Source organism: Hemitrygon akajei, chromosome 17, assembly GCF_048418815.1.
Source record: "Hemitrygon akajei chromosome 17, sHemAka1.3, whole genome shotgun sequence".
NCBI lineage: Eukaryota > Metazoa > Chordata > Chondrichthyes > Myliobatiformes > Dasyatidae > Hemitrygon > Hemitrygon akajei.
The window spans coordinates 40,416,179-40,488,267 of record NC_133140.1 but is presented as its reverse complement, the minus strand read 5'-3'; positions in this window follow the sequence as shown (position 1 = coordinate 40,488,267).

Below are 72,089 nucleotides of genomic sequence, written 5' to 3'. Positions count from 1 at the left end.
CCTCTGTACCCTCTCCATAGCTTCCACATCCTTCCTATAATGAGGTGACCAGAATTGAGCACAATACTCTAAGTGCGGTCTCACCAGAGATTTGTAGAGTTGCAACATGACCTCTCTACTCTTGAGGATTTTCAGAGAGGAATTTGAGAGAGATATTGAAGGAAATTATGGCGGCACTGATAACAATAATTCAATGTTCTTTGGATACAAAATGGTGCCAGAAAACTGAGAAGTTGTATTTGTTACTCCCTTGTATAAAAAAAAGGGAATAGGGATAAGCCAAATGACTATAGGCCTGCTAGTTTAACCTCAGTGCAGGGGATACTTTTAAAAATATTAACAGTTACCTGAAGTAAAATAGATTGATTAACCTGAAGTGGTATGGACTTGTTATGGGTAAATTATATTTAACCAACTGGATAGGGTATTTTAAAAAGGTAAATGAAATTGTTGAAGTTAATGTACTCAGTGTGGTGTACATGGACTTGCAGAATGAGTTTGATAGGTGCCAGGCCAAAGCCTTACAAGCAATGGCATAAAAAGATTCAGTGACAATGTGGACACAAGCTGGCCAGCTGAAAGTCAACAGAAGATCATAACAAATTGTTTTTGCTCAGAAATGAGGAAGGTAAATAATGGTATTCTCCAGATGTTGGTGTTGGGAGTCGTTTCTTTCATTCATCTATATTTATGAGCTACACTTGCGAGTACAAGGCACAACTTCCAACTATGCACATGGCACCAAACCTGACCACACTTGAACTGCGGAGGATGGTAAGAGATTACTGAAGGATATAAATAGGTTGGTGGAATAAGACAGCGCATGGTAGTTTAATACAGAGAAACATGAGGTGAGACATTTTGAAAAGGAAGAGTAAAAAGATACAAATAGAATAAAAGATACTGTTATAAAGGGGTAAAGGAGGAGGAGCACTTAGCAGATGTGTGCATATTGTTGAGAGAGACAGGGCAGGTTGAGAGAAAGCAGTTAATAGGACATTCGCAGTTTGGGATTTAACAATAGAGGAATATGCTGTAAAAGGAGTTATGCTGAACCTTTATAAAAGGTCTGGAGTATTGTGTTCAGTTCTGACTCCCATGTTGTAGGAAGAAAGTGAAAGCACTAGCAAATATTCAGAAAAGAATTATAAGAATGGCTCTTGGGATGAGACACTTCAGTCGAAGATGCAGATGCAGATTAGAGTAACTGCATCTGTTTCTTTTGCAGAAGTGAAGGTTGAAGAGAGATTTGATTGCTGCTCAAAATGATGAAGGATCTACACTCAGTAACCATACAGGACCATAAGATATAGGAGCAGAATTAGGCCATTTAGCCCATCAAGTCCACTGTGACATTTCATCATTGCTGATCCAATTTTTCTCTCAGCAGGAATCCCCTGCCTTTTGCAAGTATGCCTTCATCCCCTGGCAAAGGTTTCCACAGACTTACCACACTATGGCTAAAGGAATTCTCACTCATCTCCATTCTAAAAGGATGCCCTTCTATTCTGAGGCTGTATCTTCCAGTCTTGGACTCTCCCACCATAGGAAACATCCTCTCCACATCCACTCTATCAGGGCCTTTCACCATTCAATAGTTTTTGATAAGGTCACCCTTCATTCTTCTGAATTCTAGTGAATACAGAGCCAGAGCTATCAAACTCTTTTCATGTGACAAGTCATTCAATCCTGGAATAATTTTCATAAACTTTACTTTGAACGTTCTCTAGTTTCAGCACATCCTTTCTAAGATAAGGGGCCCAAACCTGCTCATAATGCTCCAAGAGAGGCCTCATCAGTGCTTTATAAAGTTTCAAGGTTACATCCTTGCTTTTATATTCTAGTCCTCTTGAAATGACTGCTCATATTGCATTTGCCTTCTTCACCACAGACTCAACCTGCAAGTCAACCTTTAGGGAATTGTGCACAAGGATTCCCAAGTCCCTTTGCAGCTCAATTTTTTGTATTTTCTCTCCATTTAGAAAATATTAGACCATTTAATTTCTTCCACCAAAGTGGATGACTGTAATCTTCCCAACACAATATTCCATCTGCCATTTCTTTGCCCATTCTGCTAATTCATTGAAGTCCTTCTCTAGCCTCTCTAGTTCCTAAAAACTACCCTCCCCTCCACCTATCTTCATGTTGTCTGCAAACTTAGCAACAAAACCATCAAATCAATCATCCAAGTCATTGACATATAATGTAAAAAAGAATCAGTCCCAACACAGCCAGTCAAAATGGCTCCCTTTCTTCCCACTCTTTGCCTCCTGTCGATCAGCCTCTGCTTTATCCATGCTAGGATCTTCTCTATAACACCATGGGCTCATAGCTTGTTAAGCAGCCTCATGTGTGGCACCTTGTCAAAGGCCATCTGGAAATCCAAGTACACAACATCAACCGATTTTCTTTTGTCTCACCTGCTTATTATTTCTTCAAAGAATTCCAACAGATTTGTCAGGCAAGATTTTCCCTTGAGGATATCATGCTGACTATAGCCTATTTTATCAGGTGTTCCCAAGTATCCTGAAACCACATCCTTGATAACCAACTCTAACATCTTCTCAACCACTGAGGACAGACTAACTGGTCTATTATAGCCTTTCTTCTGTCTCTCTTCCTTCTTGAAGAGTGGAGTGACATTTGCAATTTTCCACCCTTCTGGAACCATTCCAGAGTCTAGTGATTCTTGGAAGATCATGTCCAATGCCTCCACTATCTCTTCAGCCACCTCTTTCAGAACTCTGGGGTGTACATAATCTGGTCCAGGTGACTTATTTACCTTCATACCTTTTAGTTTCCCAGAACCTTCTCTCCATAAATGGTAACTTCACACACTTCATGCCCCTGGCACCTGGAACTTCAATCATACTTCTAGTGTCTTCCACAGCAAAAATTGATGCAAAATACTAATTCAGTTCATTGCTATTTTATTGTCCCCCATCACTAACTCTCCAGCATCATTTTTCAGCAGTCCGATGTCCACTCTTTTACACTTTAGGTATCTGAAGAAACTTTTGGTATCCTCTTTAATATTATTGGCTAGCTTACTTTTGTTCTTTCTTTATCAATCTTTTTTATTAAGTTTCAAATCAATAAACATACCAATGATAGTGATACAAAGAGATCAGGATTACATTAATAATGGTTAATGTATACATAAACAGACTCTGAGTAACATGTGTAATCTAAACCTCCCAATTGGTTAGAAACAAAACATGAGAAAGATTCAAAGAAAAAAATGATTTTTACAAGAAAAAAAATCCCCCTAAACTAACAAAAAAAAAGAATAAAAACAAAAAAAAAGCTGTGCTACCTTGTTTTGTCAGGTAAAATTGTTATTTGTCATTAACTCCACTCCTCTATACACAAATAAAAAGTTATTGAGAAGGATTCGGAAAAGGTCAGCTTACATCATATGAAAATATTGAATAAATGGTCTCCAAGTTTCTTCAAATTTAACCGAAGTGTTAATAGTGCCACGCCTAATTTTTTTCCAAGTTTAAACATGCTATAGTTTGGGAAAACCGTTGAAATGTAGTAGGGGGATTAGAATCTTTCCATTTAAATAAAATGGATCTTCTGTCTATTAAAGTAACAAATGCAATCAAAAGGCAAGCTGAAGGAGGTAATTGACTAGAGTCCATCACTGGTAATCCAAAAATAGCAGTAATAGGATGAGATTGTAAATCAATATGCAAAACTGGTGAAATAATATCAAAAATACCTTTCCAATATTTTTCCAAAAGAGGACAAGACCAGAACATATGTGTCAAGGAAGCTACCCCAGACTTTCATCTGTCACAGACAGGATTTATAAGGCAATAAGAACAAGCTAACTTATCCTTGGACAAATGGGCCCTATGAACCACCTTAAAAAATTGTATCAAGGCGTGTCTAGCACATATTGAAGAAGTATTAACTAGCTGAAGAATTTTCTCCCATTTCTCTATATAGCTTACTTTTGTATTCCATTTTTATCTTTTTAATGACTTATTAGTTGCCTTCGGTTTGTTTTTAAAAGCTTCCCAATCCTCTACAATTCCAATTCATTTTTGCTGTAATCACTTTATTTCGCACACCTGCTCGTAAATGCGCATATCTAAACAGCCATTCACGTGTCAGCAACTCAATGCAGACATGGTGAAGAGATTCAGTTGTTGTTCAGGCAACAGAATAGCGGGTTTTTTGAGTATCTCAGAAACAGTTCATCTCCTGCATAACAGTCTCTAGAGTTTAAAGAGAATCGTGTGAGAAACAAAACTTCCGGTGAGCGGCAGTTCTGTGGGCAAAAATGCCTTGTTAATGAGAAAGAACAGAGAAGAATGACCAGAATGTTACAAGCTGACAGAAAGATGACACTGTCATAAATAATGTGTTTATAACAGTGGTGTGCAGAAAAACATATATAAACGCACAAGACATCAAACTTCGAAGCGCATGGACTACAGCAGCAGAAGTCTATGAACATACACAATAGCCACTTTATTAAGTGCAGGGGGTGACTAATAAGTTGACCACTGAGTGTAGATAGAGATAATCACATTTGTTGTTGTTCCTGCTTATTGGAGTGGCTGAGGACAAGAGGTCACACATATAAAATAAAGGAGAAGTGAGTTAAGAGTGAAATGAGAAAAACATTTTTATGCAACATGTAGTTGAATTTGGATGTACCTCTTGGAGATCTGGTGAAACTGGATTCCATTGTGGTTATCATGAGGGAACTGGTTAGAATTGAGGTTAGCTTTCACATTGGTTGAAGGGCCCTCGCCAATTTGTCACTCTCCCAAGGATTTGGGGATTGATCTTCATTGTTTTACTATTCAGCTTCACCCACTTACCCATCCAGCCCAACACTGACTTACCTTGTCCCACACTCCATTCATTTAAATATGTCTAATCCTCCTCAGTGACCTCTAACAAATAACCTCCCCACATCACCTCAGTTGTCTCCCTGACAAACCCCCCAAATCATCCCTTCAACTGTCAGCCATCTGCACATTCAATCTTATCATTTATCTCCACGGTCCTATTAGCATCTTTCATCTCCGCCCAACTCTGACTCTGCCATTCCCCTCCTCTCTGAGGTCCGGCTCTTCGGTAATCACCTCACTGAGTCATATGGCACTGATATCAGATTTTAACCCACCAAATCTATGCCAACCTTTTTGTCCATCCACCTAAATCCTACTTGCCTGCATTAGATTTGTATTCTTTTTATGCCTTGCCTATTTAAGTTCCTGTTCAAATGCTTCTTAAACATAGCAATTGTATCTGATTTGGCCACCTCCTCCGGTAGTGCGTTCCAGATAGCAACTGTTCACCCTCCTAAGCTTCAAGCATTGAATATCAGATATGGAAGACTGATACAAAACTACCAATGGCCTGCATCACCCCCTGCTTCTCCTGACAATGGACTTTAGGAGGTATTAATATTTCTAATTGTTAAGCTGCTGGAAGCACTCAGTGGCAACTGTATAAAGAGAAAAGAATAAATACAAAGATCTTTCCTTAGATATTCAGTGTAAGTGTTGATTAATTATTAATTATAATTTACTCCAAGATGAAAATATTTGCTTTCTCTTTCTATTGGCTACCAATGTGAATACTGCAGTGTATTTGAAAAAGTATATTCAAACACTTAATACTTTTTCATAAGCAATTACATATTCATATAATTAGAGTCCTAGAACACTGCAGATCAGACATAGGCCCCTCAGTCCATCTAGTCTGTACTGTACTATTATTCTGCTTAGTCCCATCGAACTGCCCCCAGAACATAGTCCTCCATACCCTCTCGTCCATGTCCCTATCCAAATTTCTCTTAACCCTTATATACTGTTTGGGTCAAATTTAACCCATTTTGACATTTGACAGCAGTAAAAACACCCTAAATGCCATCTTTTTGGCCAAAATTTGATGACTTTTCCAAAATGCGCAAAAATGAAATTTTTAAAAATTTTATACTTTTGTACAGGCGCTACAAATTTTTGTACATTGAGACTGTTCCAGGTCAAATTTGACCTGTATCTACTGAAATGGATTTTAGATCTCTGAAACATTAATTAAAAATTAATCTCAGATGGGCTATTTATACATTCTAAATAGATCTGTGGTTCAAAATTTGGTGTAGACACGTGTTATGAGGGGATTCTTGGGCCGGGTCAAAATTGACCCAGACCATACTGTGAAGGTATAGAATATGGACAGGTTGCCTGGGTTAAAAGTTGAATTTGACCCTGCATCCATCACTTCTGCTGGCAACTCATTCCCCACTCTCACTACCCTCTGAATATTGAAGATCCCCCTCATATTCCACTAAACTCTTCACATTCCACCCTTAACCCATGACCTCTAGATCTAATCTCACCCAACCTCAGTAGAAAACATATTCTTGCATTTCACCCTATCTATACCCCTCAAATTTGTAAACATTTTGTGAAATTGTAAAATTGTCATACAGTGACCTTTCTTCTTTAAACCATTAGTTGTGTAAGTACTTCTCACCTTGTCGAAGGAAGAGAAAACCATTGACCACATTGACAATGTTCATTATCAAATGGTCCTCTATGACCAATTTTGTTGTGTTGTAAGGGATTCTAGGATATTTCCCGATGTCATTTTCGACAATTCCTCTGTTTATAATTAGGATTAATAGTTTTGAGTCAGTGACTAATCCAGATTCCATTTTTATTACTAGATTCATTGCCTCATTTTGGGAATTGAATTTCGGCAATTTTTTCCCCATTTTTGGCAATAACTATAAATCAGTAGTCTTGGTCATGAAAATAATTGTGGTTTATCAAATGCACAAATTGTTGCAAATTCCAAAATGCAGACTTTGAATATCTTTTTGAAACATGTGAGATGGCATCTCAATCAATTATCTTTTCTACCTATAATTTACAGCTTGCTAAGCTTTCTTAAAAACTATATCACAATATGCTGGATGAACTCAGTAGGGCAGGCAGTATCTACGGAAGGAAATAAATAAAAGAGAGATAGAACCAAAACTTTTCATCGGGACTGGAAAGGAAGAGTACAGGAGCCAGAATGAAAAGGAAGGGGGAGGGGAAGCTGGCAGATAGTAGATAAGTCCAAGTATGAGAGGGGAGGGGGAAATTAAAGGGAATTATGTAAGAAGTAGGAGATAATAGGTGAAAGAGACAAGGAGCAGAGGAGAAGTGTATCAAATGTGAGAGGTCAGCAGACCATAGAATAAGGAGAAGGAAGTGGGATGCTGCCTAACCTACTGAACTCCTCCAACATTTTGTGTGTGTTGGTCAATATTTCTGCAGAATCTTTTGTCCTTGATTAAATCATACCAATTTTTATTCGGCATATATTGCTATAACTCTGAAGTATCAGAAAGATTACCAGGAGTATTTTAAGATCTGTTATCATGATTTTTCTTTAGAATTGATTAAGTTATATCCTGTTGCATTTTGTCAGTAGATTTACTAATTATGAATTCTTAACATCTCATTTGAATGATTCATTGTCTAGATTATTAGAAACAGGAGAGACCATGGAAAGATCATCAGGGAATCTTGAAGTAATAGTGTGGCGAAACATAGAGTCAAACTGCGTAGCAGCTATGAGTGTCCTAGGGATTCGGACCCCAAGATCCCTCTGATCCTCCACACTGCCAAGATCTTACCATTAATACTATATTGTGTCATCATGTTTGACCTACCAAAGTGAACCACCTCACACTTATCTGGGTTGAACTCCATCTGCCACTTCTCAGCCCAGTTTTGCATCCTATCAATGACCCGCTGTAACCTCTGACAGCCCTCCACACTATCCACAACACCTCGAACCTTTGAGTTCCATTTTTTATCATCACTGTTTAGTTTGATTTCCTCCTCCTATACAGTCAACTGTGTGTAAGATCATCGCACTCTAATGCTTTCAATGTGGAAAAGCCCAAACTTCAGCAGTATTTCCTCAAAGACATAATCTTTTGATCTTAGAGATCAGCCTTGTGTTTTTTTTTGCCAAACCTTTTGCAAAGTCTCCCTTGTGAATAAGTGAGCAGAAGTGAAGAAAGTGCAGAAATTGTGGTCTAACCAGATTGTCATACCAGTTCTCATGATTTGCACCAGCTTGTCCCTAACTTGTAGTTAAACGGTTTCCTATTCTCATTTGCACTATTGGCTACTGCTTCACCAAAAAAAACAAATCACATTCAACTTTGTTTCTATTGATGGACTACCTGGATCCCATACCTTTTCTTATGTATATAAAATCGTACATGCATTAAATGCTGTCTGCTACTGCTTAATTACATTTAGACTTGAATTTGAAGAGAATCTCTAATACATGATTTTGTTGTATGGATGGCAAAGCAACTCTGACTATAATGTGATGGCATCCGTTAGTCTTGCGAGACCATGGATCTGTGCCTGGAAAGTCCTCTCCAGGACACAGTCCTGGCCAGGGTTGTATGGAAGACCGGCAGTTGCCCAAGCAGCAAGTCTCCCCTCTCCATGCCACCGATGTTGTCCAAGAGAAAGGCAAGGGCCGATACAGCTTGGCACCGGTGACGTCGCAGGAGTTGCCAGAGTGAGGTTGAAGGCAACGTTGGACTGCCTTAGGGACTCCAGCTCCGGATTTTGTCCTCAGGGTTTACTCCCTAAGCCTTTCCCATGAGTGGGTATGGCCACAAGGCAGCGGAGGTTTGAAATCAGAGTTTTCCCTCTCTTAGATGGACTGCCTTCCCAGGCTGACAAGCTCCATCTACCTGAAGCACTGGTTTTAAGGCTCCAGGACCCGCCTTTGCCCCTTCTCCTGTCAGTAGAAACAGTTCCACCAGGCTTAGAGGCTAAACCACACGAGGAGGCCAGGAGTTGGACTTGGTTGTCAGAGGCTATTTGAGGCGCATGCCATGAGGAGCACTTTTAGGTAGTGGGAGCTTGTCCCTACTACACTCCTTGGCTTGACAACCTTGGAACCTGACTATAATACCAGCTATTATAATGACATTAGCATCAATCAATGTTTTTAGCCATGTTGGTAAATTTAGTTATGCTTTTGTCAGGCAAGTTCATAATATCAGCTACAATCAGAACTTTCTGTCTCTTTTGCTGAGTGTTCTAAGTTGCTGCACTTAGATGAGGAGTAGCAGCCATGATCAAATAATCATCCATATCAGTAATATCAGATGTGCTCATAACTTACATGCTTTAATTCAAATATTGAAGGGCAGTATTTTACAAGCAATTTTGCCAGAGAGTGAAAAGAATCTGGGCCATGGATGAACACGATTTCTGTGCAGCTAACTTTCAAAGTGGCAAATTTCACTCAAGTTAAGCCTTTTCTACTCATAGGTCTTGTCAATAACTCAGGCTTCCCCATTGTTTCGTGGTTCAATATACTGTGACAATACGTTTTCCTGTAGTTGAAAGTTGCTGCAAAGGGGTCTACGAAATCCGAAAACTTCCTTTTTTTTCCCCTGTGAGTTCATAAAAATATGAGAGCTGCCAGAGGAAACATCCTCGTAAATTCCACTCCACAAAGATCACTGGGAATGGGACTAAGGGGGAGATTGGATCAGCTCATGATGAAATGGCGGAGCAGACTCGATGGGCCGAATGGCCGACCTGCTCCTTTGTCTTATGGTCAATAAAGGTTAGCAAACAGGAACACAAGAGGTATTATGTACTTCCCATAAGCCTAAGAGATTGTGGTATGGAGGGAAGTACACTAGCAGGAGTTGAAAGCTGGTTATCACAGAAAGGGCAGTTCTGAATAAAATGGTAACTCAGTAGAGTACCCCAAGGACTGTTCAACGGCCCTCTATTACTTACGGTCCGTATCAGTGAACCAGATGTGGGGTCAGGATACAAGGTGTCCAAGTTTGATAAATGCTCAAAAACAGGTATGCGGGCACATGATAAGGGCATCTGGACTCTTCAACAGAATATAAAAAGCAGATGGGCATAACGTTGGCCGGTGGAGTTTAATATAGGTGTGAGGTCCTGCACTTCAGTCAAGGAATTTAAAAGACATTCTATTTTCCAAATAGACAGAGAATGCAAATAAGTGGAGTACAGAGTGATCTAGGCGCTCGTAAGTGGAGCAAGTGGTTCAGAAGACAAAAAGCATATTCGTCTTTACTGAAAGGGATGTGGATTTTAAAAAAACAGTTACTGGTGAACACCACCTGGAATATAATCACAAACATGAGAAGTCTGCAAATGCTTGAAATCCAAAGCAACACACACAAAATGTTGGATGAAAGACCTCAGCCTGAAACATCAACTATTTACTCTTTTCCATAGATGCAGCCTGGCCTGCTGAGTTCCTGCAGCATTTTGTGTCTGTTGACCAGGAATATGGCGTACAGTTTTGATCATGGAATCCTACAGCACAGAATATTTCTTATTTAGGAAATAATATCTTATTAATGGAGACAGTCCAAAAGAGATCGAGTTGATTGATTCCTCAGATGAAAGGATTATCTTATTTTGGAAGGTTAAAAAGTTCTTTGGAGTATCATTTGGGATTTAACAGAGTGAGGTGTGATCTCATTAAAACACTAGATCCTGAGAGGACATGATTCCGCTGGTGTAAGAATTTCAAACAAGAGGACATAATTACAAGATAAAGACGAGGTGATTTAAAACTAAGATAGGTAGGAAATTCTCACAGAAGGCTAGGAATCTTTGGAGTTCTCTGCTGTAAAGGGTTGTGGAGGCCCATTGCACAAGCTATTTAAAGAGGAGGTAGAACAGCTTTGAAAGACTGAGGAATCTTCAATCCTGATGGATCATGGTGACAGGTTGCAGGCTGCTTCCACAACTTCAAAATATACTTCTTCTGAATTACTTTCACTCCAATCTGCAGCCTGGAATTTCCCTTAAAGCAAGGTACTTTTTGAACCATCTTAACGAACTAGGGTTTTCACAATCTTCTGAAGGACTCAGCAGACTTAACTCTCAAGCATGCAGGTACAAGGTAGTTAAGTGGACAAAGGTACATTGCCATGGCAGGAAGAGAGGGAGGAGGAGAAGCACTCCTAGCCAGACTGAAACATGAGAAATGGAACTCCCTCTACCCAGCATCTTGTCAGCAAATGTACGGTCATTGGAGAACAAGATTGAAGACTCAGAGAAAACGTTGCTGTATTGCTGGAAATGCAAAACTGCTGTGTTCTGTGTTTCACGAAGACATGGCTCACTCCACAAACATAGGATGCTTCAGTAAGATTCAAGGGCTTCTTGATACACTGGATAGACCAGGCTGCTGATTCAGAGAAGGCAAAAGATGGGGGAGCTGTGTTTCATGATAAACTCTTTTCTGTCCTCAGATGATATGGGCTTGTTACACTCTTGTTCCCCTGATGATCTGATGATTAAGTGCCGACCATTCCATTTACCAAGAGAGTTCTCTGTAATCCAGACTGCAGTTTACAAGCAATCGATGTATTGAATGCCACATTTAGCAAACAAGAAACAGCCTCCCCTCACACATTTCATGACATTGTCAGGAGCTTCAGTCAGGTTTCTTTGAAGAAAACAGTGCCCAATTATCATCAACATTTCACCTGCAACACACTCAATCACTGTTACACTATGATCAGGAACACTTCGACCAAAGTTTGGGAAATCTGACCACTTAGCTGCCCTTCTGTCAGGCATGAGTGTCAAAGAGCAGGAGTGAATGCTATTGCAATTACAAATGAAAAATTGCTGGGCAAACTCAAAGGTGTTAAGGTGGATAAGTCACCTGGACCAGATGGACTATATCCCAGAGTCCTGAGAGAGGTTGCTGAAGAGATAGTCAATGCATTGGACATGATCTTTCAAGAATCACCTGATTCTGATATGGTCCTGAAGGAATGGAAAATTTCAAATACTGCTCCACTCTTTATAAAGGAAGAATACAAAAGAGAGTAAATTATAGGCCAGTTAGCCTAATCTCAGTGATTGGGAAAGTGTTGGAGTCTATTATTAAGGACAAGGTTTCAGGGTATTTGGAGACTATTTGTATTTGTAAAAGAAGACAAAGTCAGCATGGTTTCTGTCCAGGGAAATCTTGCCTGACAAATCTGGTAGAATTCTTTGAGGAAGTAACAAGCAGGGTGGACAAAGGAGAGACAGTGAATGTCATTTACTTAGATTTTCAGAAGGCATTTGATAAAGTGTCTCTCATGAGGTTGCTTAACAAGATAAAATCATATGCTGTTATAGGAAATAAAATGGCATGGATGGAAGAATGGCTGACAGCCAAGAGGCAATGAGTGGGAATAAAGGGGCCTTTTCAGGTTGGCTGCCAGTGCATAGTGGTGTTCCTCAGAGGGCAATATTGGGACTGCTACGTTTCACATTGTTTGTCAATGATTTATATCATGGAATTGATGGCTTTATGGCAAAGTTTGCTGATGATACAAAGATAGGCAGAAGGGTAGGTAGTGCTGAGGAAGCAATACAATTGCAGCAGGACTTCAGTAAATTGGAAGAATGGGCAAAAAAGTGGCAGATGGAATACAGTGTTGGGAAATGTATGATAGTGCATTTTGGTAAATAGAACAATAGTGTGGACTATTATCTAAAAGGGGAGAAGGTTCAAACATCAGAAATGCAGAGGGACTTAGGAGTCCTTGTGCAAGACACCCAGAAGATTAACTTACAGGTTGAGTCTGTATTAAAGAAGGTAAATACAATGTTGGCATTTATTTCAAGGGGAATAGAATATAAAAAAAAACAAGGAGTTAATTCTGAAGCCTTATAAGACACGAGTCAGGCTGCACTTGGAGTTTATCAACAGTTTTGAGCCCCTAATCTCAGAAAGGATGTATTGTCATTGGAGAGAGTCCAGAGGAGATTCACGAGGATGATTCCAGGAAAGAAGGGGATTAGCATATGAGGAGAGCTTGGCAGCTTTGGGTCTGTATTCACTGGAATTTAGAAGAATGTATGGGGATCTCATTGAAACCTATCAAATGTTGAAAGGACTAGATAGGGTGGATGTGGAGAGGATGTTCCCTCTGGTGGGGGTATCCAAAACTAGAGGGCACAGTCTCAAAACTGAGGGATGGTCTTTTAGAAGCAAAGTGGAATTTTTTTTAGCCAAAGAGTGGTGAATCTGTGGAATGCTCTGCCTCAGGCTGTGGTGGAGGCCAAGTCCATGAGTATTTTTAAAGCAGAATTTGATAGATTCCTGATTGGTGTGGGTATCAAAGGATATGGCAGAAGGACAGGTGTATGGGGTTAAATGGAATCCGGGCTGAATAGGCTAATTCTGCTCCTATGTTTTATGGTTTATGGTCTTCTAGCAACATGCAGGAAGAGGCTGAAGAACAAGGTTCCAAAGATAAAGGACAACAAAGAGGTGGTCATGGGAAGATGAGGAACAGATACAGGATTGCTTTGATTTGGTGGACTGGCCGTATTCCAGGACTCAGGAGCTGGATGAATACACCATGGTGGTCATGGACTTTATAAAGATGTCATAGACTAGCATGTATCCACAAAATCATTCGGGATCTTCCCTAACCAGAAGCCCTGGCTAAACCATGAGATTCGCAATCTGCTGAGGGCCAAATCAGTGGGATTTAGGTCTGGCGACCAGGTTAAATACAAGAGGTCCAAGTACAATCGCCAGAAAGCTATCCCACATGCAAAATGGCAATTCCTGATAGAACCTGAATCACTGAAGGATGCTCGAAGCTGTGGCAGATGTTGAATGCTATCATTTCCTACAAATGGAAACCAAGTGACATAGGTGACAAGAAGGCTTTGCTCCCAGCTGAGCTCATTGCCTTCCATGCTCACTTTGACCATCGAAGCATGGAGGCACCTTCACAAATTCACACAGCCTGATGACCCCGTGATCTTAGTCTCTAAGGCCAATGTGACAGCATCCTTCAGGAGGGTGAACAAAGAGAAAGCATCTGCCCCAGATGGGTACCTGGCTGAGTATTAAAGACCTGTGCTGATCAAATGGCTGGAGAGTTTACTGTGTCTTTAATTGCTCACTTTGCAAGCATGAAATATCCACCTGCTTCAAGCAGGCTTCAATTATACTAGTACCTGGTAGAAGTATACTAGGTTACTAGTATACTAGTAACCTGCCTCAATGACTATCATCTAGTTTCATTTACATCCACTGTAATGAAGTGCTTTCAGAGGCTGGTGATGTAACATATCAGCACTTGCCTGAGAAGAGACTCAGATCCACATCTATTTGCCTATCGTCACAACAGGTCAACAGCAGATACCATTTCCTTGGCTCTTTATCTCAGCCCTGGAACATCTGGACAGCAAAGATGCATACATCAGGATGCTCTTCATTGACTTGAGCTCAGTATTTAATACTATCATCCCATCAGAACTAATCAATAAGCTTCAAGACCTAGACCTCAGTACCACCCTGTGCAACTGGATCCTTGATTTCCACACTTGCAAACCCCAGTCAATTCCAATTGGCAACTCCTCAATCTCTATCAGCACAGCTGTAACACAAGGCCATGTGCTTAGCCCCCTGCTCTACTTGCTTTACACTTATGGACTGTGAGGATCAGCAGAGCTCCAATGCCATATTTAAGTTTGCTGGTGATAACACTGTCATTGGCCAAATCAGTGGGTGGTAATGAATCAGCATATAGGAGGGAGGTGCCACAACAAAAACCTCTCACTCAATGTCAGCAAGACCCAGGGGATGATTATTGACTTCAGGAGGAAGGAACTGGAATTCCATGAGCCAGTCCTCATAAGGGGATCAGAACTGGAGAGAGACAGCAATTTTAAAAGCCTAGGTATTATCACTTCAGAGGATCTGTCCTGGGTCTAGCATGCAAGTGCCATTACAAAGAAAGCATAGCAGTGTCTCTCCATTTTAGCAGTTTGTGAAGATTTGGAATGTCACCTAAAACTTTGCCAAACTTTATAGATGTGTGGTGGAGAGCATATTGACTGGTAGCATCACGGCCTGATATGGAAACAGCAATGCCCTTGTTGAGAAAACTCTGCAAAATTTAATGGGTATGGCCCAGTCCATCACAGGTAAAGCCCTCTCCACCACTGAGATATCTACAGTACACCATGCACTGTCACAGGAAAACAATGTCCATCAAGGACCTTCACCGTCTGGGTCATGCTATCTCCTCACTGCTGCCATCAGGGAGATGGGTACAGGTGCTTCAGGACTCACACCACTGGCTTCAGGAACAATTATTACCCCTCAACCATCATGCTCTTGAATGAGAGGGGATAGCTTCACTTGCCCCGTCACTGAACTGGACTCACATTCAAGATCTCTTCATCTCATGTTCTTATAGTTATTGCTTATTTATTTATTACAATTTTTTCTCTTTCTTTTTGTGTATGCAGTTTGTTGGGTTTTTATGCATATTGGTTGTCTGGCCTGTTGGGTGCAGTCTTCCATTGATTCTATTGTGTTTGTTGTATTTACTATGATTTCCTGTAAAATAAATCTCAGGGTTGTAATAATACATATGCTGTATGTAGTTCGACAATAAACTTATTTTGAACATGGAACTTTGTGGGCTGTGGAACTGGCTCAAAGGAGGCCTGGAATAAAAATCAGCCAAGATCGCATTGAATGGGTAGGTATAAGGGGGCAGGTAGCCTATTCCTGGTCTTGGTTCCATTTCTTCTTGTGTCCCATTAGAAATGCACACTGCATCTGTTGTATAAAGGTGTGCAACAGGTTAAAGCAACACACACAAAATGCTGGTGGAACGCAGCAGGCCAGGCAGCATCTATAGGGAGAAGCACTGTCGACGTTTCGGGCCAAGACCCTTCGTCAGGACAGGTTAAAGTTTATTTTCATGCTTTGCTTCTGAGAGTACTACTTATGGATTTGTGCCAGTCTTTTTTCTTTTCATTAGTAGTTAGAACATTAGAAAGTTTTTTTTTGACAAGAACAGGCCATTCAGCCCAACAAAGCTTGATAAATTCCTATTCACATAGTGTGCTGAAATAACTATCAAATTTAGACTTGGAAGTCTCTAAGGTACTACTCTCAACTTCACAGCTAGGTAGTTTATTCCATGTGTCCACAACTTGCTATGTAAAGAAATGCTTCCTGATGTTAGTTTGAAATCTTCCCTTAACCACTCTTCATCAATGGCCCCATGTCCTTGATGATGGATTAATTTTGAAGTAGCAGATGGCATCCACCTTACTTATACCCTTAATGATTTTGAACACTTTTATCATGTTTCCTCTCATTCTACATCTACTTAGGCTAAAAAGATTTAATTCTTTCAATCTTTCTTTGTAACTCATGTCTAGCTGACCTGGAATGAGTCTAGTTGTCCTTCTCTGGGCCTTCACATCCCTCACACAATATATAAAGGAAAATTATACACAGTACTCAGTGGGTGTCCTCATCAGCGCATTATACAGCTTAAGGAGAAAGTCGCTTGACTTGAACTCCACTGAGCGTATTATATAGCCCAACATTCTATAAACCTACCGATAGTTTTCTGAAAATCCAAGCAAATGATATCAACGGCTCTATTGTTATCATACAATTTAGTTGCCTCTTCATTGAAATCCAAGACATTAGTACAACATGTTTTCCCCTTTCTGAACCCACGCTAGCTCTCTGCTAACATGCCTATTCTTATCAACTGCTTTTCTATCTCATTGTTTATTATTGTTTCCATTATCTTGCCTGGGATACATATTAAACTTACTGGTCTATAGTCACTAGGATGAATGTGGTCACTCTTTTTATATACTGGGACAACATTAGCCTATTTAATGATAAAGCCAATATTGGGAAACTATTACCTACTAAAGCACAGGCAAATGTTTTCTTTCATTTACACCTCATTGCTTTCCTCTCTACTTCAGCCAGTTTTATGCAGTACTGTAGAAAGTTTAGACAATCACTGGTGAGTAGCTTAAGTTTTCTCATGTGGTATTAATTCCTGCATAAAGGTAAACTAACAACAAAAAAAGAGATTATATCTAACCCAGCATTTACTATCTGATCAATTCCTTCACAATCACCTTAAAGGTGATGGAATAAGTCAGCAAGTGTGCCATAAGGCTATTTGCTAAGTGCAGGTTCTGTCCATCTAGAACAGGGATTCCCAACGTTTTTATACCATGGAGCCTTACCATTAACCAAGTGGACCACAGACCCCAGGCAGGTTGGAAACCCTTGCTCAAGAGGAATTGGCATTCTTGCTTCATAATACCTCAGCCAGTTGAAACAGATGAGATTGATTTAATGATGTACTAAATCCATCAACAGCTTACTAACACACTAACACTGGACTCAATTTATCAGAGATAGTCCTTTGTTCTATCCATCCCTCCACCAATTTATTTGCAACATAAAACTAACTTGTTTTTCTGTTTCCAGGTTCTGACAAAATAGGTTCAACCTGAAGAACTGAGGAAAAATGTTCCTCTACCACAGACACTGACCGACCATCTGAGTATCTCTAGCATTTTCTATTTTTAGGCCAGAGAACTCCCTGAATCATTTTGTGAGGACTATAATTTATCATTGTTTTCAATTTCCATGACACCTAAGTCTTGAGCGCAACTTGTGGGTCCATTACCAGACACACCAAAAGGCACTTACCACCAAGAACTCCAGCACAGGCAACTATACATTCCCCTCTTATGCAACAAATGATTTGGAAGAACAAGCATTTAAACAGCTTCTAAATTATGACTAGAAAAGGAGAAATGTTTTAAGGCCAAGAATGTTTCAATAGAATGACTGAGAAAAGGCATTATGCATAATCAGCACATCTAATATGATTACAGATGTTCTGAATGTATTTTAAGTACAATACAAATCCAAATTCTCGATTCACCTGCAATTACTTCTTTAATTCCTATCTCTCCCTTTAAGCTAGAATGGAATTTTCCCCCCAACAACCCAGCTAACTTTGAAGATTAGAACCTAAGGGTCTTCAAACAGAATATTGACTGCAAGATAAACACTACATTTGAGACAAAGAAGAAATGTATATTTACTTATCCTCAAAAGCTAACCTTCTGTATTTGTTCTCAATGCTTTCCTTTGACTTATTTTGCTAATGATTACTTTTTGAGGTCTGGAAAATATTTTCATTGTAACAAGCATTTTATGTTACGTATTCTCTCCTGGCCTTTTCTCTTTCCACTTAATCTTCTTGAATGAATGCTCCTTCAAGAATCTGTCCTTGTTCCTCCCCTGCTTCGTTCTTTTTTCACTCACTACCTTCCTCACCATCATTCCATCTCAGTCAATCATATCTGATCTTTAAGCCTTCCTATTCTAACTGGTCTAACTATTCATCTCTAAAGGCAAAGTGCACAGAGCAGGGAGGTGGTGCTGATTGTCCTGCTAGTGTACCTGGTGTAGCCAAAGGTTTCTATTGATGTGAACGGGAATTTTTGTAATTCATGTGAAAGAAGTGAAACTACTGGATATTTATAATAGTATATTTTCATTTATAATTCAGAACCAGCAAAATGGAATTCTGATGAAGTTTAGACCAACTTGGGGGTGAAATTCATGTCATTAAGCACTTCAGCTTGTAGGTCACGACTATATAGTTTGGTTTAATTGTAATTTCAAATAAGTATGCAGCTTTTGAAGAATGTAACATGCTTCTACTATTAAATTGCTATTCCACTTAAAAATAAGTTTTCCAGAATCCTTTGAATGTACCTTTAAGTCTATTGAAAAGTAGAGTTACATTTTATATATCATTTAAACGATTTACTAAGTTCTGCCATATAACCCATGGAAAAAGTCATCAGTGGACACAAGATGCATTGTGTAATTGCAGCCATTGGCATAGTCATGTCTTTGGTGCAAAAACATACATAAAACATAAGGGTCAAATTTGATTTCCAGGGAGAGAGGAGATGAGACACAACTAATTATTTTTATGACCTTACAGTAATATTTTATTTAACTTTGCATGGGAAAAGCAAACTTAGCTGCTGGGTGAGTATAGGAAATTTATCCCCATAGGAGTTAAACGAGTTTATGCAGGGTCTTTGATTTCCCCAACAGCCAAGAAATGACTGAGATAATTCAGCGGCATGATTTATTCATAACATTGTTATTTTGGCTACGATATAAAGGTCCAGCAGTGCTTTTTCTCTCCCAGTATTTGTGATACTTACATTTTTCAAACCATTTACTGTCTTGAGGGTAAGTAAAATGACATTGCCCATGATGTGCAAATAAATGTGGAATGAACCAGTAAGCTCGAGTGAAATGAATTACCATCAGTGGCGGAAATAAAGCAGGAGGGAACAGCTGCCTTGGGATCTGAAAAAGACTACCAGGTACAGTTATTGAGCGGCTGGAATAACGCTTTCTATGATTTATCAAAGAGCACTTGAAAGCACTTCTGATGCATTAAATAGGCATGAAAAAAGGCTTTGTGGCAAGAGGGCTGTGCTGAGCTGTGTGATTATGAGACTCAAAGACTTGACCTGGCGGTGCGGCATACAAACTACAGCTTCACAATGAGAGCCTGCAATCATCAAAGAGTTTCCTACAGGGGGTTAGCTGCACCTATATCCACTCCTTTAGCCCACTGTTCTCACACACACTCACACACACACACACACACACACACACACACACACACACACACACACACACACACACACACACACACACACACACACACACACACACACACACACACACACACACACACACACTTCTCTGTCACAGCTTCCCTTGTAGAGTTGCTACACAATCATTACAAATTGATTGCAAAAGAGCTAACAATCATGATTAAATCATTAAATTCTTGTCTACGCTTCACAGAGCATAGAGAAAATTAACTTCCCACCAACCTAATTTTTTCCTGAACATGAAATAATGATTTTCTGCCAGTCTAATTACAAAGCCAACATCTGATCAAGTCGGCATCCAGAGGGGATTATCACATGCACGAGTATTAGACCTCATTACCAGCTTGAGTGCAAAATTATTACATCTTGTAATTGGATGGTGAGATTTATATACAGATCGGACTGGTTTCTGTAAGATTGTAATTACAAGCTTCGTTGGTTAGCTACTTATCACACAGCACAGGAGAAAAAAAATAAGCAACAGAAAGAGCATTTCATTAACCTGTAACCCTATCAAGGGAGAACTGCTGTAACATCCATGTTTGCATTAGAGAGAACACCTAAATTCACAGATGAAACAATTTATTACATTGTGGCAGAAGGGATTTGATCTTATTTAACCCCTGATGAACTACTTTGGTAAAGTTATATAAATAAACCGCCCATGTTATAGGAAATAGCCCCAATATTGTAATTAAGAGGGTTAACTGACTGGAATAAGTACTCATATGCTTAGGGCTGGGAGATAATGTTTGCTCTCTCAGTCTGTCAGTAGTGCCTGGCCTTTCACAGCAGCTGTCAAAAGGGCCTCAAAGTAAAGGTCTCACAGCACCGTGGTGATTAAACATTGTTACAACTTTCTTACTTCTGCATAATAACAGTAAGCAATCAATACAGGCTTACATTTTATGAGACAAGGAGTTAACTTGTTCAATTACTGCGCAGACAGCTCTATTCTTTTGTAACAAGTAATCTCAGTAGTGAAATCAATACTGACAGGCCTGATGCACGCCAGCTAATTTCATATTATGCTGGGCCAATCAGGAAGCTCGGAGTAATAGAGTTGTTGTTACAGTTCATTATGGAGAGGAGGGATCAATATCTGTACAATAAGAGGATTGGCAATACATCTGCTGCATACATAACCCTGAAGGGAAAATTGGTTCTTCCGTGCAGCAGGAGATTTCCAATTTACATTTCCATAAAAGCAAAAATGCATCCAGAGCCTTGGCTCACAACCTTATAATTAAACATGAAAATAACAACTGAATGAACCTGAAAACAGGCAAACCCACTTGGACCGAGTGCAGAAAGTACACGAGGCTCTGCGTAATTTCCAATCAAATTCAGAAGAGTTCAGAAAACGGAGACAGGTTAAAGCTGAGATTCTAACCTTTTTAATCCTGATGTACAATATTAAAGAACACCTCACCTTACAATTAACAATTGGAAAGATAATCCCAACGCACTTGGATGTGTAATAATCTAATTATAGAAGATAAAACAAATTGCTCCTTTAATGTGGAGTTTATTTAAAGATGGCTTGTTATTGCGCTCATTAATTATCATCACACATCATTTTAGCCAATAAAGTCGAACATCATGGCCCAGTAAAGCTAACTGATAGGATAGAACATAAATCAGGCCCTGCACAAAATAAATTAAATTATGTTTTGAAAACACAAGGGGTTGGATCTCATTTTTACATTTACCTAACTCACACAGTATTTATTATTAGTCTTTGCACATCATGCAAATTGAGATGCTTAATCAAATCTGAGGGAATACTAAATTGTTTTCCGGCAATTGCTTTCAGGCATTGGAATTTAATGGCTGCGTGCGGAGCATGGACATCCACAGCATCTTGACGTTTGTTTATTTTATTCCTGTGAGAAAAGAGAATTATAGTGATAAATATAAATATTCATAGTTCAATTAAATAAATCTTATTTATTTTAACACAAAGAAGATTACATCTCTCTCACAAGCAAAGTAAATTATAACTATTTTCAGAATTTGGCAGCTGCTGGGAAGGACTACAGCGGTACACTCATTATAACGCATTGTTCATTTTGCTTGGCAGAATGCAAAAGCTGCCTTACTTCCAAGAATGAGAAATGTCAGCAGTTTGACAATACAAACACATGAAATTCGAGTACTTTAGTGTTTGAATTAGCTTCTAAAACTACTTGACTAAAACTGCTCGTGTATCTCGGGCACAAGATTCCCATAGTTATTCCTGATCATCACATCTTACAGAGCATCACCTTTTGCCACTCGTGATTGGGAAGGCAGTACGTCAGTTCAGAATTTTGATGGATATCCATTGTCTGCTTTCATTAATCTCAAGCTGGATATCCATCATTATTTTTGTCTACAGAGTTATGCTGGTTAACTGAATTTGTGAAGATGTAATATAAATAAATGAACTTATCTAAATAGGGCACGTGATATTTAAGGTACAAGTCATAAGTCTAAAGAAGATACATTTACTAGGACTCTCTAAAGTCATTAAAGTATTGAGATATTCACCCACTCTTTCACACATGCCAAATGTGCAATGTGGTGTCAACTTCAATGGAACCCAGCTGAGAAAATTAAGTCCAATACACCTTCAGTTAGGGCAACAGTAGTTCAGACGTTACACTTTTCCTGAAGGAGGTATAACTGGAAATAAATGGCGCAAGACATTTCAGGACTCATACAAGTGTTTAAAAAGGAACATTGCCTTAAATGAAAGTGCCTCCTTTGGAAGGGTAATCTGATAGTTATGGTAATAGATTTCTGTTGAAAAGTGTTTATGATATAAAGAATTGCCAGTCCAATGGATTTCTTGCTCAGGATTTGAAATTTCGCATTGCAGCATCAGAGCATCATTAAAAGTAATGCATACAGATGGCTTTTACTTGATGAGCAGAATGTTACCCAAAAGTTAAGATAAACAAAATTTCAGAGACACTAAAGAGCAGTTCAGGAAGCAAATTTTTTGGAAAAGTGCTAACATAACTGGGTTGCCATCACAGGTTACTTTAGCTTCCCGTATATTCATTGGCACCTCCTTAGTGCAAAAGGAGTAGATGGGGCTGAATTTGTTCAGTGTGTCCAGTAAGGATTCCTGACATAATATCGATTAGAGGAGAGGCCACACTGGATCAGGTACAAGGCAATGAATCTGGTCAGGTGACAGATCTCTTGGGGCGGGGGGTGAGCATTTCAGAGCATATTTCACAATTGACATCTAGTCAAGAGGAAGAAAGAAGCTTAGTTAAGGAAGCAAGGATCAGACAGGGCTGGAGAGTTACAAGTAGCGAGGAAGGAGCTTAAGAATGCACTTAGGAGATCCAGAAAGGGATATGTGAAGACCTTGGTGAGTAGGATTAAGGAAAACACTCCGGCATTCTACACCTACATGAAGATTAAGAGGATGACAAGAGTGAAGGTAGGACTGTTCAGGGATAAAAAACAAACATGTGTCTGGAATTGAAAGCGGTAGGGGTGGTCCTTAATGAATACTTTGCTTCAGTATTCGCTGGTAAAAGTGACTTTGACGAATGTGGGGACAGCATAAAACAGACTGACATGCTGGAACAATGCAACATTAACAATACGGATGTATTGGAACTTTTGAATAACAGTAGGACAGTTAATTCCCTGAGGCTAGATAGGACAAACCCCAGGTTTCTACAGAAGATGGAGGAGGAAATAATTTTGCATCCTCACTGGCCACATGAGTAGCATTAGAGAACTGAAAGGTGATGGATGTTATTTCTTTGTTCGGAAATGGTAGTAGGGATAATATTGGGAATTATAGACTCATGCAACTTTCATCAGCTGTGAGAAAACTACTGGAGAAGATTCTTAGAGCATTTGGAGAAACATAGTTCGATTAGAGATAGTCAGGATGCCTTTTGGGGGGTCAGGTCATGCCTCACGAACCTGACTGAATTTTTGGACAAAATGATGAAACAAACTGATGAATGGGGAGTGGTGGATGTGGTGTATATGGATTTCAGAAAGGCATTCAACAAGCATCCCCATGGAAAGTTCATCTAGAAAATCAGGAGGCACGGGGCGCAGGGAAATTTGAATGTGTAGATACAGAATTGATTTGCCCATAGAAGGCAGAGGGTGGAGTGGGTTCTGCCTGGAGGTCGGTGACTAGTGTTCCGCAGGGATCCCTGCTCTTTGTGATTTTTAAACTGACTTGGATGAGGAAGTGGAAGGGTGTGTTAGTAAGCGTGCAGATGACGTGAAAGTTGGTGGTGTTGTCAACAAAGTCTGCTACAGAACATCCTCTTTCTTAACATCAAAATGTTGCAGCGTATTGACCTGCTTCGAGGAGCAATGCCTTAGGAAGATAGCATCCATCATTAAGGAACCTCAAGACCCTGGACATGGCCTCTTCACACTGTTACAGTGAAGAGTTACAGAAGCCTGAAGACACACCCTCAGAGATTCAGGAACAGCTTCTTCCCCTCTGCCATCCGATTTCTAAATGGACCTTGAATCCTTGGACACTACCTCACTACTTTTTTATATCCGTCATTTTGTACTCCTTATTTTAACTTAGCTACTTAAAATATATGTACACACATACTTAATGTAATTCAGTTTTTCTTCTCTGTATTAATTGATCATAAATTTCATTGCACTGCTGCTGTAAAGTTAACAAATTTCATCACAAATGCCAATGATATTAAATTGTTTCTGATTCTCAACTGTCCTTATCTTTGAATGGATGTGTAATCTTCAGAGTAGGTCCGGAAGAGGTTTACTAGGATGTTGCTTGCATTGGAGAGGATGCCTTATGACCAGAGGTTGGCCGAGCTATATTGTCTCTGTTTGGAACAAAGTAGAATGAGAGGTGACTTGATAAAATGATAAGAGGCACAGATAGAGTGGACAACTGGAGACTTTTACACAAATGGCAAAGCATCGTGGGCCATAGGACCTGTACTGGTCTATGTTCAGAAGTTATTTCTGTTTTTATGTTTTATAAAATAAATGTCCACTTAAGCAAGAGATATTACCAGTTATGCTCAGCTGATATTTGTAGAGATATATTTTTAAATTGAAAACTGGTTCTTAGAAATGCGCTGGTTGTTTAATCAGCAAAGTGCAATACTACAGTAAACATACATTTCTAATCTATGCAATATGACATGACAAACATGTTACTACAATTTAATTCACCTAGTTTTACTAAACTCTCATTATATCAACCCAACCAAACACCTTTAAAATTGCCTGGGCTAGATCACTTTCCATGCTAGGAAAGATATGTTAAAGCAGAACTGTAGACAAGGGAATCATGATAGAAAAAGACATGCAGTAAGCGAGATTTTTTTTTTTCCATTGGCTCTGGCATTGCAGCAGAGAAAGTCAGGTAGGATCTGGATCACTTGTGTAGAAAGGTGGGGATTAGGGAGGTTTCAGCAAGACAGCATCAGTGGTGCATAGTGGTCTGGGCTGAGAGGTGTGTGGTTTAGGCAGGGGATGAAAGCAGACGAGGAATTGGTGAATCAAATGCTACATTGGGAGGTGGCACATCATTAGGTGGAACAGATGTAAAGGACCGATTAATGGTGAGTGACTGATGATCAAGAGGTAATAAACTAGATTGGATTTATCCCATTGACTGTGAACAGGACAGACCTGAACAGTTTTCCACACTGTTAGGTTGATGCCAGTGTTGTAACTATGGAGAAAACACTTGGCTTGACAAGTGACAAGTTTGGGAAGTGAATTCTTCAGGTGTGGCTGTGTCTGGTCCCATAGCCTTGGTTGTATCATGTTTCCAATACAATAATGATTCTTCTTATTCCATATCCTGATTTATTAAACCACTATCTTTTAGGAAAGTTGCAATTATTAAGAGGAAATAAAAATGACCAACAACATAGGGTGGATGAAAAAGAAGTATAAAGCTTTGAAATTTCAAAATGTTTGAGTGAAACATTAAAAAATAACTTTTAATTCAAATGAAGATTTCTTCTCATTTTTGACTTGAGACAGAAGTTTATCAAAGATTCACAAATATTTGATGGGTGGTGGAATTAGCATTTTAAGTAAAGGCAGGTTTGCATTTGAAAGCAAAAACCTACAGATGCTGAAAACTTGAACAGAAGAAAATGGTTTGACAGTCATGCAGCAACAATGGAGAAAGAAAGAGGTTATATTTCAACTCAGTTCTATCAGCTGAAATTCCAAATTTTCTATTTTGAATCCACCTATAGTGAAAATTATCTCTAGATCTGTGTAAAATGGGGAATTCTATGAACGAACTATTGTTTGAAAAATAGAACTTTAATAATTTCTTAGAGTGATAGGGTGATAGAGCACTACAGCACAGAATCAGACATTTCAGCTCATCTAGACCATGCCAAGCTTTTCTGTTTAGTCCCATCAACATGCACCTGGACCATAGCCCTCCAATCCATCTACTTATCCAAACATCTCTTAAACGTTGAAATCGAAACCCACATGCTCCACTTCCATTGGCAGTTCATTTTACACTCTCACCACCCTCATGTTTCCCTTAAATATTTCACCTTTCACCCTTAATCTATGACCTCTAGTTCTAGCTCCCAACCTGAGCGGAAAAAACCTGCTGGCATTTAGCTTCAATATGGAAATATAAATTATTGTTACACTTCTTATTACTTGGCAAGATATCATTACCTTCATATTAATGTACTAATGCCCTGTTTAGAAGTGTGAAGTACAGCTCATATAGAAAATGCAATTATAATAAACAGAGGAATAGAAGTGTAGCACTTCCTTTCAAACAAATTGTTCCATGATCTCTTTACAGATGATTCAACATCTAATTAATTTTTCAAATCTGATGAAATATGAAAAAATGTGAAAATATTACATGTTATGTTTGCCTGAGGATTTCTCCAAACATTAATCTGTTTAGTGAAGACTCTGAAGCAGCAGACACAAAATACCAAGTTCAAATTTAAGTTACAATCAACATAATCGGCTAAACTCTAAAGCCGGGGTTCCCAACCTGGGGTCCATGGACCCCGAGCTAAATGGTAATGGTCCCTCTCATAAAAAAGATTGGGAACCCTGCTCCAAAGGATATTGTAAAATGTAATGTTATATAAAACTTAGACATAAGGGAAGGCTGCTGAATGGCAGTCAAGCTGATGTATTTTGTGTAATGTAACAGAACACTTAGCTAATTGACACAAATCTAAATAAAGCAAAGATATATCTTAAGACTTATCTGGGTTATTTTATTCAGATGCTTTTTCTGCTAGTATTCACATGAAATCTTTGTGGCCATTATATATTGTCTACTAAAGTTCTGACCATTTGATTGAAGGTCGAACATGTATTATATTTCATTATCACCAAAGCAAAACCGTAACCAAATTGAATGAAACAATGGAACAAACTTCTCTAACAACCTGACAAATGACAGGTGTTCAGAAATCCCTCTTCATCAACTTATCAACTAAGGTTACAAAACCGTCTCTTTGTACGACAGCTTGTCAAGTTGCCACGTTAAGGACAATCCTCACCAATATGACCCAGTGGACGATCACTCTGTAAAAGTAATATTTCTCCCCATTTAATCCAATTCTCTCTACAGACATTTTATAGACATTAACTTTTGCCATTCCTTTATATTTCAAACAGTCCTTTCATCTGGATTGTATTCTATCTCTTTGATCATTTTAAGGTCTCAATCACATCTTTTTGATCACCGTCATGTCCACTGCTCTAATCAAATCCACTATCATTAACATAATTTCAATTTGTGCTTTATAGTCCAATGTGATTTAGATTTTACTAATTATCATAAATACAGCACATTACCAGACGTTTTTGGGTAATAAGCTAAAAGCATTCTGGTCACTTTCTAAAGGACGCAGTCACATTAATGAGGCAGCATTTACGTTTCCTAAACTCACGCTGGGTATCCCTAATAACTGTCAAACAGTTCAAGTGATCACCTATCACATCCCATTTAATTCTTTCCAACTGCTTCCCTACTACTGATGACAAGCTTAAGTCTTATCATTTCCAGAGTCACATAAGTCAACCTCAGATCTACGAGAACCATCTCCAACCTTAATAAACTATTCAATGTGAATCAATTTTGTTCAGGAGGTTTTTCTTATTTCTCTCAACTCTCTGAGCCAAATGGCATTCCAGCTCCAGCGTTAACAGACTTGTTGTTCCTTTACGTGCCTTATGGTGCATTGGGTGGCAACCTTGCCATTTCTGTACTGCTTTTAAGAGGCCAAGTTGCTGGCTGAACGCTCAACCCAGCATGGATGGAAAGCGTGCAAGTCACCGACTGGATTCAAACCTGGGACCACTCACCTCGATGCCCGGTGGGGATTCCACTACACCAGCAGCTAGCTAGTTAACAGACTTAATTTAAACTGAAACTATTTCCACATTTATGTCTAACAATGCAGTGTTTACCTGCATGATATATAGTTATATTGCAACATTGTCTTCAAAAGCAAGTGCAAGTGCAATGTGTCTAACTCTTCTGCTACTTTTGATTTCACATTTCAGCTAAAACTAATTCCCTCAAAACTGCTTCTGATTTGTTTCCACAGTCCTGTGGCAATGGAAAACCAATTGTCTTACTATAGTATTAACCACACACTATTCCTTTAAGGCTAAAACTTAAGATTTAGATAAAACCACAAAATGCTGGAGCAACTCAGCATGTCAGGCAGCTGTAGAAAGGAATAAACAGTCGACATTTCAGGCCAAGACCCTTCATCAGGACTCAGTTTAAAGTTTGAAAAGTTAGAAGTTTTAGTTTTGCAGTTTTTTTCTAGTCCGCCTTATCTGAAAGCTGTTTCACTTCACCGGAAGGTGACGTTTTGTGCTTTCTCATTATACAAGCAAGGTTTAATCACGCTAACATAATTTGTTTACTCGGACTGCAGAGCCCAGTTTCCACTGCTTTTTATAACTTTATTAAAGTCGCAGAGACTGCAGAAAAGAATGGAATATTCTTTAGATCAGTAAAATTGATTCAATCTGAGAGGTCAGTTTCTATACTAAGAAAACTGTAATGTAAAAATAGCTCAGTTGTAGACAGATTGTCAAAAAAAAAACCCTTAAAATTGCCGAGGGCAGCCTCAAGATCTAATAATTTCTTTAAATCATGTTCCTTCCTCATGAGTTAAACAAATTTACTTTTCTTCAGGAAAAGATCAGGGGGAGGAATTGGAAAGTGCTGTAAAACAGGAGAAGTACTGACAACGAGAGATTAACTTGCAACCGTTTGAGTCACCGGGGGCTGAGTGTGGGATTTGTGCTGGCTCCTTCTGGTTTGAAGTGGCCAAGCAACACTGAATGTCCTAGCCTTAATGCAGATACAGGTACGTGGTTCTAAGTTTTAGATAGTTTGCACTGGTTAGAGATGTCCAGCAATAATCAACTGCATCACTGCACTTATTTATTTATTGCCCTTCCTGTTCTTCGCGCCGTGCCACCCTAGCAACCCCAATTTAACCCTAATCTAATCATGTGACAATTGACAATGACCAATTAATCTACCCGCTATGTCTTCCGACTGTGGGCGGAAACCGGAGCACCCAGGAAAAACCAACACACTCCATAAGGTGGGGGGGGGGGGGGATGTACAGACTCCCTATAAATGATGCCAGGATTGAACCCCATTGCCCTGAGCTGCAATAGCATCATGCTAACCCCTATGGTACCAAGGTGCAATTATTCCACACCACAGAGGATATTCCACACCACTGGAAGTCGTGCTTAGAATGGCCATAACTCCTCGCCTTCACAATCTTTTTAAATCAGTGAATAATATTCTTTTGCTGTTCTTCAAAAAAAGTCTGATAAGGAAATAACTTGCCCCAGATGTTACTCGCTTAATAGAAAAAGAGGGCCACATTCTACCTACTTTGCATTGAGTGATAGAGTCAAGGGAAGGCTCTGCATTATATTTTCAGTCTGCATTTCTGTAGAAGTGGTGACCATAGATGGCTCATTGCAGGAAATCATATGCACGTTATCTACTATTTTGTATTCTTTGATTTTATTGATGAAATTTCAGTAGCTGTTCCTCATGATCATCAAAGGGAAAAACTTTTTTTAAGCGAACTGTAATCTGATCTACAGTTGCACTTACCTGCTGAAGTATTGTACATAATCCTTTGGAACCTTATAATATCCCCAAGAACAATTGCCCCTCTGGCTGATTCAAATGCATGTTTGCTAGCCTTAACTTAAGCGCCCAAGTTAAGATATATTCATCTCTTTACAACTAAGATTGAATGCAATTGTAAAAATAATAAATGCAGAAGATCTGAAAGTTTAAAAAAAGCAGAAAATGCTGGAAATACTCAGTGGGTTAGACAGCATATGAACGAGAATCAGATTTATTATCATAGATATGTGTTGTGAAATTTGTTGCTTTGCGCCAGTATCACTGTTCTAATAAATAAAAGTCTATAAATTACAAATAATATAATGCAAGGAATACTGAGGCAGAGTTCATGCATTCAGAAATGTGATGGCAGAAAGGAAGAAGCTGTTTCAGAATCTTTTGAGTGTAGGTCTTCAAGCTTCTGTACCTCCTCCCCAATGGTAGTAATGAGAAGAGGTCATCTCCTGGACGGTGAGGGTCATTAATGACGGATGCTACCTTCTTGAGGCACTGACTCTTGAAGATATCCTTAATGGTGGGAGGGTTTGTGCTCATGATGGAGTGGGCTGAATCTACAAATGTTGTGGTCCCATCTGGCAATTCCCCACCTTGCTATTACCTCAGTAATTGGGCTTCAATCCCCTCATCTAATTTCCAGTCATTCCCAGTTCCACTAATTACACATACCTGCCTTCCATCAGTAAATGCAGAATAAAAACCCTGTAATCACAACAAGGATCTGCCAGTTCGTTGGTCGACTCTTGTATGAGGAACCTTGTTTCATGGTTCTTTAGGACTGTCAGTTCTAATTCTGCACCGTTTTCTTGGATTCTCTACATGAACCTTGTCTCTGTGTCAAGACTGTCTTGGATACCTATTCCACACTCGCAACTGTGCTAACGCCGCTCGATCCTGCCTCCATGCCTGTGTCCAGCACTTGGGTTCCCCCCACAGCCATGTCCTTGAAACAACAAACTTCCGCACCCTTTTGCAATCCTATGCACTGAAGGCTCTGCACCTGGCTGTAACTAGTCAGAGTATTCTTCACCATGCATCTATAAAAATCTGTAAAAGTTTCTGTGATATATCAGATCTCCTCAAACTCCAAACAAAGTAGAGCCACTAGCATGCATTCTTCATAATTGCATCAATGTGTTGGGCCCAGAATAGACCCTAGGAGATATTGACACCCAGGAAAGTGAAGCTGGATGGAATGGATGCCTGTACCTTATTTGGCAAAATGGTTGGTTGCAGTGCAAGACCTCTGTCCAAGCTGTAATCTGCCCTCTGTCATGGACATGCTCCTGGATGGAGTATATGCAAGTTTCAGTTGTATCATTTATGACATTGAAATAGAAGATATGGGAAAGGCTCATCTGGTCAGATAGCAACTGTAGAGAGAGAAATGTTTCAGGTTAATAACCCTCCAGAGATTACCTGCTGGCTGCTTTCAGCTTTTTCAATGTTTATTTCATATTTCCAACATTTTCAGCTTTTGCTTTTCACTTGCAATAAATTATGTCTCATGTATTGAACCATGGAACCTTCAGTCTTATGTTTCTGAGCTTCTCATGACTCAGTTGCATTCGTCTATATTCTCTGCAGCCCGAAATGTCGACTGTTCAGTCTTTTCCATGGATACGGCCTGACCTGCTGAGTTCCTCCAGCATCTTGTGTGTGTTACTTCTGATTTCCAGCATCTGCAGAATCTCTAAAGTTTATGATCGAAACAGAGGCAATGATCATTCCTATCAAATATTCTCATGCCTATATCCAGCTTAGTACAGAATCGATAAGCCTCCATTATTTGGCAATTAACACCCCAGGAATTCCATTCTTATACTAAATAACCATATTGAGTGAAATCATCACAAAGAGATGAAAATAATTTTGAATAATTTGTTAAAAGGGTGCATCATTGTTTGTGTAAAACATTCCAATGGCAATGGTTACTAAGAACAAAATCCTTTGGTCCTGATTAAAGTGTGCAAATGTAATAGCCAACTTAAAAATACTGAAAATATGACTTCATGCTAAAGGAAGCTAGTTATTTTGTTCAGCGAGTGGGCTGCAGCCTGTTATGGGAAAGACTGATGCCAGCGTTAGAGACAGAAACCTGAAAACTTTACTGAGCGAACTCCAGACATCACTTGTTCTGATCCATTTCTCTGCTGGAGTTCTACTGTACCGTGCCACAGGGATGACTGCACTTCACCAGAAAGAAAAAACTTCATGTCGGGGACAGGTCAGCAAGTTGACCACAGTCGGAACAAGGAATACCACAGCAGTGAATTCTTTATGATGTACACTATGTACTCATTATTTGTGAGGGACGGGGACACAAGCTTCCCACAGATAACAAAAAAAAATTGCTGGCAATGGCACAAAGGCTTCAGCGGCAATTAGATAAACCCCTCCATGGATATAAAATCATCTTTAGCTGTGTTTTCCAAACCTCAGCATTGGCATCCTGGCTCTACCTACACAGACAGGCCACCATTTACAGCTGCACATCCATGGTGTCGACCTAGCCCTCACTCACTGGAACTTAGTTCACGCTCACAGTAATAAACAGCTGATCTTGACTTAAGCATATCCATAGATCGTAAGACAGTGGATAACAAGGACATTGTTGTAACACTTATCTTCATGTTAAAATTCACTGGCAGTGCTTCCTCGTGTGGAGCTGGGGCAGTAAGCAGGCATAAGTGGGGGAAAAAACCAGAAAAGAGGTGGTGTTGATGATCACGTTTCGAAATGCAGCAGTTCAACAGATCTTGCTGGGATGACCATTGACATTCATTGCTGAGCAGAAGCCAACATTGGCCATTCTGGGATTTATTCCCACAATGATGGTATCAAGTTCACAGAGATGAGCCCCCTTCCTGCTTCAATATCTCTATAACATGAAATGGATCCAACCAAGCTGCTACAGCTTAAACCACCTCGTTATAAACCCCAATCAATATAGAAAGAGAGATATATATTCCAGCTTACACAAAAAACACAACTGAGGTGAGCATATGAGCATTGGAGAAGCAGCCGGACTGATTCTGCGATTCCAACTGATATCCAAATGAAGATATATGGGCTGGATGAATTGTCTGTTAAATGTGGCTGCACAGAATGGGGAGATAGGGTAGAGATGATGATGGAATAATTCAAAGCAGCTACTATGGTTATAGTGAATATAAAAAGTAGTAGGTAAAGAAATAGTCTATTTACTTGGCATAGACGAGGAAAAAAATGTGACCTGTACAGCATGTCAAGTCTGCACCACACTTTTTCTGAAATTCCAGTCGAGAGGTGGAAGTGGCTCACAAGACTGTTCTAGTAGATAATCAGAATCAGGTTTAATACCATTGACATACTGCATGCCGTTATTCTGCAGCAGCAGAACTGTACAATACATAAAACATACTACCAACTACAATAAGAAATATACATTTAAAAGTAAAGTAATGTGAAAAGAGAACAAAAATATTGAGGTAGTCTTCATGTGCTCATGGACAGTTCAAAAATCTGATGACAAAGATGAAGAAGCTGTTTCTAAAACATTGAGTATCTGTCTTCATGCTCCTTTATCTCTTCCCTGATGGAAGTAATGAGAAGAGGGCATGCCCTGGGTGGTGGGGAAGTCCTTAATGATAGATGCCCCCTTTTTGATGCGTCGTCTTTTGAAGATACTCTTGTTGCTGCGGTGGCCATTGTCCATGAAGGTGTTAGTTGAGTTTTCAACCTTCTGCAGCTTTTTCCAATCCTGTGCCGTCGCCCCTCTATATCAAGCTGTGATGCAACCAATTAGAATGTTTCCCACAGTACATCTGTAGATATTTGCTGGAGTCTATGGTGCCATACCAAATCTCTTCAAACTCCCAATGAAATATAGCTGCTGGCGTGTCTTCTTCATAATTGCATCACTATTTTGGGTCTAGAATAGACTCTCAGAGATGTTGACACCCAGGAAATTGAAACTGCTCTCTCTTTCCAATGCTGACCTCTCAACAAAAACTGGCGTATGTTCCCTTGACTTCCTCTTCCAAAAATCCACGATCAATTCCTTGGGCCAAGGTTAATGTGCTGAGGTTGTGAAACATCTGTGGCCAACTTCTTCCAATATTAGTCAGCAGTCATTGAAAGTGCAGAGTAAGGGACCAGCAGAATTTACAAAAGAGGAATTAAGATGTATGCCTTCTAGTCATGGTCTTCTAAAAGTTGTGTTAGACAATGGTCCACAATCTTGATGATATTATAATTTATGAGTCATGATGATAACGGAATAAAATATTGCTTCACTTCTCACTGCCACCTAGTTTCAGGACGAGATGTGGAAAGGTCAGTTCACAGGACACTGGAGACCTTGAGGGAGGAGCTGATGTACAGCTGATAAAAAACAACCCTGAAACCTGGACTAAGTTGCAGAACAGCAGCACAGTACACAACGGATATACAGCTGATAGACAGAATTGTCGAGATAACATTGAACCATTCAGTTCTCATTAACTCTCATGACAGGTCATGCACAAGGAGCATCCGGTTCCCTCTCCATAAATGCAGCCTGACCTGCTGAGTTTCTCCAGAATTTTCAGTATTTGTTTGATCTGTCCGATTTGAAAGGAAAGGTGAAGAAGGGGCAGTCGAAACAACATGACACAATCCTCAATGAGCAAAGATTCAGTCAGTCTGTAGGACAGAGGCTGTGTGCTTAGATCTTTGATGATGAAGCAATTAGATATTGGGGAAATGGTAGAGGTATTTGAGCTGAGGTATCTAGCTAAGTTGGTGAGAGATTCTGAAAGGCTCAAATAAACCATATGATTTTAGTGCACTGAGCTCAGGAGAAGAGGGAAGATATTCAATGATGTGCTCTCAGTGAATCCCACAGTTGCTCAACATGTAATTTTCCTGATGGAAGTCCAAACAAGACAACAATGTTGAGTGCAGAGGTGGATGATGCTCTAAGCTTGGGAAATCCTGGTGATAGCAATAACAGAACAGCCAAAAACTACAGCTCGTGTGCATCTGTACATATATTAAAACTTTACATACAAACTGATGCACTGCAGTGCACGTGTGTAACATGTGCCTTAATTTGTCTGTGGTTAGCCCAAGTGGACTCGTCGAATATATTAGACAGACGTAGTGCAAGCTCTTCCTGTCTCATGTCTATCAGTCGCTACCCACTGCGAAGGAACTTGTTAAAGGTTATGTACACAAACTCTAGATAAGGCATATTATTCACATTCCAGACATGACAAATGTCTGTGAAAAAAAATGGAGTGGGGAAACAAAGCAATTTCCATGATCTAAATATCATCATATTAATTTCACCAATTAACAGGCAATCATGTGTAGTGAAACCCAGAACATGTTCTGTTTTGTGCTGACACATTAGGTTTCCTGCTTTCCAAAATAGGGTTTAAGCGTATGCAAAAATAAAGAAAAACACCAACCCACTAACCATGGAGCTACTTAAAGTTCAATGTCCTAATCTTTTTACAGTATATTTCAGCTCAAATGTTATACATTCTCTCTGTGCAATACTGCACCAAGCTAACACAATCATTTGTCCTTTGGGATCTCTTGGATAAACACCATGATTCTTTAAACTAATACAATGAACACAGATAAATACATTTAATCTAATTTCAGCTAACTTTGCACAGCTCCTAAATATTACAGTCTGAACTTCAAAACTTCTCCTGCACTTTGTTCCATTGTAAGTTGTGTTTTTTAATAGTTTATATCTGTGAAAACTTTCACATTCGTCTGCTGACACCAAGCTTTTTTATAAATATTTTCACTACATAAATCCTGTTTGAACAAAATAAAGTCTGAGGAAAAATTCTATCATTGTCCTTACTAAGTTTAATCATCCTGGAACCTGCAAATTTATTTGAAACTCATGCAGGTGAATAGTGCAAGGCTTCAGAAAACCACCTAAACTGGTTGATAAAATCCTGTATCTTTATAAATTTTAATTTTTTGTTTCAAAACTGATACTTGTTCAATCTGACAATTAAACATAGAACCTTTGAATGCGAACTGTGTGCTCTATATACTTTTCCAGCTTACTGTGCAAGTTGCTATCTCAATAAATAATTTTTACAACTGCAAGTAATCATGACAAGTCTCAAGTTCTCAAGTCAAAGGCGTCAACTCTAGTAACAGTTAAAGTTCAACCAGAGGTTGTTAAGTGATTATAACCTGTGGTATAAATCAGTTTCTTATAATTGCGCAAAAGCAAAATAACCAACATATTTAGAATTTCAATAATGCTTTTTTCCCAATTTCCACTTTGCATTATCTAATTACCATCACATTTCATCTTCGTCAATATGACCTGAATTTTCCTTTTATAACTGTCTGGGAGGGGGCTGTACAGGGGAACAGAGTGATAAATCAAGCTTCCCATTAGGACTGAAATGGCTCATCACTGCAGCTCTAAATCCAGGATTTATAAAGATGTCTGGGCCATATAGCACACTGGTGGACACCATAATAAATTCATGAGCACATTGCCAAGGCAAACTACTTCATTATGTGGAAGGCTGCTGGCCATTAATCTCACTGAGAGATTCCTGGGATACTAAGACTGCTGGAAAATTTATGCAGACCTAAAGTTACCCATTTCATTATGGATTAATCTGGCCATTCTGCTTCAGTGCATGAAAGGCGTTTACTCCGTTCCAATGCACTCCACAGTCCAGGAGTCCCAATGCAGCCTAAACTTCAAGCTGAATAATTTGCCTCAGCTTGTGTATCACAAAAGTCATTCAGTGAAAGATTATGGCCCTTTTAGTGCCATCCACGCTGAAATATGACCCTGCTGCATTGGCCGCCAGAGTTTTGAATTGCTTAAGCAATGCTGAGCTCAAGGATCTGTGAATCTGCTATGACAACAATCATATACAATGCAGAGCAAGATGATTATTCCACCTTAAGAAATGTGAATGTTGCTGTGAAAAGGTACTAAAGGGATTCCATTAACTTCTTAAAAAGTTAGAGTTTATAGTTTCTGAAAGTTTGATGTGAACTCTCATAGCCTGTAAAGGAAACTGAATCCAGATAATTAATTGAGAGATGAATATTATATTTCATTGCTTGCATTTAATAACATTAATTATATGTTGATATACTGTATTATGAGAATTTGTTAAATCATTAATCTGTACCAGGCAATATAGCAGTCCACCAGTGTACTATGTTTTAATTAGAATGTGATATTATTTATAAAGCAGTTCACAGTCCCAATTATAGCAGTAAAACATTTGCTCTTTACCTCAGTGAGCAGTGACAAAATTCCAACAGTAAAGCTGACGAATAGTCACTTTGTGCAAGATATTTTGTTACTGCCATTACTGAGTGATTATTCAGGAGTTCATCTCAAGGTCATAGGCACAGTGATGCTTTTCATTGATTGGACCATTGGTCAGTGATGAACAAGCACTGAAAGAAAATATCATCATCATTGTTGCTTTACCCAATCAATGAGCACTGAATTCAGCAAGCTCATATTCCAATGGTAGGAAGGTGTGTTATTCATAATTTAATGCATTATTCATGACTAACACTGCCAATTACCAAAGAATTGAATTCAGAAGGGGGAATAGCGACATCCACTAATATAATTATTTTCTTTCCTGGAAGCTTAATCAATCTCTGGCTAAGACAAAGTATTGGTTTTCTTTCACAGTTTATCAAGGTGATACGGTAAGCGAGCAAGACATTGAATATCTCCGCACCATGCTGAAAGAGATGTAGTCATTTCACCCTTCCTCCTCGAAGAGGATAATTCTACTCGAATTTACTTAAGCTGCCCAAGATCCAAATCCAACAAATAAAACATAGCTATGGCAGAGGAATTAGCTCAACAACAAAACCAAAACACCTATAGTCAATGAAGCAATAACAACAGTTTAATTCAGGTATCATTGTAAAATTGCAGTTCACTCACGGAATTCCAATAATGATAAAATACTCAAATTTTTTAAAACACTATTTGAACCATTTAATTTTTACAACAGCATGTCACATAATCCAACTTTTCTGTGATTCTGTACACTGCTTGGTCACTTCTCTTATAAGTATATTTAAAAGTATAACATTGAAACAGTTTTAAGGAATCCACAGCGAGGGAAACATTATTCTATAAGTTTTCTCCAAAATAGAATGAAGGTATGAGGTAGAGTATTACAAGATGTCTCTTCCACCAAGTTCAGAGCTTGTCTGTCATTGATCCAACAAGACTGGCAGCATGTTCATTCACTTTCTATGGACTTCTTGTTCACTTTGGCTTACTGGGCCTCTCAAGTAGTTCAATAGTTTGAACGTTCACTGTTCAGGTACCACTGGGTATAGATTTTTCCCAAAGTATTTAATAAACCATAATGTTAATTCTGAAATGTTTGAAAAGCTGTCTTTTTTCCATGACCCCAGTTAGGCAGCTGAAAACATGAAGAAAAATATATTTTAAGCAAATCTGTATTGACCTCGAGTTTTTGAGTAGAGCTGATCTCAAAGCGAGCTGCCCACAAGGTATTCAGTGATATGGATTTCACTTCCCCCAATGTTGTTTCCATCAAGTATGGTTTCAAAGCATCTCTGCTGTCTGGCTTCACTGAAGTGATCAAGCAGGTGGAGCAGCTCAAGTTGAAGTCATCAACTCCAAATCTGGAATTAAACCCCATAATTTTCAACAATTTCTTTAAACATTTTCGAGAACATAGATTATATCATATGCATTATGAAATGAAACACCAACTTCTTTAAAGTATTAAAACAATCTTTTGAAATAATTATTGGAGGACAAATTTCAGGTTGTATACTGAATACATACTCCAATATGAAATGTACTTTGAATAGAGTGACAATAATATTACACTAATTTGGGTCTACAAGACCACAAGATCCACTATAGGAGTTGAATTAGGCATCTCGCCCCAGTGAGTCTGCTCCACCAGTCGATCGTGGCAGATTTATTATCCCTCTTTTTGTTCTAAAGCAGAGATTCCCATCTTGGGGTCCACGAACCCCTTGCTTAATGGTATTTGGTCCATGGCATAAAAAAAGTTGGGAACCACTGTTCTAAAGGGACATACATGTATTCTGAGGCTGTGCCCTCTGGTCTATACTCCCCCTTTATTGGAAATATCCTCTGCGTATCCACTCTCTCTAGGCCTTTCAATAGGTTTCAATGAGATCACTCCCCCTTCCCCCAGTTCTTCTAAACTCCAGCAAGTATAGGCCCAGAGCCATCAAAAGCTCCTCATACATTAACCCTTTTAATTCAGGGATCATTCTCATCTAAAGATATTGCCAAGAGTAATTATGGTTTTGCAAATCATTTGTGACTTACTTATACCTCAATGGTTCAAGAGTATTGAAAGATTTGAATGAAGACTTTTCTCAGAGTAGAAAACAAGGAAGAGGTTGGCTTTTCACTCCAAGCCATTATACTTAACACATTAAGTTGCAGTAAAGAAGCATTATGCCAAGTGTTCCAGGGACTAATGATAAAATGGTTTCTAGCTAACATATGCATTTAATATACATGAATTTAAAAGGGGTATTTGGGAGTCCATTTTCACTATTTATGAACTCAAAGTCATTAATGCATTTTCATATAACCAAAGCAATTACTGAACAACAGGAGATGCAGGTTCTTCAAGCAGTACTCTGAGATAGTGGCGGATTCTTTTTACACTAACCTTTGAAAGGGACTTGGAATTTCCAAAACACAAGAGATTCTGCAGATACTGGAAATCCAAAGCAATGCACACACAAAGTGCTGGAGGAACTCAGCAGGTCAAGCAGCACCTACGGAAAGAAATAAAGAGTCCACCTTTTTCAGCCAAGACCATGCATCAGGGTCTCTCACTCCTGAAATCAATTATATTTCTGTCTTGAACAACTCTGCCAGATAGTCACCTCGTTTGTGAAGGCAGCATCTTCCCTACTGACTTCTTTTGCAATAAGCCTCTTTAATTAGAAGGGAGTAAATTGCAACACAAAGGTTGCTTTATGAAGAGGTTGAAGCTTCCACAAAGTCTAAACTTCTGGACATAATAATAAGGATCATTGATTTCACTTTGCATCAGCTTAAAAATGAATATGGATTTTGTCTTTGGGTTACAAATGACTAAACTAACAACTTTTGCAGTTTTCTGCTGAATAGATTAATTGTATTGCAGACAAACAGCTTCTACACATGGGAAATTCCAGTGAGTCTGTGATACACTTGCAGCCCTCATTTATGATTATGGCTATGGTTGACAAGATCAATATAATCGAACACCACATCATTTCCACCTTCAAATTAATTTTATGACAATTGCTTAACTTAGTACATTAAAGTCATCCTACAGTCATCCTTTAAATTGTACTTTAATTATTTTAATTCCAAAAAGTGATGGCATTTCCAAGTCAGCCATTTCCATGCATATTTTTCAAGACTAAGCACATGTGTTCCTTGATTCTTAATTTTCCTATTTAACTTGCTCTGAAAGACCTCGTAAATAAAAACTTCTAAAAGCATTACATCAAGGGCTATAAATTACCTGCAAAACATGTGGCATTTTCCAGTCCATTTAAAGAAAGTAACTAGTCTTCACTATTGAATCCCAAAGATTTTATACATCTCTGGTTCATCACTGAACCCCAACTGCATTGCAACTCAATCATGATGTCCCAATATTACATAGAAAAGTTTTACATTAAGAAATATCACATCATTCCAGAATGAAAATATTAACAACCAAATATTGCATCTTTTTTCCTAAATCTCCATAAAAGTCATCCCTTCAGGCTGTAAATACAGATAGAAGAGATCAATGAAAGGCAATGCTGGTCTGAGCTAATGATTTATTATGATATATATGACACTGCAAAATGGTACAGCTGCCATGGAAGAGGACATGACAAGTCTGATTTGTAAAGCAATTATTGAAAATTTATACATGGCTTTATCTTTAAGCAAATGCATCTATTGATCAACTTTAATGAAATCTATTGATCAACATAAACAAGTTATACAAATTATTCTTTCAAAATATTGAGTGACACTGTGTGAGGCTCTTTTATGAAGTCATCTAATTTCTCTAAAAATACAAATCAAGTGTGATGTATTTACAAAGTAGATATACTTGCGCATGCTGCAATGATATTTACGATGACAATGCAAAAAGCAGCACTCAAAGCAACTGTTATAAATTTCTTTCTCTTGGTCTTTCAGATGAATAGCATAATTAATAAATAGACACTGAATTACTCTGAAAATGTAAAGTCAGTATTTGTTACAGGGGTTATGAAAAACTGATTGCTTTCACCAAGTGAAATAAAGTAAACATGATTTACTTTGTATTAAACACACAAAACATGGAAAAAATCATTTTCTCAACATGATTTTTTTTGGTCAATTCTGTTTTATGCTGCTAATGCTTTACTTGATAGTTAATATCAAAGTTGTTAATACTTAATCAAAAGTAACTTTATCAACAAATTGTGTTGCTTATCAACAATGGTAGGGTTAACAGCAAGAACTAAATGACTCACTTATTCAGTACAATGAAGCAGTTAAAGTGAATATAATGTGAAAGTAAGTGCTCCAAATTCTTAGCTTCCTTTGCAACAAAACCATAAACACAAGAGATTCTGCAGATGCTGGAAAACCAAAGCAACACACACAAAATGCTGGAGGAACTCTGCAGGTCAGGAGGCATTTATGGAGAGGAATAAAAAGTCAACATTTCGTGTTGAGACCCTGCATCAGGACTGGAATAGAAGAGGGAAGAAGCCCCAGTCCTGATGAAGAGTCTCAGCCCAAAACGTTGGCTTTTTGCTCCTCTCCATAGATGCTGCTTGACCTGCTGAGATCCTCTGTGTTGCTCCGGGTTTTGAGCATCTGCAGAATCTCAAGTTTTTTTTTTAAAAGAAAGCATACTGCAAAAAGGATCAACCAAAGTTTTGATGAAGTGGCACTTGTGAACAAATTGTTTAACAGAAAATGAATCAAAGAACCTGGGAGCTGATTGGGTGCAAAATAGTAAGGCAAAAATTCTGGGATACAGCATTGGCTCTAAGAATATAAACATTTGTAAGTTTTGTAAGCTACCCATTCTGCTTGGCCAAACATATTGGGTAGGAGTGAAGGAGGAGGTGGGTAGGAGTCAAGCAGATCTTTATCAACAGTCCACTCCCCGATTTCTTCAGCTTAAACAAATGCACTCTTACGAAAGTCAGCTGAGATGAAGGAAAGGCTGGAAGCCACAGCTCTTCATCTCCATGATGCTCCTGAATAACTTAAAACAAGTGACCAACGCCAGTTAAATACAGGCACAACTGTAGATTAAAACATGTATGATCATGCACTTGAACTGTGAGTTTTTGACAGCTGGCATATTCTTTTGTTAAATTATTTTCAAAGGCTTCAGGAAAATGTACTGTGCCATATAAAAATGGTTTACAATCATTAGATAAGCTTGATCATTATACATGTTAACACAATTTGTTTTATTGTTAGTGCAATGCATAAGCATCCAATGTGCTTATTTCTACATATATTTCCAACATAATTGTCTTTGAATGGGCAACATTTTGGAGAAAAAGTATCTGTGCATATAACCTGAAGGTTTGTGAGCTGTGGGCCCCTAAGTGCTATACCTATCACTGATATATCCAGTGCTGTTGTAGCAGCCATGCTTTAATGAGATTATCCATGGACTAACAATTGCAAATATACAGAATGTCAAATATTCTATTATCCAGCCCCTGTATACATCACCATTCTTACCAATGATCTTTTGGGGTGCAGAATTTTAAGAAATCTGAAGTTACTCCCATTACCTGTCTATATTATTGAACAGTCAACATCTCCAAGATCAAAGAACTCTCATGAACCTTTAAAGGAATGAGCAAAGTACAGGTACTATAAATTACTGCATGCTATGTCAAGCTTAAGGCCATTCTAAAGCAAAATTCCTGTGTTAAAAGGAGCTGAGCATGTTAGATTCTTCTGGATTAGCCTGTCTATGCTGTAATCTACAAAGGGTATTTGATTGGTAACTGCATTTTGTCAACACCTGTTGCCCAAATAAGTGTATGTGGTCAGGTTTCACATGGGCTACTCTCAGCCTGAGACATCTTGTGAATATGCTGGCATGTCATTATGTCATCAAGCCACATAAACTTCTTTTTAAAAAAATCAAAATTTAAATGGAAAGAGCTGCCACAAAATTAAATTTAATTTAATTTTCATACAAAAAGAAATAAGTCTCCAGAAGACATGCTATTTTCAGAGGTGTGTTTATGTTGGGTTAGTTTTAATGCGAGCCTAGATAAAACAGACATTATTGCTGTACTGGGCCACTGAATAAGAGCCTAGTCCCATCAAGTATTTTATTGTGCTATTCTGCTCCTCTACTATCATTCAATTTTTCTTGCTGGTCATGTACTTTGACTGCTGTTTAGTGTCAATTTCCAATGTCTGTTAATACCACAGGCATATATTCCTCTTCTCTCAAACCACTTCTCCAGTTTGTCACTAATATTCATGTCATTCAATCTCTTTTGGTCTCCATCAATCACACCCTATCTATTGCTTCCCAGTACATATCCTCTTCGCTGCCATTTAACATACATATGGTTTTTTAACTTGTAGTTTTGAATAAAGGTCAATAAAAGGATCCATTCCAGATGCTGTCTAACTTGACCTATGTTGTTGGAGCATTTTCTGTTTTCATTTCAGACGTCCATCTGCCATTTTTTTTTGCTACAAATTCAGTAATTTTCACCCAGCAATTCTAATGGGGAAGGTGGGTGGGGAGGGAGGGAGGCAGAAGTGGGAAGCTAGGAGATGATACGTGGATGTAGTAAAGGACTGAAGAAGGAATCATTTTCTGCTGAAGCATGAAAAGTTAGCTAACCAGAAAGTTAACTTCTGTCAATGTCCAGTGGAGAATATAATGTTTGTTTGCATTATGGACTGGTATGGAAACACCAATGCCTCGGAACAGAAATGCCTACAAAAATTAGTAAATACAGCCCAGTACATCATGGGCAAAGCTGTCATCACCATTGAGCACATCGACATGGAGCACTGTCACAGGAAAGTAGCATCTATCATCAAGGACCCCCACCACCGAGGACTTCCATCACCAAGGACAAGCTCTCTTTCTGTGCCAAGAAGGTACAGGAACCTCGAATCCCACACCAGCAGGTTAACAGGAACAGTTATTACCCTCAGCCATCAGGCTCTTGAACAAGGGGGGATAACTTCACTCACACCAACACTGTACTGATTCTACAACCTATGTAATAATTTTCAACGATTCTTTAACTCATGTTGTCAATATTACTTATTTATTTATTATTATTTTGGATTTCTGCACTCTGGTTGTTTTTCCACCTTTGTTGTGTGCAATTCTTCAGTGACTCCATTGTGTTTCTTTGTATTTATTGTGAATGCCCACATGAAAATGAATCATAGAGTAGTATATAGTGACATATATGTTCTTTGATAAATTTACTTTGAACACTCCATATATTTGGCTGAGTGCATGCAATGCTGTTGTTTATGATCAATAACATTGTATCAGTGCATTATATTTCTTTATTTTTTCTATTTGCCAGGAGTGTTTGATACTTCTGAAAATACATTTGGGGCGTATAAATAGATTACCTCTTAAACAGAATACAGAAAAACAAACCCACCAATGCAGTTTGAGCTCTGAACAGTATTTTATACGGTACTTAATTATGCTTTCAAAGTCTAAGCCTAAAACCCGCATTTTAAGCAAATAATATTTTTACTTAGAGCTATTCTTTGTCAAACATATGACTAATGATGGAAAAGCCAGCTGTACAATACAACTTGTTGCTGTAGATGCCACAATTTTGGAGCAAACTGGACATTCTTGATTTTGGAATGCCTCAATAATCCGTGTCAATCAGGGTCCGATGGAAATTGTTTCAATGGATTTGCTATGTGCATTGCCTACGTCAGTGAAAGGCAATGATGGGTGATTTAACCAGCAGTCTCTAATAAAATCCACTGCCTTCTTGTGAAAGAGCAGAATAAATATTTTTCTCACTTCAACTGACTGTTCTATGACTAACCTTCAAAACATTTTATGCTAACAGTAGGCAACAGAATGGGAACTGCGTTCCTCTGTTGCCTCTCATTCTGATTATTGCAAACATGGTCTATTGTCTCCATAAATCTTCTTAAGAAAACAAATCAAATAAAGAGCCCATAACTCCCACAGCAAGACTACTCCTCACTCAGTGAGTATCAGTCATGTAAACAGCAAAGATTTACACTTTTGAGTGGAGTCCGCTTGCCCGAGCCAAACCATTCAGTAGCTTAGCTGAGAACTGACAAACCTCATTGGAGCTGTTGGGCTGCAGCCAATACCAAATCCATGCTGACAGCCCTGTGAAATGTGCTGCTTCAGATTCTGTGACAAAATAAAACAACTAATGTTTCTGCATAATTCTCCGCAACAATGCAGTAATTATATAGTTTTAAATACAATCTCTAATGTCAGCACATTTATCAACACATCTTGTGGGAATTGCAAGCTATGTTTTTGTCATGAAAATAATCTTTAACTATAAAAGGTGCTAAATATTTTCTATGACCATTTCATCAAGTAGGCAGCTGACAGAACAGGAAAGCTGAATGCAATAAATTTGAATGGGAGGGTAAAAATTCTTAAAAGCCAGGACGTAACAAAGAAAAACTGATAGCAAATGAAGTCTTGAAAAATGAGTTCAAGCTGCACGTGAAAGACATTCACCAGCTTCACTGAAACATTCAGCTAATTCAGCGGAGGGAGTAAAGCCCCATCAAACATACATTTGATTTGCACCAAAAGAAATTATACCTCACTGATCAAAAGAACTCAACTTAAAGATATTTAGGCTCACAAAGTGGAATAGCCAAGTCACTGTAGGATTTGCATAAATTATGTGAAGTTAGTTGAAACCAGCTGTTTAGCTTCACAGTTCATATAATCCAATAATAAATGAGTATATTATGTCATCATGGCTCAGCTACCTCCCCTCAACAGAGTTAGGAGTTTGTGGGTCATGTTCCTGTCCAGAACTCAAGTACATAGTCTTAGGGGATACTTTATTGCAGTGCAGTGGGAATGAACATTATTTAAACTGTTATCCTTCAAATGAAATGTTAAAGTGAGACCTTTTGTAGAAAATCCTTGCAAGATTACCTCAGGAAAATCTTGTGACTGGGGAAGATGGCACCCGTGAACAACCTGACCAAGGTGGCATTCTTCAGACAGTTCACAAAACTACTTCTTCTGATTCTCTTTCTTTCAAACATGGTTCTGCTATTGTTGGAGTCTGTGGTCCACATTTTGGTGGCGTGCTTTTGGGCTGATTAGATGCTTTGCTGCCTCTCAGGGTGCTCCATGAGGTTTCGAGTGAATTGTGTGGCCTGAAGGCCAAGAAGACTGGAGATGGGCTACAAGCCTATGATTGACTCCATTTCTCACTGATCAACTCATCCAGGAAGATTTAAATCATTGAGTCAGGAGCAGAAGGTGACCTGGTACTCAGTGGTATCTACCAGCCTCTCACTTGCTGCTGCCAGAGGATACAGCTGGAGATGGGCAAGGTTTAATCAATGTAGTTTGTGGATCAGCCTCTGTGGTTCATGTTATGATGTGTTTCTGGTCATTACTTTTTTGTGACTATTTTGTGTGATTTTGATCAGGGTGGAGTAGATTGAACTGAACTGAATGTGCTTTGGTGTTTTATATGCAGTGTTTTTTACTTTTTGGTGCCACTTACATGATATATTCTTTTTGTGCACTTGTGGTCTTGATGCTTTTACTTTGAACAGGTTCCACGCTGAACACCTATGCTCTGTCCGCCAGAGAAAGCAGGATCTCCCAGTGGCTACACATTTTAATTCCACGTCCCATTCCCATTCTGATATGTCTATCCATGGCCTCCTCTATTGTCAAAATGAATCCAAACTCAGGTTGGAGGAACAACACCTTATATACCGGCTGGGTAGCCTCCAACCTGATGGCATGAACATTGACTTCTCTAACTTCCGTTAATGCCCCTCCTCCCCTTCTTACCCCATCCCTGACATATTTAGTTGTTTGCCTGTTCTCCATCTCCCTCTGGTGCTCCCCCCCCTTTCTTTCTCCTGAGGCCTCCCGTCCCATGATCCTTTCCTTTTTCCAGCTCTGTATCACTTTCGCCAATCACCTTTCCAGCTCTTAGCTTTATCCCACCCCCTCCGGTCTTCTCCTATCATTTCACATTTCCCCCTCCCCCCCACTACTTTCAAATCTCTTACTACCTTTCCTTTCGGTTAGTCCTGACGAAGGGTCTCAGCCCGAAATGTCGACAGCGCTTCTCCCTATCGATGCTGCCTGGCCTGCTGTGTTCCACCAGCATTTTGTGTGTGTTGTTCCATGCCTTTCTTTCTTGTTTTGTGACTGTCTGTGCTTAGATGAATCTCAGGGTTGCATACAGCAAGCATACTTTAATAATAAATGTACTTTGACTCTTTGCGTTCTCCTCCTGTTTGGGACCACGTTTGTTCTTAACCAAAACAGATTAACTAGGCATTAATTTCACCGATGTCCTCAGAACTTAATGACAAAAAAGGGGCACGTCTTCAGAAGCTAAGAATTCAAAAAAAAAATTGCAGATGCAGGAAATCTAAAAGAGAAATAGAAAACGATGGAAATACTCAGCAGATGCAGTCTGGCCTGCAGGGTATTTCCAGCATGTTATACTTTGGATCTTCAAAAGGTACTTGGTCAGCTGAGAAATGATTAGCATGGCTCGAGGATGTAAAAGATGCTGCAAGAAGTTCATGCTCTTTGTGCAATGACAAAATGGTTACATGTTAAGAAGTTTAGATCATATCAAAAGAATGGTTACTGTGGCTTTTGAAGATGTGGTTCAATAACTGGATTAGTATCCATAAGCTTGGACCAATGATCCAAAGACAGGAGTTCAAATCATAACTCGCAGCTAGGAAATTTAAAGTGAATTAAATCAATCTGGTATCAGTGATGGTTACCATGAAAATACTGGACAGCTGTAAAAACACACCTGATGTTCTTCAGGGAAGGAAATCTGTTGTCTCTATTTTGTTTGGCCTCTTTGTGACTCCAGGCCTATTAATGTGGTTGTCTTTTATCTGTTTCCTCAGTTTGGTGCCAATTACGACCAGACAATACCAGCCACTGGCATCTGCAACCCACAAATGATTTTTCAAAACCTGCCAAGAAGTAGGATTCCACTAGGCCCTAAATGCCTGAGCATTTAAACTACTTCGACTGTACATACAGTTCATGCACAATATTTTTCTCAAACATTTTGAAAGAATTGACTGCCATTCTCAAAGTCATTTTGATGGAAGGTGCTAGCTGGGGAATATCACATGAAATTGTGATGGATATTATATAAGGGGTAGAATAAAGACTGGTTACCTGGTTACATTCAATTCAGGTCTTTCTAATTGTAATAGCTTGTGCTACTTAACAATAATATGATTTCATATTAAATATTATTACAGACAAGGAATATATTTTTCTTCTTGGAAACTTTGATAAACTAATCGAATATGTTGTATAAAATCTACAGTGGTAGTTCTTGGTTTCCATTTCCAACTGCAAAGCAGCAAGTGTTTACATAAAGCTGTGCATGTTGGCTCTCTGTATGACAATAATGTAAGTTGCAGAGATGTTTCTAATGACACAAATCCTAACCAATTTTCAATCAAATACAGTTCCTCTTCAATTTATGAATACCTAGCTATTTTTTGCATTACATATTTAATTTAACTAATATATATATAGTAATTGATAGCCCTTATTATGTTTCAAATGTACTGCTGCCTCAAAAGCAACAAATGTCACAGCATATGCCTGTGATAGTAAACCTGGTTCTAAGTCCGGTTCTATTCATGAATGGGTGTTTGCAAGTTGCCGCGTGGTTGCAGGCATCTTTTGCCATAAAGCAACTTCGTTCCCAGATGCATTTCTAACGTTCAAAGTGTCAGGGTTGTGAAATGTTAATGGGAACAAAAACTGTCGTAACCTAGGAAGGATCTGTCATATAACTTACATACTATACCTGAAATTAGCATGCGTTATCAAGAGAAAAAAAATTCCCTGCTCAAAGGTACCAATAGAAAATCACTAACAGAAGGTAAACAAAAGTATTTGCTTTTCAATGCTATTAATGATATTAAGAAAGCACTGAAACAGGAAAAGGTTGATGTGATAATAGCATTAGTTTGAAGTGTAGTCCATGTGGAGCACTTTTAAATAAAATGACAATCAATAGCTCTTTTATTAGTGGCTACAATCAATGTGGAGTTGACAGACTGAGGTTATCAAATGTCTGAAAACAAGCAGGAAACGTTCTTTCCATGTTTGTTTTCTTTCCCTATGTGCAAAATCAGTTCCACTTTTTATCACATACTTCCCATAACAGCATCTGAAAGGATAACAGTAGAAAAGATGCCATGACAGAAAGCAGACATGTGCTATCTCATATGTCCAGAACCCCGGGTCAGACAAAAAATGAACACAGACAGAAATAGAGGGCCCCTGGCTACTCCGAGATAATTATAATTTTCCACACCACAAATGGGTCCCAATTCACTAGAATCTAGTTTGTTGATTTGTTGGTAAAATGGAGAGATGGGGTGGGGGGGGGGGGGTGGGGGAGGAACAAAGAGGTGGTACGGAAGTCTTTGGATGCACATCATCTACTTATCCAGTTAAATTGACCGTGAGATCAAGTTCAATTAGATACATAATAATTAAAACTATTTTATAGAAAAATTAGCACATACTGTGTCATACATTTGCCCAGCTTATTTCATACATTGCGAGTCTTTTCCATAATGCCAGCTGTCTCCAAGAAAGCGTGTTGATGAACGAGGTATGTATGTTCAGCATTGCTTGCTTCTCAGCTTAATCCACACCATACTGGTACTTGTCATGATTAGCAATTATCCCGGATCTAAATTCACAAGGGAGGAGCCAAATCTGAAAAGAGGTTCATCTTTGATCTGATACATCTTTGCACTGTGTTCAATTGTGTGCAAAACAGAATTGAAATAGGCACAAAAAAAGTTTTGAAATGATTAACTTGTCACTTGTTCTACATCAGATTCACACATTTTTGAAGAGCTTTGCTGAAAAATAGTGAGGAAAAAACTTATTGTATTCACTCTTACAATCACTTTTTAGCAATGATTCTAAATGACAGTTTTATCCCAAATCTGAAATATACTTTCCAAGCAGCAGTAGATTTAGCTGTGGGATTTGGTTATGAGGCATTACTAAAAATGCATCAGACATTCTTATGCCATAATATTCAAAAGCTCATTAAAAGTACAAAATAACAAATTTAAGATTAAAGCCTCTGTAATTGCAATATCATCTGGTAAGGAAATATGTAATTGCTATCAGAGATAGGACAAAGACAGTGATGCAAGTAAAGCAATTAGTCACGGTCTCTGAGAATAAACAAGTGAATGTATTTCAAATTATGTGCAAAAGCTTAAAAGGAGCAGGAAAGAACGATGCAGCCTGAGAAACAGCAACAAAATTCAGAAATACCACAGATATACCTTTTCAAGATTATTTGTCTTATTGGCCAGCTGGATGCCGGTGTTAGAGATGACTTTCCCCACTGCACAGAAAAGCACACATGGCTGAGACACCTCCTCATGGTGCACTTATGAAAATCTTGTTTGTTCAGGAGCAATTCTGAGTTAATGAAAGGTGATAAAGCGTAAGCCTCATCCAAATGCCTCATTATTAATTTTCTTGCCACCACACAGCTGGGTAATTCATAAGATATTAATTCAGTAAATAAAAGACATACAAAGTAGTCTTTGTAAGGAGGTAACCACTTAAGTTCCTTGAGTCTTTTGCAGCCCAGTGTAACATATTAAGTTGCCATTATAGAATATTTATGAAAAACAGTTTCAGACGTGCATCTAGAAACCCAAACCGTAAAGTCAAAAGCTACGCCACCAGATTTAGTTGGCGGTCTTTTAGCCCTTGGTATTTGTGTTCCAGGTTAAATGAGGGGAGTGTTATTGAACCTGATGCTCCCCATATGTAAAGTTAAACTGCCAAGGAGCAACATCTACATGGATTCATCTACAGACAAAGGTCCTTGGTCACTAAGTTCACTGGAACATGGCAAGCTTCAACTTCTCTCTTATTCATGTCTGGTAAATGCAGTGTATGATATAGATACTCATTTATTAAGCTTTGCTGATGCCATAATGCTAACTGAACAGATTTCAATGGCTGACAAAACCTAAGGCATTTCATGACAGATAGAGAAAGCAGTTCTGGAGATTGTAACATTGTAAATTACTGAAAATAAAATCAGAGAGATTTATTTTGAAAATCAACAATAAAAACTGCAGTTGCTGGAAATCTAAGACAAACAGAAAATGCTGGAAACACAGGAGATCGATAGGATCTGTGGAATGAGAAACAGATGTGATGTTTCATCACTGATGAAAGTTCTCAAACCTAAAACAAGAACGGTTTCTCTTTCCACAGATACTGCTCAGTTTACTAAACTTTTCCAACAGTTTCTGTTTTTATTATCGAAGAGTTATTCTATCTGACATTGCTCAGGAGTTCAGGACATCTCATGCTTCAAAAAATACAATGAAATACTTTGATGTAACTTGGGAAAAATAAATAAAAGATTTAGACTAATAAGCACCCCACAGACTTGTGGCCCTATGCAACTGGTTGATTGATTTAAGATTTCCCAATAATTCACCACTCAGTCATTTCCCTCAATGGAATTAACAACTTTGCTCCAAATATTTCACTGAATAAATGGTTCAAAGCAGACTGGAAAAAGCTATTCTAAACTCATTTCTATTAAAACTGTCAATCTCGTGCAAGAATACAATAGCAATGAAACAAGATGACTGTAGATAATATGCATTACTATTAAAAATAGACACTTTACAATATCAAATAGTAGTGCCGCAAGATTTTACTTTGATTTTCATATCAAGTGCCAGTGGTAAGTTCCCAACCACAACAGAAAAACAGAGTGCATGGAAAATAAAAGTCAGAACAAAGAAAATTAAAGATTCTGTGACAGAATTGTAATACTAAAATATTGACTAGTCAGTAAGTAGAGGTTATTAAGGCTCATTATATTGTCAAGTATTTGAAAATAGGTCCTTCAGGCCCCTGGAGACTGATGACGATCAACGTCATTTCGGACAAGTTCCTGGACATGGGGGTGAGGAACTTGTATTGGGTGGGAGAGAGGAGGGAAGGACAATAGGGTGAAGCACTAATGGTCTGTACCTGTTCCTGATCTCCAGCGCTGTCAGTATGGAATTTACATTTTCTCCCTCATCCCAAAGATGTGCAGGTTGATCGATTAATTATCGACTGAAAAATTAAGTGAGCAGGTAGAATCTTGGGGTTAAGGGTGGAGGTGGAGGTTGGCGGGTGGGTAGCAGTGAAGACTGAAATGATCAATCAGTACTGGATGCCTGGCACAGTTGGCGCAGCAAAGGCTCTGCTTCAATGCTCTATGACTGCCATTGCACTGGTTTCACCCTGGTGCTTTAATACCCTCCCACATGTAAAGAAACTCTGATGGGTGACTTACCGGCTGTGAGTTGCATCCGGTGCAAGTGGCTGGCAAGAGAGTCAGGAGGCTGGTGAGCATGTGGAAGAGGGTAGGCTGTGGGTGACATTGGACTAATAGAAGTGTTTAGAAAGTCAGCAGAGAATTGATGAACTCAGTGCCCTATCTGTATGCACACAGCAATACAGAGAGGAAGGTACCTTCTCCTCCTGATCCATATTATAGCTTAAAACAAAATAATGCACATTTCAGGAATCTGCAGCTGGAGTTGTTCTACAGATGACTAAAGACCCCTGGGTTATAAACAGTAGCATCAAGAAAGGCTGAACAATTATCCTGAAGATGATGGAATCTAGAGGATGTTGTCGCACCCTCCTCAGACTCGATGCAGGGCTTTGATCTGAAACATCAATAATTCCTTTCCTCCCATAGATGCCACTTGGCCTATTGAGTTCCTCCAGCATATTGTTTGCTGCTGATCAATTGTTGAATGCAAAGTAGAATCTACTCTGACTCAAACATCGGTAGGAGTGTGACGTTATGATCTGTTGTCATTCATTTGAATGATTAACTGGATCAGCAAATTTACGGATGGCATCAAGGTGGAGGGATGCAGCAGACGGTGAGGAAAGCTATCATATCCTGCAGCAGGATCTGGACGAGCTGGAAAAATGGGCTGAGGAATAGCAGATGGAGTTTAATGCAGATATGTGCGAGGTGTCGGTCTTACACAGTAAACAATAGGGCATTGAGGAGTGTGGTAGAGCCAATAGATCTTGGAATACAGGTCCATAGCTCATCAAAAGTGGTGTCACAGGTAGATAAGGTCATAGAGAAAGCTTTTGAAACATTGGTCTTCATAAATCAAGGTACTGATGTTATGTTGAAGTTGTGTAAGATATTAATGAAGCCTAATTTGGAGTACTGTGTTCAGTTTTGGTCACCTAACTACAGGAAAGATGTAAATAAGGTTGAAAGGTTACAAACAAAATTTACAAGAATGTTGTCAGGTCTGGAGGTCTGGAGTGAGAGGAGATCTGATAGAGGTATACAAAATTGTGAGGGGTATAGATAGGGTAAATGAAAGCAGGTTTTTTACTCCCCACTGAGGTTGGGTGGGACCATCCAGGGTCCATGGGTTAAGGGTGAAAGGTGAAAAGCTGAAGGGGATCATTAAGGGAAGCTTCTTTAATGGACATGAGCATGTGCAACAAACTGCCTGCACAAGCGGTGCATGCGAGCTTGATTTCAGTGTTTAAGAGAAGCTTGGATAGGTACATAGATGGTAGGGGTATGGAGGGCTATGGTCCCAGTACACGTCAATGGGAGTAAGTAGTTTAAATGGTTCAGCATGGGCTAGATGGGCTGAAGGGTTTGTTTCTGTGCTGTACTTTTTTTATGACTCTATGACTGAAAGTGCAGTAATTAGCTGAAAAATCTTTATAAGCAGCAACAATGTACTTTGGTCAGGTTAGTAAAAGAGGAATCCACAGTATTTATTGCAAGTGGGGCAATTGTCCCTCATGTCCTGAATAGAAATATTCCTTCATTAACATTGCTATATAAAAGACTTTCTGACCGTCATTGTGTGAAAGCTTTCTGTGTGCACATTGGCTGTCACTTTATCAGTCATCCCACTTCAAAAACTACATTGTACTTTACAAACAATGAAATAAGTGTAGATATTTCTCATTTTTCTTTATCATCGCTTCTTAGTGGAAACAGATCTGAGAGAACCTGCAGAGCGCAATAGCCTGAGGCAATAAAATACATCTCTTTAAATAAAATCTGACCATGTAATAGCTTTATTTAAAATAAATACACCTTGAACAAGTAATTAACACTACATATGCTTTAAGGGGGCAAAAAGTGAAATGCTAAGCTAGTTGGGTACCTGAGGCAGTGAAAGCACCATGGAAATGTGGGTCTTTAAAGATGAGATAGGAGGCTAGAAGAACTATGCTGCAAATTCTGTTTCGGAAAAAAAAACACAACTAAATCCTCAGGAGAGAGAGAGAGAATGCAAGAGCCATTTTGGATTCTATAAAATCAGTTTGTATCTAAAATGTTCATTTACTTTTCATCCCTCTGTCAACCTGTGGCACAACTACAATATTTTGTTTTTTTATTCTCAAATTATGCAATACCTTCAGCACATATCCTACCACTTGGCAGCAGTCAAGGAGAAGGCAGAACAGGCTGCTTCTTGCAAATACCTTACTGTGGCTGGAAGTGTGCAGTTACACTGCATTCAGTCCAACATGCTTCGAGAGGAGTGTATGGCACTTACCGCCATATCTTCAAAGAGAAACGCAAACTGCATAATGTACACTTCAACTTTTTCCTGTACTCTGGGAGCCTGATAAAGCAAGAAATACAGGCTTTTTCACATGTGCAGTGAAAGACAGAAATAGCAGACCCATGTTACATCTAGAAGCCTTGGCGATAAATGCAAGTCACTGTGGAAACTATAATTGTATGCTGTCATATTCACAACTTGAGTCAATGTGCTTAAATGCGTGATATTATATAGCCAGACATCAATCAAATGGATAAACTGGCTTGGGAACTAACTGAAAGTGTTAACTCAGTAGTCAGCTGAATCTGAAGATATCATCTACAGGCATCTTATTTCTGTAGCTCATGGATAACCATAATGGTATATCTCAGAGGGTCAAAGGGAAAAATGAAGGCAACATCAGGATTGATTCATTTGGTAGCATGTTCGCCTCTGAGGTTCAATGTCTACTCCAGAGACTTAAGCACAAAGATCTGTTCTGGACTCCACAATGAAACTGTGGACATCAGATAAGATGAAACCACGTCAAGCCCGTATGAAATATCATCCTGCTCTGTTCTAATGAAAAGTAAAGAAATTGTTCCCCCTGTTCTGGCCAATGTCTATCCTTTATTTAACATCACTGTTTTGTTCCAATCAAAGAAACAGAGACAGCAACGATGCAGACCCAATGGCCTAACATGTTCTTGCCAGTCAAGCTGCCCACCCATGTTAGTTCCATTTACCTGAATTTCACCCATGTTCCTGTAAACCTTTCCTACCTTCTTTCAATACTTTGTTGAGTATGGGAGTTGGCTGTGTGCAAACTGGTTTCCAGGTGTTTTTCGGTTCAAGCCAGTTGTCATTGAAGTGGCAAAAAAATGGTGCAATAGAAATGCAAGTCTTACCTTTAACATCAAATTTGCTTCAATATGTTTGCAGTCAAACAATTTACAGGTCTTCTAGACAACACAATGGGGGTTTCTGAATTTTGATCCCTTCACCTGCAGTTTCACAACAACCAACTTCTATTTATAATGTGGCAATAAAGAGAAAATACAAAATACTTAACTTATGGGTAAAATCTTGTCTTTGTATACTCACTATATTCCTGCACTTTAATTTTTGTATGGGTTTTCAACATGATTATTATAGATCCCCATCATACAAATAATGATTGACAGCCAGTGCAAATTTTTAATCCAAAGAAATTGGTACTAAATTCTTCCCTTATACTCAGGACGAAGTAAGCCCTTAATTTGCATTGAAGGTTGGCAGCTCCCTGTCCTCCAAGAAGCATAGTATTCTTATGATTAGGCCACAAGGTACAACATTCTGAAAATATTTCTACAAACCTTCAAAGGTTTGCAGAAATCCAACAACAGAAGAGAATCCCTTTCCAGTTAATAGGATAATCAATTGCTATTTAACCAGTTCCTTGTGCTTGATTATATCTATAGCTGGTAGGCTAAGAGTTAAGCTGATAAGCCAATCCTAAACTCTTTCATTTTCTCCTGCCTGTTTAAAACCGATGAGAGTCCTGGGAGAGCCACTTACACATTTGTGATTACAACAAGGTTTGCACAACACATGGAAATTCAAAGAGAAATATTTCTGTTTAGTTATGCAAAAAAACTATGCTGAACCATTTCCAATGATTGGTAATTGTATTAGAAATACAATTGCCTTGCACAGTAATTCAGCTGCAGGAAATTCCATGTACTGAGTGGGGCACCAGAGAGTTTCAGAGCTAAATGATAACCTGCAGAGACACAATTCAGTTAATTGCTTCAATCATCTCAATGCTCACTCCTTCTTTCCTCACATTATTTAAGGGCAGATCAATTGATTTTCTGATATATTGTTTAAAAATCGAACTTGCAAGTGAATACATTGTGCCGCTTTGCCGAGTTTTCTAGGCCTTCAGAAACAACAGACCTCTGTCATGGCCTATATTGTTTTTCATGTCACCACTCTCCCTGTAAGCCCCATGTTGATCAGTCCTGCACATCAATCAACAACAACCTATGATTAGCCTGTCCAGTTGACAACACAAACAAGGTAACAAACAAAGCTGCCTAGCTTTACCCTGAGGCTTTTCTCTCTATCGGCAAAGAAAAGTGGACATTTTATTCTGCACGTTTCCCTTTCTGTGAAGCAGTTCCCTACACTCACTGCTTATGACAGCAGAGTGTACCCTGCCAAAGTTAGGGGCACCATTGCTCAGATGTAGCTCGGCATCCATGCCCCGAAAGGGGAGAGAAGAGAGTGTGTCCCAAGCAAACATTGTGCGAGATGGCGGACGAGATAGGACACAAGCCTAACCTGGTTTTTAAGCATTGGAGATGGAGACAAACACCTTTTAGCCAAAGAAAGACAGGCAAGTAGCTACGGTATACTGTAACAGTGGGAGCCAACACCAGAAGTACAGTCTCAAAGACAAAGATTCAGTGCAAGAAGTTTACATGCACTGTCATGGTCCACAAACATACCCTCATCTCCAATATATACGAGGTCCCTGTGATCTCACAGTCTGCACCACATAGTACTGCAAAATATCCTCACTAGGTAGCTGCCTGCCTGGGTGTTAACAGTGTTCAAGCTATGGCTCTTGTATCCCAGGGCAATTAAATTCAAATATTTGTTTTTCTAGTGAAATGTAAAGAACAAAGTCAATTGGCCAGGGAGATGAAGGATTTCAACAACGCCAATCAATTAAAGCCACACCTGGGATTGGGATTAATTTAGAATTTAGTGGCTCTCAATCTCTATAACCTCCAGATCATTACCACCTTGGAGATTCTTCACCAGGCTCCTGTAGACTATAGCCTTTTAATTCCCTGATGTGTCATTATCAAGGCCAACTCAGACTGGCCCTAACAATTCCACAATAGATGAGGACCTTACACCTGGACTGAGTGAGTTGATTGGTTGGGCTGGACTGAGATTAAAAATGCATAAATTGTGTGCTGTGGCTCCCAGAACAACTGGTTGCCTAGGCTGCCAAGGATTACGACCCCAGTGATGAGAGCAGGAAATCAACTGTGGGAACCTCGGCATCCCAAGCACAAGGAGCTGTTACAGCTGCATGCCCCAATTTAAATTAGCAAATTGGTATATTATTGTCACATGTACTCAGGTACAATGGAAAATGGATTTGCATGCCATTTGTACAGATTATTTCATCACAGCAGTACACTAAGAAAAACAATAGCAAAATGCAGAATAAAGTGTTAGAATTACAGAGAAAGGGTAGTGTAAACAGACAATGAGATAAAAAGTCGGGATGAGGTGAACTGTGAGATCAAGTGTCCATCTTATCATATAAGAGGGCCGTTCAAAATTCTTATAATAGTGGGGTGGAAGCTGTCCTTGACGCTCAGGTGCATGCTTTCAGGCTTATTATTCCTCTGTCCGATGGGAAGGGGGGAAGAGAGCATCCAGGGTTCCTTATTACCCTGTTCCCTGATTGATGCCCCTGCAGATGCCCATCAACTCTCCTTTAGATCAGGCAGACTTGTGCCAAACCAAATCTGATTGAGAAATATGTCTCCTCTGATTCCGGGGATAGGGTGAAAACCCAGTACTCAAAAGCAATTGCCACGAAGCAATAACATTCAGGCATGTTCCACTGGCTCCTAACACCTTAGCAGCACTCACCAACATCTGACTGCTTCCACAATTCAGAATGACCACATTACTGCAATGGACTCAGTAGCGCACATTCTCCCTTGCAGAGGAAGGCAGCATACAACCGCAGGTCACTCCTGCACTGATTGAGCATCCTGGAGGACTGCGTCCTTGGAACCACTGGGGATACTGTGTGTGGTGAACTACATATACCTGTCTGGACACGCCCCCATGCTGACTGCTCCTGTGGCTCCTCCCACAGACCCCGGTATAAAGGCGATTGGAGGCACAGACCCTTCCTCAGTCTCCAGGATGTCGTGTGATGGTCACTTGCTGCTTGTGCTTTCTTCCAGCCAATAAAAGCCTACCTTAACCCACGTCTCAGAGTTATTGATGGTGCATCACTGTGGCAGAAACCATAGTGTCTGTGGAGAAACTGTGAAGGATGGTGGCACCCTTGTATCTCACATTCTGCGGTTCTCTTCAGCGTAGGTGATGTGACCACGCTCTTCCTTCCCCTTCCCCTCCCTTGCCTTGAAGGATCAGCTTTATTCACCATATACATTTACACGTATTAGGAAATTGTTTTGTTGTGTTGGCATGACAGGCAACAAAAAAATTAACAATTATAAAATATAGAAAGTTAAGTTAAAGGTTAAAATACAGGTATGGAATAAAATGTGCATGAACATATAAATACCAGCATGTATTTACAATTATAAATAGTATTATAAAATGTATTTTGAAGTGTTTACAGTGCAACGATTGAGGTAATAGATACAGAGGGTGGGGTGGAACTAAGTGGAACAGTCGATTAGATTGCCTGCCTGGGGAAGACGTTTTTAAGATGGCATGAAGTTATTTTGATTTTGTATCCGCATAGAATTTTCCAGCAGGGAGCTTTTGGAAACGGCAGTTTGCTGGGCGGACACTCACTCATCATTATTCTGCCAGCAGATGACTAGGAGTCCCACCTGCCCATGAGTAGCTGTGCAAAAACAAGGAATAACCCATCCACACGGTTGGACGAACACTCACAGCCGGCAGCACAGTTACTGACACTTGGTATGGGCGGACGTTTCATGGCGGGTGGTGGAAATATGGAACGAGCTGCTGGAGGCTTGTACAATGACAATGTTTAAATGGGTACATGGATAAGGAAGGGTTTAGAGCGATATGAACCAAATGCAGTCAAATAGGATTAACTCAGGTCTGCACCTTGCTGGGTATGGATGAACTCAATCAAAGGACCTGGTTGATTTAAAAAAAATTTAGAGATACGGCATAGTAACAGGCCCTTCTTTCCCAATGAGCCCACGTCACCCAAGTACACCCGTGTGACCAATCAACCTACTAACCCGTTCATTCTGGGAATGAGGAGGGAAGCGGACCATCCAGATGAAACCCATGCAGTTAATGGAAGAATGTACAAACTCCTTGAGACGGTGGTGGGATTTGAACCTGGGTCACTATCACTGTAATAATGTTACACTACCATGCACCACATATATTTTGTGCTATATAACTCTAGGATTCTATACATAATACCCTCACATGCTGAGTCAGTGGACATAAGTATGCCACATCTATGTTTGTGGGGAAATGGTATCGAGATTCCAGCTGCTCAGAAAGTAATGTCACATAAAGGTTCTGCTGCAAAAGTCTAAGACTAGAATTACTGTGAGGGTCCCTAGAGCAGATAAATTCATAAGTATATGACTGATGTTCCAGGGGTTCAGGAGAGAATATCAAGATACACAAGCAGTTCAGCTTCAAGCTTGTATAAAGTTTAAAGAGCGCTTGGAGCCCAACTCTTGCATTTGTTCCAACACTAATAAACCACCTTCATGTGGCCTTAGGTTTCTATTCCTTTGTGGTACAAGTATAGGCCACCTAATGTTTGAGTTCTTAGCATATCAAATCAGTCCTTTAATCTTTCCACAGATCACTGGGATCATTTTGACAGAGTGGAAGTTCCTTCAGAAATCAAACTAGTGTCCCTCTTTCAAACAGCTTTGGTCATCTCTCAATCATGAGGCACTAACTATGTTTCTATCTCCAGGGATGGTGCCTAACCTTCAGGGCACACCTTCAAGGGGTGTAGCAAGCAATGTGCCCATCTTTGTAAGAAGAAATAAGTGTAATTCCTGAAAATATCTAAGGTTTTAAGCCTTGTGTTCAAACTCCAAAAGATCTTCGCTACCAAATTCCAAGCAAACCTGAACTGATTACAAGTTGAATCAGAATAACTCATTTAATATGGTTTTCATTTCAATGTATGTAGATGATCATCTCTCATTCGTGATTTCATCGCTTATAAATTATACAGTCAGCATTCATTATGGAAGAAAGAGCCACACTCTCAAGAAACATACTACACATGGAGGCAACGTGTCCCTTCTTGTGTAGTATTGGGTGAGATGTGAAATGCTTCTGCATTAATGGAGACTTAAAGAGAATTGGGCCTTGTCTACTTGGCAGCTCCTTCTGTCACTACATTTTAAAAATTAACTTTAGCTATTGAGAAACATATTCTATACTAACATTGTAGCCGCAACCCAGAAAAAAAGTGAAGTCTGACAGATTCACAGTTACTTAATAAACTGAGAGCTGGGGACAATTAGAACATATATTGTGTAATTTCTTTGCTCACAAAGAAGAGAGATAAAAATTGGAGTCTCACACCAAGTATTATTTTATTTGCAGTATTTTCTTGAGAAACAGAACATCTGATCACTGCGGATAGATGTAAGCACATATTAACTATGAGATGACAGAAAAATTCTAACATTTAATTAAAACAAAGCTATAAAAAATAATTAGTGTAGTATGACATGACAACAGAAGGTTTGAGTTGAGAGTTAACAGAAGTGTTTTAAATGAAGGAATATGTACAAAGGATATATTTAAGCACATATGGCTTCCATTTGCAGTAGGTCGTCAGAGGACCCATAGTGTCTGTGCACTAAATAAGTTACAGAGGGCTCAACAATTTAACTGTCATCAGTATAAATGCTGCAACTGCCAGTGTAATATAGAGCTTTAACTCTCTTTGTAAATCTACATAAGCTCTTGGGTAGACTCACAACTGGAGCTGATTTACCTGAAGATGAAAAGAGGCAGGTCAAGTCATTTCAAACAAGAATTATTACTGTGAAAAATGATGAGGTACAATTGGCTTTTTATATTACAGTGTTATATTTATTATTTGATTTTATTTGGTTTCAAACATTTACATTGCATTTTCTTCTCTACTGTTTCACCTTTCATAGATGTGCACGTGGATGCTTGCAGATACCACAGTAAATTGTTAAGTTCAATGAAGCTGCCTACATTATAGATTTCATCATTATATGCTCCTCTTGCTAGCAAACCCTTAACTCTTCATGAAGCTTTCAGAACGATTTATGCAAACAAACATCAAGCAGAGCTATTTGTATTGGCTGCAGTTTGTGCTTAACAAACTACAACAGGGAACAGATGGTACATATTCTGCAATCGGCAATGGAGGCAAGAGGAGTAGGAAAGGAGTGGGGCTGCCACACAACCCTCCAGTTCTGCGAGCACAATGCGAAGAAATGCTTGTCAGCAGCGGTATGCTCCACACCAGTAACAATTATATTGTATTATCATATTAGGTACAAAAATAAAAGAGATACAAAAGTAATAAAAAGAAATGCAAAGTTGTAGGAATTTGTGGCTTTATGAAAAGCAAAGATTAACATTTTGCAAGGAAGTACCATCTCTAGGAAGTTCTTTGAAGGCACTGTACAAGTTTCTGTGGTGCCAATTAAAACACTATGGTCTACACACAAAGTAGCTTGCTGAATGTGCTGCTGTGGAACAGGCAGGTAAATTAAATTTAAAATTTCATAGCTGGAATACTAATGTTGAAAGAGACACATGGTAGAGTATTGAACAGTTGTGGAGCACCAGCTGAGCTGGACCAGATGTGCTTCTTGTCTGTTAAACATCTGACATGAGGAAGTATGTATTCTTGTAAATTAACCAGTGATTTTCTAGCTGGGTATATAGCAAGCGTGTAATTCAAAAGCCTTGATAGAAATCCTGGAGTGCCTCGACCAAATTTATTTGTGGCAAAAGATGTTCAGTATTTCCCACTGCAACATACTCTGGGAAGGAAGAAGGGATGGGGTAGGTGAAACGACATGTAATTTTGCTCACAATCCAAACAAAAATAGTGGTTAGGTGAACTTTGTGAATTTTAAACTGCTTTGCTTCAGTTTTATGCAGGGTAGATTGTATAATTGCCACTGGTCATGAACCCTGGAATCACGTTTCTAATGACAGAAGTGAATCAAATCCAATCAGAGATTTTTTTTTTACTAGTCTAAGGGATATGACCTTTGGTGCAGTAAAGGTCCTAATTATTAAAGTTGCAGTCCAGAATCTGGATTTACCTACTGTTACTGGAACAATCTGACGGATGTGGCCTCCAATTTTGGTAACACTGTCAGTTAAGAAGGAAAGCTTTGTACAAGGACTGACTTTTCCCCGTGATCACCTGACTGGCCCCTTTTCCCTGGTGGCAGTTTCCCTTCTCTAAGCCCTATTGGTAGTTTCTGTCAAACAGAGAAAATTGCATATATGCCAGAGTCAAAGATTTATCATTACTGGCCAAACATGAACTATAAATGCCAATAATGGCTATAACACATTAAGCCACTGTTGGTGGGAAAACTGTGCCCCTGGTAAATGAACATTACTGAGCATAATGGGGCAGAAATCATACATGTAACATATGATTTGTGAATTGATCTCCTTTTGGTTCTAAATCTCTTGCTGAAGCTATCATTAAGTTGGAATCATTACTCAGTTCTATTAAACTCACACCTGCATGGGGTTGTCCAGAATTATTAATGGTGTAAACTTCAAATTTCATGCTTTTTTTCCCCAACACTCTTGTTTGAAACTTTGTTAACATTCTAGAAAAGATTTTGACCTGAGTTCAACTCCACTGACCCTTTCACCAGGAGGCCTCAGCAGTATTTCTTTTCCCCTGATAGATATAGGTGTTGCAGTGAAGAATGTGAAACTATTCCACCAATATATCAATATTAAAATTGAACTGCACACACAAGTAAAAGACTTGATTAAAACTTCAATGCAAAGCACACATGCAAGATTTCTGCTAAATATTGTCAATGGCTGTATATAAAGGTTTACGTTCCACCATTGTTTGTCCAATTGGAATTAATAATGCTGGAAAAATGGGCTGAAAAATGGCAGCTGGAGTTTAATAGAGACAAGTGTGAAGTGTTGCACTTTGGAAGGAAAAACCAAGGTAGAACATACAAGGTAAACGGTAGGGCACTGGGGAGTGCAGTAGAACAGAGGGATCTGGGAATACAGAAACAAAATTCCCTGAAAGTGGCGTCACAGGTAGATAGGGTAGAAAAGAGAGCTTTTGGTACATTGGCCTTTATAAATCAAAGTATTGCAAATAAGAGTTGGAATGTTATGGTGAGGATGTATAAGGCATTGGTGAGGCCGAATTTGGAGTATTGTGTTCAGTTTTGGTCACCGAATTACAGGAAGGATATTAATAAGGTTGTAAGAGTGCAGGGAAGATTTGCAAGGATGTTGCCGGGATTTGAGAAACTGAGTTACAGAGAAAGGTTGAATAGGTTAGGACTTTATTGTCTGGAGTGTAGAAGAATGAGGGGAGATTTGATAGAGGTGTATAAAATTATGATGGGTATAGATAGAGTGAATGCAAGCAGGCTTTTTCCACTGAGGCCGGGGAGAAAAAAAACAGAGGACATGGGTTAAGGGTGAAGGGGGAAAAGTTTAAAGGGAACATTGGGGGGGCTTCTTCACACAGAGAGTGGTGGGAGTGTGGAATAAGCTGCCAGATAAAGTGGTGAATGTAGGCTCATTTTTAACATTTAAGAAAAACTTGGACAGGTACATGGATGAGAGGTGTATGGAGGGATATGGTCCAGGTGCAGGTCAGTGGAACTAGGCAGAAAAATGGTTCGGCACAGCCATGAAGGGCCAAAAGGCCTGTTTCTGTGCTGTAATGTTCTATGGTTCTATTTAGTAAATTCCATCATATCACACCCTTCAGTGGTGTCATCCTTGAAATTAACATCACAGGCAAAACATTAATAAAGCATCACATATACAGATGACAAAAATGTCATTATGTTGTTCTTTCATGTCCTCTGGTATTTCATTCAAAACTAAACTAGTGATGAATGGAGTGGGAGCTTCATGATATACTTGTTCTGTGTTTGCTTGCTGCTCAAATGCAAATGAGCTGTTGAACTGTGAAAGCGTCACAAACAAGTCTCTAACTAAATTTGTAACATAATGGTAAATAAAGCCGTTATAAAAATTATGTACTGATTTATGAAGTAATATTCATATTTTTTAAATTTTACTCAAAGTCACGTTCAGAAATGTGAGTGAAACTTCTGCTGGTGAGGTGATGGTTAAAGTCTCGGCTAAAATTCACTTACACAAATATATAGTATTCCATGAACCAGAACAATCGCTCAACATAACATAGTTTCCATGTAAATAACAATCGATTATATAATGGAAGTGCAAAACTTAGATAACGCGATTAAAATTATGCTCATCACAGCAATCTCTAAAACTGTTGCAGTTAAAGAGCATCAGTTTAAAGATTCTAGGGACCATTTTAAGGATAGAGCTGTAGCCACAGCATTGACACACATTACAGTTTTTGCACCTCCTCTAAGAAACCTGATTTTACATCACTGAAGTTCATAATAAAAACTACTGAAATATTTGCCAGTTCCGTTGCTGTACACAAATCAGTCCCTCACAAGAAAATTGTACTACTAAGACAAGTGCAAAGCACATTGGTAACAAAGAGACAGTCCATAAAGAAGCAGAGCTAGCTACAACATAGGTGGTAGAGGTAATCGATGCCTGTGCCTAACAAAAGTATGAAACACGCTGGAGGTCAGGTTAAGTATATCTGACTTTCCATTCTATCCTCTGGACTGACCTTGGAGACCAGGTACTGTACATAAATTGCTGTTCTGGAGAGCAGAATGTACCTTATCCATGAGACCTGAGGTTTATGACACCAGGGATAGTTGGTGTGTCCAGAAAAGCTTCAATCATTTGAATACGCTCAATGTCTCTTTTTAAAGATAGCACGGTAGTGTTACAGTTAACACAATGCTTCACACTGCCAGCAATCACTGATCGGGGTTCAATTCCTGTCACTGTCTGTGAGGAGTTTCTACCTTCTCCCATGAAGTACGGGTTGGGGATAGTAAATTGTGGGGATGTTATGCTGGTGTCAGAAGCATGGCACCTCTTGTGGGCTGCCCCCAGCACACCCTTGGACTGTGTTGGTCATTAATACAAACGATGCATTTTACTGTACATTTAATGTTTTGATACACATGTGACAAATAAGGCTGATCTTTAATACTCTCTGTAATCTTTAATCATATGGTGAAATGAAATTACACATTTAAGTTGTATGTGTACTTTTGTTTCACTATATACAGGTCCACAATCCCTTATCTGAAATTCTGAAATCCAAAAAGCTCCAAAAACCGAAGTTTTTAATCAAATTTTAACACCATTTTCCATGAGTTAATAAATTAACATGTAATTAATTTTTAATTTTTAAAAAATCTTTCTTGAACTGATTCAGATGGTTCTGATAATCAACAATATACAGAATCAGTGAAGGCATCTTTGAGAGCATAATCTGTCAGCCTTAGTTCCGAGCAAATGTCTCCTAGTAGGCATTTACGGTTCACAGGGCCTTGCAAAATGGTTTAGCAAAGATGCTAGCAGTGCCTGCAACAATTTTGTGTGACAACCACAAGGCATTGGCCAAAATCAGCAAGATTTGGTTCCAGTTTCCAGTTTCCATCCCCAATCCAATCCACCTTTAAGACTGAACGGTCTGCACAACAGATCTGAAGCCACTTAACAAGGCACAATTAACAAATTAATCACATTGTAAGAAAGCAAGAAAATCCTACGCCTAGTTATATGAAGTAGTGTACTATTAAGGATTTGTAAACTACTTCAACAAGATATCTGGCCCAAAAATATTCTTTTGGCGTTGTATAATGAAATACAGTGATAATTGATGAATCACTCATACATGCCACCGATCTACAAACAGTCAGTATTAACTTAATGCAAATCCCCTGGTCTCATCTTTGTTACAGACTACACTAATCCTCAATGGCAGGCCATAGTATGGTGATATTTGGTAGGGTAGGGATAGATAAGACCAAATCCTACCACACAAAAGTGTTGACAGCTGGCTAAGCTGTGCTACCTTGCACAGTCAGCTGTCAAAGCAATCAAAGGTTATGAATGTTTCTGAATGTCTCTGACAGACTTAACCTGGTGCAGATTGTTCGGGCGTACTTCCCAGTGTAAGCTTTAGGGAATTACCGTACCTTCTCACTCTGCCGCCAGACTCTGAAGTTTGTTGGACTGCATTCCTAAGAAACACCACACACAACTGAGACCACCTACAGCCTTAAGCATTTGCTGAGAAATCCCAGAGTTGCTGTCAACTCTGCAGGAAAATGTCAGCAGTTACACGCAATCAATGTATTGTTCAAATTCTTCAATTTCATTTTAGAAAAGCTATATTATTAATGTCTTATTTATAATATTTTGCCTACTTTAATTGTATGTGAATACTAAAATCTTGGTTTGGCTTTCTTATAAAATTAGAAAAGTAGATCATAAATGTATTTCTGGTCTCTTTTATGATACTTTTTAACCGGTTTGGCTATTCAGGCTGGTTGCTGGGGATCCTTTCGAACAAATGCTTCAGCTTAGAAGAAGTACTCACCACTAAGACTGCTAGGTTTTTACAAAAAGCCTTTTCAGAAGTGAATTACAGCATTTCAATAAATTCTGGGCAAACACTTCAATAAGTTTGAATGGGTAAATTTAATGTCAGAGAAATGTATACAATATACATCCTGAAACACTTCTTCAAAATGCAAAATTGTTTAATTTTACTTTTACCATGGTGCTCCAAAAATGTGCTTAATTTGATACCTCTCCATGAATGGCAGCAAACAGAAACAGTGGAAAGCGAGTTGCCCTCATCATTATTTTGATCTGGGGATATGGCCAGTTTAGTAGATGGAATCAAATTAACATTAATGATCACTGAAACTAGACTTTAATGGAGTAATTTTCATTTCAAATTATAGAATCATGGTAATACAGCACAGAAACAGGACCTTTAGGCCAACTTGCCCATACTGACCTGTCTAAGTTAGTCCCATTTGCCCCTGTTTACCCATATCCCTCTAAACTTTTCCTATCCAGGTACCTATCCAAACCTTGTGTTTTCCCTTACAGTCTTGGCCAGATTTACTGAGACTCAATTACAGAACTCACGCCAACTCTTCTTGATCAAATTGACTTACCATGTTCCTTCTGTTGTGCCCAAGCCCCCACTCTTATGGTGGACTAAAGTTACAGACCATAGGTTGAGATCAAATAACTGCAGAAGGCTCAGAATTGGGTTTACACTTGAAGAAATCATATCGTAGAAAGTGGTAAAATTTTAGAGCAGATCTACACTGGAAACAACAGGCGTATCATGCTGCCTGCAGCCGATGATTCCGAAGGGAACTATTGGCATTCAGATACTTCCCCTTAAGGAAGTCTTGGACTTACATGGACTCCCTATAAGTCTGAAACATGCTAAGCAACAGATGCTGACACATCTGTCACTCATTTTCAACTTAGTGTAGAATGGAATTATCACTATTTAAACAAAGATTCCGGAGCAAAAGGCAAACATGTCAACACATTGTAAACTTCAGTTATTGCTTACTGTTTACTTATTTATTTTGATGTGTTTAATTCTTTGTTAGTTTCAATATATTGTAATTCTTGAAAATATTTTCATATCTTTTTTTATGTATTTATACTAATGTTAACAACTTTGAAACTCACCACTCAGAATTAAGAACTTTGAAACAGGCAAATTTCCCACCATTGGCAGAAGACAAAACTATGTCCCTAGGTTACCTCCTGTTAAAGGCCTTCATGTGCTTAGGGACTGGGGTTGATGAAACATCAACAGTTTGCACCAGAGATGGGTCTCAGGTATTGAGAATCAACTTGATCAGCCCAGGTAAGCACAGACATCAGGCTAAATCCAACTCAATTCAGCTCACTGAAATAATAGCCTCATTCTCCTGACTCTTCAAGATCAGGATCAAAGTTGAACTTATTGTCTTATGCATACATGGAAAAAAATAACTTACAGCAGTTTCACAGGAACATAATGTCATATAAGCAGCATTCATATGAAAATCATAAATTAAACATAAATGGCACATGGTTTCTAAAAGAAAGTTGTCAATTCAATCATAGTGTTGCCAAACTGTAGCAATTAGAGTTTTGTTCTTAACCATTACAAACTGTTCAGGTCAAATTTGACCCGTTTTGACATTTGTCAGCAGTAAAAACACCCTAAATGCCATTTTTAGTTGAAATTTGATGACTTTTCCTAAAGTGACCTAAGATGCACAAAAATGAAAATATTTAAAAATTTTATACTTTTGTACAGGTGCTTCAAAGTTTTGTACATTGAGGTTGTTTCAGGTCAAATTTGACCTGTATCTATTGGAATGGATCTTAGATCTCTGAAACATTAATTAAGGATAAATTACCCATCTATTAATGTCGGATAGGCTATTTATACATTCTAAATAGATCTGTGGTTCAAAATTTGGTATAGACACTTGTTATGAAGGGATTTTTGGGCCGGGTCAAAGTTGACCCAGACCATACTGTGAAGGTATTGAATATGAACAGTATGTAAGGGTTAAATCTTGTGGTTATTCAGCTCCTTTGTTAAAACGTGTAAATACAGAGCCTGTCTTAGCCTTTTCTGGTGAAATTTGACATGATGTCTCTTATCATTGCTCCCTCTCCAAAAATACATCAACTCTTGCCGTTACACACCATCAACATACACTCAATGGCCACCTGTACACCTGCTCATTAATGCAAATATCTAATCAGCCAATCATGAGACTGCAATTCAATGTTAAAAAGCATGCAGACATGGTCAAGAGATTCAGTTGTTATTTAGATATCACAATTTGGAAGAAATATGATTCTGACTGTAGAATGAATGTTGATGCCACACGGCAGGGTTGAGTATTGAGAAACAGCTGATCTCCCAGGATTTTCATGCATAACAGTCTCTAGAGTTTACAAAGAATGGTGAGTAAAAGCAAGATAAACACATCCAGTGAGCAGTTCTGTGGATGAAAATGCCTTGTTCATCAGAGAGCTCAGAGGAGATTGGACAGATTGTTTCAAACTGACAGGAAGACAGCAATAACTCAAATAACCGCACATCGTATCAGAGGTGTGCAGAAAAATCACCTCTGACCATACAAATGTCAAAGGTTGAAGTGGATGGGCTACAACAGCAGAAGACCACAAGCATATACTCAGTACATTAACCTACTGAAACCAGTGTTCAAATAGAAAAGAAAGAATCAAGAACTGCCACAATAACCTTTTGAGAGCTGTAACTACCTTTGAAATAAGGGAAAGTGTTGAGCTGATGAGGATGTATCACCAAGTTAGGCTAACCAGACATTTGAAGTTTTCCTCGTGATATTATCTTTATCCATTTAGGCTAACCAGACACTTGGAGTTTTCCTCTTGATATTATCTGTATCCATAAATAAAGTTACAGCCATCAAGTCAAAAAGCAAGTTCACAGTAAGGGTTTACTGCATTACACAATAGACTACAAAACTTGTCCCAGGATTTTCTTCCTTAAAAGCTTCTGATTAAAGCTCTTTTTTAACAGAGTCACCAGGATTCTAATATATCTAATGTTATATTTTCCCTTGAAATAGCTGAGAAAAAATTGCTATTTCAGGATTCTTAGTGCCATAATGAACTCTGCTGCCTGGTGAAGTACTGACTGAACTAAGTGTGACTGAACTATTGGTATATAACTATAGCCAAAGGTGTAATAAAGCAAACATTGACTGCAAGGCTAAAATATTGTCTTTGGGGCATAGACATGACCTCATCTTTGGCAGTTATAACACACAGTCACTTCTGTAAATCTCCAAGCAATATTTTAGTATTATAGCTCTCAAAAACTCTTTTATTCGCTTCCCAAAAAAAAATGCCTTTCTTGAAGTAGATGGATTTTCAGTTTAAAAATGCAGCTGAATCAAGCATTAAACAGGTCAGTGCCAGACAACAATGCTTTAGGAGTCAAGCAATATAATACTGTGTGGGCATGCATGCTCACATGTGGAATTATACTTCACTTATTAAATGTTTGAAATGTGATCTTAGTGGAGGGAATTAGAGAGAATTCAGTTCAGAAAAATGAAACTTTATCCTTGAGGACTTTTTATTTAATTTAAGTCCCTAATTGTAGGAAACACCGGGCCACATGTGCAAATTTTCAATATAATAATATTTTTTAAATGAATAAGCAGGAATTCCCATTTTGATGTGTTCACTAGCAGCATTTTCGCAACGATGTTGTCTCATTAATCCCGTAATCATCAAATAAGTATACACAGTGCACGCTCCGCAACACTGCTTTAGAACGGGCACAGGAATTGGAAATGCACACCCACAGAATTAAAGGCAGGCAGTGCAGATCAACTCATTTACACATTGTTGTGTGCAGCTCGGATGAACTGCAATATTAATTGGCCACACACTTCAAAAGGGGGACCAATATTGTACTTGTTAGCACCACTTAAAGCTGTCTGTGGTGCTTAACGTGAGCATATACCTCTTAAACAGGTGGTGTGTTCCAGTGGAAGCAGGTGTTAGGAATCACTCTGGGAGTCCTAGAAAAGGATGAGGAATGCCTCAGTTCCAAAGCTGAGGGGTTCTCAAGACCTGCAGACACTCTACAGAAGGATTTTGTAGAAGAGGTGGCTACAAAGAGAGATCTTGATAATTAATAGGGTGACAAGGTCCTCCAGTAACATGGTGAAAAGACAAGGGTGGCTAATAGCTGCTAACTTGAAGAAGCTGGATGCAATGCCAGAAATAGTCAAAAACTTCACATATATAGTCAAGGTCAGTGAATATATCACATCATATGACCGCAATATCTGTCCACCCACAATCTCCATTGTCCATTGTCATAAATGCTTCATCGCATGTTAATATTAGCAGAGCCTTAGTAAGCCTCTCAGCCCACTCACAAGGCATCAGGAAGCTATAACAAGCATGTCGGGCACACACATTGCACCATAATACAATGGAGACACTGGAGTCCTGATAAAGGGTTTCAAATCAAAATGCTAAAAAAATTTCTTCAACCCCTCACAGATGTGCTTGAGCCACTGAGTTCCTCATCAGATTGATATTCATGAATGCACTTTCCACTCTCCTAAAGGCAACACTTGTTAGAACAAGAACAGCTGTAACACGTAACCTGGTTGGTATTGCCAGAAATGGATCAGGTACTACTGACCATGACATCTAGTGAGATGGAAAACTTTCAAGATGAGAGGATCCTCCTGTGTGATCTTCCTTCTCAGATCCCTCTTGTACAATCTCTTCCCTGAATGAGCTGTGGATCGCTATCCGTTCCCTTACTACAAATGACCCAAGTCCCTTTCCCCTTTCAGAGAGCCAGGAGAGGTTTGCTGGCAGGCACTTCAACCATGGCTCAGATAATGAGGAACTGGGCATAGCTAGCCTATAGCCAAAGAAGGGAGAGGAATAACACATGTGCCAGCTCCTCGAAGAAGAGTGAAGCTGCACGCAAGTTCTG